General features: G+C 45.8%; 2 protein-coding genes across 6 annotated transcripts; both read left to right on the top strand.

Annotated features, from left to right (window-relative positions):
* The first annotated feature begins 7816 nt into the window (after positions 1-7816).
* On the top strand, positions 7817-26300 carry NQO2 (N-ribosyldihydronicotinamide:quinone dehydrogenase 2). Of its 4 annotated transcripts, XR_014326506.1 has the most exons (8): positions 7817-8011; positions 9117-9259; positions 10766-10930; positions 18500-18630; positions 20791-20904; positions 21796-21897; positions 23461-23699; positions 26285-26300. XR_014326506.1 is itself a non-coding variant. In XM_082847904.1 (7 exons), exons 2-7 carry the CDS (start codon positions 9253-9255, stop codon positions 23635-23637), a joined length of 696 nt encoding a protein of 231 aa, XP_082704030.1. In that variant the 5' UTR covers positions 7817-7908; positions 9117-9252; the 3' UTR covers positions 23638-24206. The 4 variants fall into 4 exon arrangements, 3 of the variants coding, with proteins under 3 accessions (XP_082704030.1, XP_082704028.1, XP_082704029.1); XM_082847904.1 differs by lacking the exon at positions 26285-26300 and having other exon boundaries at positions 7817-7908; positions 23461-24206; XM_082847902.1 differs by lacking the exon at positions 26285-26300 and having other exon boundaries at positions 23461-24206.
* Positions 26301-30460: 4160 nt separating this feature from the next.
* Positions 30461-65006, top strand: RIPK1 (receptor interacting serine/threonine kinase 1). Of its 2 annotated transcripts, none has more exons than XM_082848902.1 (11): positions 30461-30581; positions 41450-41672; positions 42477-42633; positions 45374-45511; positions 47225-47450; positions 49412-49561; positions 54436-54512; positions 58201-58291; positions 59172-59744; positions 60964-61116; positions 62761-65006. In XM_082848902.1, exons 2-11 carry the CDS (start codon positions 41521-41523, stop codon positions 63045-63047), a joined length of 2004 nt encoding a protein of 667 aa, XP_082705028.1. In that variant the 5' UTR covers positions 30461-30581; positions 41450-41520; the 3' UTR covers positions 63048-65006. The 2 variants fall into 2 exon arrangements, with proteins under 2 accessions (XP_082705028.1, XP_082705029.1); XM_082848903.1 differs by lacking the exon at positions 30461-30581 and adding an exon at positions 30774-31313.
* Positions 65007-70854: the final 5848 nt, after the last annotated feature.

The following is a 70854-nucleotide window of genomic DNA, read 5'->3' as shown; positions in this document are numbered from 1 at the left end:
TTGTGACCGTCATCTGTGGGACAGGGAGCAGCCTTGGGGGGCTGAGCCCTTAACCTGTGGGATCTGACGCTGTCTCCAGGTACACAGGGTTAGAATTGACTTAAATTGCAGGACACCCAGCTGGTGTCATGGGAATTGCTTGGTGTGGTGTGGGAAAACCTCCCACACATTTGGTGACCAGAAGCGTCAGAAGTGAGGTGCTTTGTACGAGGAATAAAGAAGAGAAACATGGGAGGGAAGAACCGGGTTATTCTCTATTCGGGAAAAGACCGAACAGAGGTTTTTCCTTATACGGATATGCAAATAAATGACAGTTGACGTGGTATGTGCTGTAGTGACGCTAAGCCTGAGGGGCAGGGAAAGGAGAAGCAGCTAGAAGTCTGGCTGGGGCGTTAAGAAGGGGTCCCAGAATCCATGACTCAGCTGAGATCTGAAGAATGAGGATGAGCCCAGGGGACACCCAGGAGGAGAGAATTCCAAACTAGGGATGGGGAAACTCATCAAAGTGCTCATGGTTGAGGAGACAGATAACCTACTATTGCCGGACCACTAAACATGAGGCAGTTCAGGCTGGACACCTATGAAGGGCCTCATCTGTCAGGCCAATAAATTCGTGTTTTATCTTACAGGCTGCGGAGAGTCCCTGAAGAATTCCGAGCTGCGGGGTCACGGAAGCAGAGTTATGCATCGGGAAAACGGCTCTGCAGCAACGCAGACAGATGGGATGCAGAGGTCAGGAGTATCTGGGCCGCCATGCTTCGGGTGAAAGGTGGCAGGTGGTGAGCAGGGCTGTGGCCCGGGGTGGAGGGCATGGAAGGGAGAGCTGGTTAAGAAGAACTCAGGCAGGTCCTGGGGGTTGTTGGGGAGGGGGGAGGGGGACCTAGCATGATTTCCAGATTACTCACTTGGACCAGCAGATGGTTGGCCATGATATTCCTCTGAAATTGTTCTACTTTTTCCTGGAACAAATGAGGTTAGCAGAGCGTGACTATAATCTACTGTCCCTAAGGTCTGGGAAAAACACAGGCAATATACATTTGCACTGAGGTAGAGCACGTAACATCAGCAGAATCGTCCCCACTTAAAGCCTCTTTATTTAAAAAGCCTAACATGAATTAAAAATGCACACAGGTGCCTTTGGGATGATTGCTCAATATCACAGCTTATAATTGGTAGGACTTTGCTCTGAACACTTCCCTACTTCAGGTTTAACCAGAAGGAAGTAGGTACGGACGTGAGAATGAGTAAACCAGTTTCCCTGGAACATAGTTCCCACGAGGGCAGGAGAAGCAGTTCCTTTAGAGCTTAGGTGATAAACAGTCAAAGGGAAGACTGAGTGCAAGGCTAAAATTTTTTAAATTAATTCTACAAGCAATAGGAAGACAGTCAAGCTTTCTGAGTATTGTGTGACAGAGAAAAGAAATGATTTAGAAAACATAATTACCCATGACATTTGGAATGGCCAGAATATGGGAAAGTCTATTGCAGGGAAATAAATTAAGAAACTGTTACAACATATCATTACGAGGTGGTGTGGGCCTGAATTAAATTATACATAATCCTTAATTCCCCAGATTGCCCTCGATGACCCCACAAACCAAGTATCTCAGTTTAATGTTAACTTTTCAAAAAAAAGAAAAAAGAAAACCTCTCAACAAAGAAAAGGCCAGGACCAGGTAGCCCACTGGTGAATTCTAACACTGAGGCTTCTCAAATTCTTCTAAAAAATTAAAGAGGAGGGAGGACTTCTGAACTCATACCCTGATATCAAAGCAAGACAAAGACATCACAAGAAAATAAAACTGCAGGATAATATTCCTTATGAATATTGATGCAAAAATCCTCAACAAAATACTAGCAAATTGCATCCAACAAGATATTAACAGGATTATACATCATGACCAAGTGGGATTTAGTCCAAGAATGCAAGGGTGGTTCAACATAAGAAAATCTGTCACTGTCATACATCACATGAATAGTATAAAGAGAAAAAAACCACATGATCATCTTGTGAAAATGAAAAAAAGAAACCTCGTTTAAAACATTTATAGTCAGTTGATTTTGATAAGGGTGCCAAGTCCATTCAATGCGGTAAAGAATATTCTCTTCCATGGAAGATGCTGGGACAACTGGATTCCCACTCACAAGGATGAAGTTCTACCCTTACTTCACACCACATACAAAAATAACTCAGAATTGATCAACAACCTAAATACAAGGCTAGAACTATACAATTGTTAGAAGAAAACATAGGAGTAAATGTTCATGACCTTGGGTTTGGCAATGGGCTCTTAGATATGACACCAAAAGCTCAAAGCAAAAACAACAAAAATAAATAAAATAAATAAATTGGATTTCATCAAAATTAAACATTTTTACGTGTCAAAGGACATTAGCAAGAAAGTAAAAGACATTGGAAAGCAGGCTTGAATTAAGGGCCAACCAAGATGCATGCAGACACAGGTGTGCTGTATACGTACTTTGAATCGCGTTAATGTGCTTCGAAGGCTACTCCGGCACCCTTACAGGGGGGCAGAGTTCGTTCTATGGTCGTTGCTGTTGTTTGCTGCTGCCTGCAAAGCTGAACAGAGGATACAAAGAGGTGCTCATCTCAGCACGCCTTCAATTCTCAGCTCCTTGCGAAATAGACTCCATTTTTATACAGTTTGTGGTTTTGATTTACGGGTTTTTTTTTAATCTTATGAAAAATGAATAACCTCCTACTTCCCTACACCCGCTTTTAGCCCTATCATTGGGGATACTTCTCTTTAACTCATTATCATAGTTAAAGGTGGGCTCTGGAGCCAGACTGCTTTGCATCTTAACTAGACTCTTTGGACCTCAGTTTTCTCATCTGTAAAATGGAAGTAACAGTAGGAACTGCATTATGGTGCTGTTGGGATTAAGTCAGATAACCCATGTAAAGAACCTTCCACACTGATAGAACACAGTAAGTACTCTGTAAGTGCTAATGGGCATTACCCCATACTATTCTTATTTCTAATAATTACCCAGAAATATTAAGTGCCCTTTTAGCTTGTCCTCGAGTAGCAGGGAGCAGTCAGTTCACATTCCCTCACCCAAGGTTCATTACTGAGTCATAGATAAAGTAGGAAGAAAAGTCATAGAACAGAATTTTGGCTTAATTATATTTGCAATTCCAGTGGTACAATCTTGAAAGTACCCTTTCCTTCTAATTTTTAAGCAAACTTTCACCCATCATACATCACTGTGTACCATGAGAGCCTAATAACTCTAATCATACGGTTGCCAAAATGCTCTGACTGGTTTGGGGTGGAGAGAGGGAGCTCAAGCTTTGCTTGGGTCCAAGTATTACATGCAAAAGTAATTTTGAAAAGCATGTTAAAGTTGCCAGTATTTGGTTGTCAACTAAATCTTAGTTAAAATGTGAGAAGCTTTTGTTCTCATTTTTTAAAAATTTATTTATTTATTTTTGGCTGTGTTGGGTCTTCGTTGCTGCGCGTGGGCTTTCTCTAGTTGCGGTGAGCGGGGGCTACTCTTCGTTGCGGTGCGCGGGCGTCTCATTGCGGTGGCTTCTCTTGTTGCGGAGCACGGGCTCTAGGCACGCGGGCTTCAGTAGTTGTGGCGCACAGACTCAGTAGTTGCTGCACACTGCCTCTAGAGCACAGGCTCGGTAGTTGTGGTGCACGGGCTTCATTGCTCCGCGGCATGTGGGATCTTCTCGGACCAGGGCTCGAACCCGTGTCCCCTGCAGTGGCAGGCGGATTCTTAACCACTGCGCCATCGGGGAAGCCCTGTTCTCATTTTTGATGAGTCAGTTATTCATGGCATGACTGGCCATTTAACATCAAAAACCTATTTAATCACAAAGAGCTTTTTATTTGAATCTAATCTCTAGATTACCATTTTGTTGGGACAATATCCACTTAAGACTTATTAATGCAAAAAGCCAATTCATGATATGTTGTCATTAGAATTCCAGCGACAGCTTTTGAGGAATCAAGATTGATCACTCTCGACAAGCAGCAGACGGTCCCAAAGCACTGCAGGAAGTGAAAGTTCTCAGAAAGCAGGGGTTTTGTTAGGAAATCAACACAATAGCTCATTTCCTAATGAAGCTAGCAGGGGTCAGTGTCTTTTAGTTATGTTTGAGAAAAACCATAAAATTGCCTCATGAGATTTCAGAGTTTGGACGATCTTCAGTTGGAGACAAAAGACACCTTGAAAACACAAAACATCTACTCACCCCAAAATGTCCAAAGAAACCTGAAAATATTCAGACACCCAACATGTTCCCTGAACACGTTCCCTGCCTGTGCCTCCAAACCACCTCCAAGTTCTTTTCCTTGGGAACTCAGCAGCAAGGTAGAAGTAACAATAGAAAGGAACTAAGAAAAAACTCTGGTCAATTGTTTTTAGAGGAATAGGGCCAAAAAATAGTGAAAGGCAACCTACAGAATGGGAGAAAATATTTGCAAATTATATATCTGATACTATCCAGAATGTATAAAGAACTCTTATCATTCAACAACAAACAACCCAATTAAACAATGGGCAAAGGACTTGCATAGACATTTCACCAAAGAAGGTGTACAAATGGCCAATGAGCCCAAGAAAAGATGCTCAACATCATTAGTCATCAGGGAAATGCAAAACAAAACCACAATGAGACACCCCTTCAGACGTTAGGACCGGTATAATGATAACCAAAAAAGCAACATAACAAATGTTGGTGAGAAACGTGGAGGAATCAGTGGGAATGTAAAGCGGTGGAGCCACTGTGAAAACCAGTTAGTCAGTTCCTTAAAAAGTTAAACAGTTACCAGATGACCCAGCAATTTCACTCCTAGGTATACACCCAAAAGATTTTTTTAAAGGGACTCAGATACCTTAAAAAGTTAAACAGTTACTCAGATGACCCAAGTATCCATCAACACATGAAAGGATAAACAAAATGTGGTCTATTCATAAACTGGAAGTGTACTCAGCCATAGAAAGGAATGCAGCTCTGATACATGTTACGATACGGATGAACCTTGAAAACATTTTTTTTTTTTTTTTTTTTTTTTTGCGGTACGCGGGCCTCTCACTGTTGTGGCCTCTCCCGTTGCGGAGCACAGGCTCCGGACGCGCAGGCTCAGCGGCCATGGCTCACAGGCCCAGCCGCTCCGCGGCATGTGGGATCCTCCCGGACCGGGGCACGAACCCGTGTCCCCTGCATCGGCAGGCGGACTCTCAACCACTGCACCACCAGGAAAGGCCAACCTTGAAAACATTTTGCTAAGTGAAGTAAGCCAGACACAAAAGGCCACCTATTGTATGATTCCATTTGTATGAAATATCTAGAACAGGCGAATTCACGGAGGCAGAAAGAAGATTATATGTTACCAGGACCTGGGTGGACGGGGGAGTTACTGCTTAATGAGTACTGAGTTTCTGTTTGGGGTGATGAAGAATTTTTGGAAATACAACTAGTGATGTTGCATAACATTGTGAATGTAATTAATGCCACAGAATTGTGTACTTAAAATGGTTGAAATGGCAAATCTTATACAGATTTTACTACAATAAAAAAAATAACTATGTTATTGGGAAGAGTTTGTTTCCAAAAAGAAAGGGGATGCTGTTAGCAGAGGGAAAGAGAAGTCATTAAATAAAACCAAAAGTAACTACTTCTCTAGGAGAAAGTTCAGGCTACTTCGATTAGTCTTAAGGTAGCCCTCGATGTTAACTTTCATCTGAAACACAAACAGGGGGAGTTGGGGAGAAGAGGTAGTATACAGCTGGCTTAACTGCCCCCTTGCCTGGGATGCCTAAGCCTGTGCCTGCATTTCTTCACAGCAAGGGGAGCCCCTAGAGGCGATGCTTATTGCTGATGCTAAACCTATTTATCTCGTTTTAAGAGCACCACCTCCTCCTTGGACTCAGGATACAAATGCGGTTCCATCTTATTTGTTTGCAGTAAATGCCAGATTAGCACGGAGTTCTGTTATTTCCCTTTGCCGGACGGGCTCCTACTGAATCAATCACTGGCTCTTCCGCCATCCTGAAGGCCAAGGGAAGGAGGGCCGGCCCCCTGCCCTTCCCCACCGGCAACGCTCCATCCACACCTGTGATTCCTCGAGCGGCCACAAGATGGTGCTGTCGCGTGGCGGCCTTGAACCAAAGCGCGGCCCCAGGTGCTCCCTGCACCTGCTGGTTTTCAGAGGTGATGTCGCATCTTAGTCTCTCTTAGAGCTCAGCGCTTTCATTCCCACACCAAGGACTGGACGGCTCCCGGGCTGGTTCCAGCACCTGCTGCTCCACAGTTACCGGGTCCTCCCACGGGATCCACACCACCCGGAGGTCTGGCTGTTTTCCTTATAGGTCCTCGTAGCACAAAAGACGTGAACACACCCCTCCCACGGGACAACAGCGTCACTCGCCCTCCTTGTAAGGAAGCCTACCTTCAGTTATTTCAGAGCGCCCACACCTACCTTTCTTAGTTGCACTCATTTACTTTCTGAGACACAAAGACGATATGAGGACATCATCTCAGTGAGTGTCACAAGAAAGGGGGGAGTACAACCAAAGTTCATCTCTGAGGACATTCTAATACACTCGGGAATGCCTCTACAACTTTTCATTCGGATAAAGGTCATTCTAACATGAAGACGCCCCCCAGGACCTCCTGGGCTCACAAGACAAGGTGGCCTGTCTCCTGCTGGCATGAGAGCATGTCACAGCGAGGCCATGTCCTCACTTCTGAACCCGAGGAAAACATCAGCCGCAGACAGACCACCCCCTGACGCTGGTGTGCAAACAGCAGCTGCAGTTATTTTCATTAGGAACATTACACAAGCGGGGAAAATCTGCCTTCTGCTCTATAGGGCCATCCCAGGACACTGGAAATCAAGGCAGAGCGTTTGGGGAGGGTCCTTGGGTGGGTCGCAATGGTGGGTGGGCTACCAAATGAGGTGTTACAAGCCAGAAAGTGCTGGAAAAGGGGAAAAGGAGAAAATTAGCCCAAACTGCTCACCAGCACCCCTCGCCCACACATCCACAGGCTACGGTTCAGTACCTCTCTGCCTTCTAGGGGATCTCCTTGGCCTTGAACCTTCAGCCTATGTGCTCTTTACCCAGCCTCCCCAATAGAAACATCTGGCCAAACCACAGTACAACGTCACCACTAGGATGCGGTCACACACCGAACATTCCCATCACCACAAGGTCCCTCTTATAATCACACCCTCCCCCCAAACCCTGGCAACCACTTATCTGTTCTCCGTTTCTAGAATTTCTCATCTCGAAAATGTTACATAAATGGAATCGTACAGGACGGACCATTTGGGAATTGGCATTTTTCGTTCATAATTCTCTGCAGACTCGCACAGGCTGCTGGGTGCATCAATAGTTCATCCTTTTTATCGTTGTTATGCCGCGACCTTCAGACGTTACCCTGGACACCCGCCTGGGGGTGGAGGAGACGTGAGGCGCGGGCAGGGGCGCCCCCGGATCTTCCCAGCACTACAATCCCTCCAGCCACCACCGCGCGGAGCCACCGGGTCCCGCTCGTATACGAGGGCCCGGGCTGGCGCTGGGCAGAGCCCGGGGGCGGGGACAGGGCAGGGGCGGGGCGCCGAGTGCGGTGAGAGATCCTGACTGGTCGGGCTTGGGAGCGGGGCGGGGCGGGGATAGGGGCCGGGCTGCGCTCGGGGGCGGGGCGTAGTCTAGGGCGAGGTGGGGCGGTGTTCGTGGGCGTGGCCAGGGCTGCGCTCGGGGCGGGGCCCCGCTGGCGGACTCCCAGCATCCGGCTCGCAAAGCGCGTCCGCCCGCCGACGTCTGCGAGTGCGTGGCCCGCGCGGCGAGAACGTGTCGTGGACGTCGGACGTTCTTCCGGAGGAAGTCCGAGTCCTGCCCTCGTCCTGGGCGCGGGCGCTGGCTGCGGTGAGCGTCTGCGCCCACCGGGGAGCGGGCTTGGGGACCCTACCCAGGGCGAGGGTCTCTGCGGGTTCCCACTCCCCGCGTGCCCGAGGCTCCTCTTCTACAGGTACGAGGCTGGGGCACAGGGTGAGCAGGCCCTTCGCTGCCATCAGCCGCTGCCATCAGCCGCTGCCCTCCGCCCTGGACTCGGGCTGCGCCGACCCCAGTTGCAGACGGGAAGCGGGCGGCCCGGGGTCAGCGAGTGGGCGTCGCGGTGACCTGGCCTGGTTCCGGCTCGGCCTCTGCCCCGCGTACCGTCCAGTCTGTACCAGGCCCTGGAAGTCAGCTTCTTTAACTTTAGTCCCTGAGATTCTCAGCCAGAGAAATTCGAGAAGAGAAACGTGTACTCAGTGTATGCTGCCTGCACGGCTATTTCTAGTTCTAGGGGGGATGGAAAGAACACAAGTGTAGGAAGAGAGAAACGGTCGCAGAGATTAGGATGAAATAATGTACATCAAATTATCAGCCCATTTGATGTGATATATAGAGTTTAACAACCACGTGGCTCTTTTTTCCTGTTGACCTGGTAAGTGTATTAATTTCCGAGGAAGGGGAAAGTACCCCTGCTGTGCAGGGGCAGTAGGTAGGGAAGGTCAGTGGGGGAAGTGTTGGGCTAGTAGCCGACTTCTGGGGCCTCAGTTTCTTATTCTGTACAACTAGGAGAATTGACCAGAGCGGGAGTCAGAAACTCAGTGGCCTCCAGGGGCCTGGCGGGTGATGTAAATAGGTAAACTGGGCCCAGCAAAGCAAGAGGGGAATGCATGCCCTGCTGTAGGCATTAAAATTAAATGGTTTTTAACCAAACCAAAATGTCTTTGGGCCCTGGCCCTAGGGATCTCAGGATGAGGTGTTCCCCGAGTCTGGAGTGACACTGCTGACCTGTCCGAGGTGATCAGGTCCCATCACTCTCCTGCATAACATGCTCCAGTGGCTTTCTTTTAGGCTCAGGGTAAAGTCTTTGCCCCTGTCCTGCAGACCCACCCATCTCTTGGACCGAATCTCCCACCACCCAGCACTCTGTTTTAACCCCAGCTGCCTCATGCAGGCTTCCTTGAACACCTGGCTTCCACTCCCACCGCGCGCCTTACCCTCGCTCTTCCCTCTGCCTGAACCTGTCTGTGGCTGTGCCTCGACCTCTCCCCCTGCCCCTCAGTGTTTGTTTTCTCTTCTAGATTGTTGGGGTCACTGAGGAGAGTGATTGTGCCTGAGAGCCCAGGCCCCACCACACGCAGTCCTTCTGTGCCCAGAGTTCACTGCAGACCCTCCTCTTGGCAGCATCCGGAGAGAAAAATACCCATCTTCTAGAATATGGCAGGTGACTATTAGCCATGGGGAGTTAAGCTTTTTTAAATTAAAATTTTAGTTAGAAATTGAATACCTTGTTATAAAAACTCCAGACAGCACTGAAGTGTATAAAACTTGTTTATAATGTGCACTGCTATCTGGAATTCTCTCGTTTTGTGTTTTCTTACTGTCCACTTCAGCCCCATCAAAATCTAATGCTTATCCTGTCTTTGCTTTGCCTCCAGCCTCTGGGATGACCACCAGGACATAGTAGGTGCTCAATAAATAGATATTGAGTGAATGAGCCCCAAGAGTTACAACGGTTAAAGATTCAGCACGACGCACACCCATCCCATTCTGTGACATCTCTTTATTTCAACAAAAGATGAAAATCCTTTCATTTCAGAACATACACGTTCGCGTTATTTCACACGTCGCGTTGTCCGTTCGCGTTTGTCAGCCTCGGCACTGCTGACCTCTGGGGCTAGATCGCCCTGTGTTGTGGGACCTGTCTGTACCTGTAGGATGTTTAGCAGCGGCCTTGGGCTCTGTCTCCCGTATGCCAGCCTTGCCTCCCTCTGGAAGTGACAGCCAGAAACGTCTCCAGACCTCGTGAAATAGCCCCTGGGAGGCAACACTCCCCAGTTCATGTGTATCCCTTTTCCTTTTAAGTCGCCAAGTAGAGTTCCTTTATGACAGATGAGTCTGAGAGGTTAAAATAGAACTGTTAATCATTAATTTCCCTTGTGGGATTCAACCTTTACACTCAGCTGAATGCCCCAGAGCTGTTTGCTTCCAACTGACGTTTATATTTTCTCCTTAAGGGCCTAAAGAGAATAATATAAAAAAAGAGTTGAAACATTTTGGTCTCAGACGTTCCCAGGGAAGGTTTAAACAAATCCCCACAGCTGCCTTCGGTACCTGAGCTCACAGAACCTTCCGAACGAGGAAAGGACTGCTCCACAGGCTGTTGGTGTTACACGGCCAGGCCCTGTAACGCTGGTCGTCTTAGAGCCTCTTGCCCTCAGCCTCCCCCCAAAAGCGGGGCTTGATGCAGGCTCTGCCTCTCCCATGGGACTGGGATCTGATTTTTGATGTCTTAAGTGTCAGTTTTTGATGGAGGGGAAGGAAGCAGAGCTGTGTGTCAGTGGCTGATGCCTTCCAACAAAGGGTTAGCACAAAAGATTAGTCACGATAGTTTCTTATGATACTAGGCAACACAGCTAAAACTTGCGGAGGATAACCAAAACAGATTGGGCTTTTAAGGAACTCAGTTGTGTTACTCTTGAGGAATTGTAACTTGACTCGTCGTATATTTGTGTGTTAGCAAACTCAAGGAATGATGAACGATGACATAGTTAGATTTTTCTTAAATGCTCATTGTTTTAAGCGTGTCACCCATAAAAAGCGTTGGTCTTTCTCGCTTAGCTTCAGCCATGGTGGTGCAGCTACATGTTTCATTGTCGTCTTAGTCCTTGTTGCATTTTGACAAAGAGGAATTGTTCTTCAAGAGAAATGGTTTCTTGTCCGGATTTAGGTAAGAAAGTGCTCATCGTCTACGCGCACCAAGAGCCCAGGTCTTTCAACGGGTCTCTGAAGGATGTGGCGGTTGCGGAACTGAGCCGGCAGGGCTGCACCGTCACCGTTTCTGATCTCTATGCCATGGACTTTGAGCCTAGGGCCACGAGGAAAGATATCACTGGTGAGTCATGGAATAAATGCTCTGGTTTTTTAAACTTTCTTCTCTGTGTGTGTCTTCTTACTGAGGTATAATTGACATAACGTTGTATTCGTTTCAGGTGTGTAACATAAGGATGCGATGTCGGTATATGTTGCAAAATGATGACAAGTCCAGTTAACATTCGTCACCACACAGTTTCACTTTTCTCCCCTCTTGATGAGAGCTTTCAAGATCCGCTCCTTCATATATGCAGCGTCCTAACTGTAGTCGCCGTGCTGTGCGTGACATCCCCGTGACTCAGTCATTTATAACTGAAAGTTTGCTCTTTCAGCTCTCTCTACCTGTATTACGCACACCCTCCAGCCCCTGCCCCAGGCAGCCACCAATCTGTTTTCTGTATTCACGAGCTCAGTTATTTTTTTGTTTTGTTTTTTAAGATTCCGCATATAAGTGAGATCATACAGTATTTGTCTTTTTCTGCCTGACTTATTTCACTTAGCATGATACCCTCCAAGTCCATCCATGTTGCTGCAAACGGCAAGGTTTCTTTCTTTGTGGCTGAATGATATTCCATTGTGTTTATATATCACCTTTTCTTCATCCATTGATGGGCATTTAGGTTGTTTTCGTATCTTGGCTCTTGTGAATAATGCTTCAGTGAACAGGGGTGCAGATATCTTTGTGAGTTACTGTGTCCCTTTTCTTTGGGTAGATACCCAGAAGTGGGATTGCTGGATAGTGGCTCTATTTTTAATCTTGGGGAGGAAACCTCCGCACTGTCCTCCACAGTGGCTTGCACTTTGCATTCCCACCAACGGTGCACGAGGGTCCCCTTTTTTCTACGTCCTCACCCGCGCTTGTTGTCTCTTGTCTTGTTGACGATGGCCATTCTGACCGGTGTGAAGTGACATCTCACTGTGCTTTTGATTTGCGTCCCTGATGATTACGATGTCGAGCATCTTTTCACGTGCCTGTTGGCCATCTGTGTGTTTTCTTCAGAAAGATGTCTGTTCAGATCCTCTGCCCATTTTTAAATCAGATTGTTTGGGGGATTTTGCCTTCTTTGTAATTTTTTTAATTAAAACAAGTTTGAAAACAAAGCTTATCATTGCACATGATGGAGAGTTCTCAAGTCAAAAAGGCCTCAGGGCAAGTCCTTTCCCCCGTCCCCAGCCACCCGGTTCCTCTGCCCCCAAGGAAACCAGTGTCACCCATTACCTGTGCATCTTTCTGGAGTGAGTCTGCGCTATCTCTGGATGTACCTAAAACAATTAAGGGCATAGTCTCCATTTTCCCTCCGCTTTTTAAAAAATGGGAACATGTTACATATGTTGTTTTCTTTTTTCCTGCTGCGGAGTCCCCCATTGTGTGGAGGAGCCATGGTTTGAGTAGCTGCCACTAATGGGCATTTCTGGTCGTTTCTCACTTTTGCTGTGATAACAGAGCTGCAGCACACGGTCACGGCCATACGTGTTTTCCTATCTGTGCTGGTATATCTAGAATGGAGTTGCTGGTCAGAGGGAATGTGCGTTTTGAATTTTCGTAGATAATATCAAATTGCCTTCTGTAGGTGCTGTACCAGTTTACCGCCAGCAGTGTTTGCAAGTGCTCGTTTCCTCATTTAACCAATTTTTTGATAATTGCCAGTCTGACAGGTGGAAAAATGGTCCCTGAGTACATACACAGTTTTGTATATGAATTGTAAATATATTTTTACCTATTATTTTTTTTTTTTAGTTTTGACTTTACTATCGTGGCTTTTTCATGCAGAATTTCATTTACTTTTGTTTAGTTGGCTTTTGACCTGTGTATTTTGTGTCATGTAAACTCTAAGCTTATTTTTTAAAGGTGTTATAGTTTCTGGTATTTGACAGGTTCCACTTTTTTTTTTTTTTTTTTTTTTTTTTTTGCGGTACGCGGGCCTCTCACTGTTGTGGCCTCTCCCGTTGCAGAGCACAGGCTCCGGATGCGCAGCCTCAGTGGCCATGGCTCACGGGCCCAGCCGCTCCGTGGCATGTGGGATCTTCCCGGACCGGGGCACGGACCTGTGTCCCCTGCATTGGCAGGCAGACTCTCAACCACTGCGCCACCAGGGAAGCCCAAATAATAATTTTTTTTTTTTTTTTGCGGTATGAGGGCCTCTCACTGTTGTGGCCTCTCCCATTGTGGAGCACAGGCTCCGGACGCACAGCCTCAGTGGCCATGGCTCACAGGCCCAGCTGCTCCGCGGCATGTGGGATCTTCCTGGACCGGGGCACGAACCCGTGTCCCCTGCATCGGCAGGCGGACTCTCAACCACTGTGCAACCAGGGAAGCCCTCCACTTTTTAAATTTAAGTATGTTCTCTATTCAGAATTTACTTTGGTGTATGATGTGAGGTGTGGGTCGTTTTTCCCAAGTACTTACCCAGCTCTCTCATCACCATTTATTACATGAACCAGCTATTTGCCCCAATTTAAAAGGCCACCTTCATTGTGATCTGAATTCCCACACGTTTTATTCTCTTCTAAACTTTGTATTCTGCTTTTGTTTTCCTATCCATGACTCAGTACCACATGGCTTTAATTATTTTGGCAAATAATTTGTTTAATATCTGATAGAGTTATGTCACCCTCACTTGTCTTATTTTCTATTTTTTTCTGACTAGTTTTACTTTTCCATAAAATCTTTTGAATTAGCTTTCCAGATTGTCGACTGAAAAAAAATGCACAACATGAGAGTTGTGAGTTAAGTTTCTTTTGGGGCAAAATGAGGACTATAGCCCAGGAGGCAGCCTCTCCGAGAGCTCTGAGGAACTGCTCCGAAGAGGTAGGGGGGAAGTCAGGATATGTGTGATTTTGGTGAAGGGGGTGCGTGCAGTTGAGCACACAGTTCGGCAGAAGGTTGCTGCTGGTCACGAGGAGCACACGTCTCCGTTAGTGTTTTCTAGATACGAAGAGATGCAAGAATTGGGCTCATAAACTCTTCTCCAGGAAAGATCTAACTCTCTGAAGACCTGTTCTGCCAGGTTTTCCAGGAGCACAGGGCGCCTCATTCCTGATCTCCACCCTGAACCCCTTTCAGGGCGTGTTGAAGGTCAGTGGTCACAGCAGTTTGTGACTTAATCCTTGTAGAGGCAGATGGCAAGTGCTAACCTTTGGCTGGCAAGATTCAAAAGGTAATAGATGATCTTTTTTTTAACATCTTGATTGGAGTATAATTGCTTTACAATGGTGTGTTAGTTTCTGCTTTACAACGAAGTGAATCAGTTATACATATACATATGTCCCCATATCCCCTCCCTCTTGCATCTCCCTCCCACCCTCCCTATCCCACCCCTCTAGGTGGTCACAGAGCACCGAGCTGATCTCCCTGTGCTATGCAGCTGCTTCCCACTAGCTAGCTATTTTACGTTTGGTAGTGTACATGTGTCCATGCCACTCTCTCACTTTGTCACAGCTTACCCTTCCCCTCCCTGTGTCCTCAAGTCCATTCTCTTGTAGGTCTGTGTCTTTATTCCCGTCTTACCCCTAGGTTCTTCATGACTTTTTTTTTTCTTAGATTCCATATATATGTGTTAGCATACGGTATTTGTTTTTCTCCTTCTGACTTACTTCACTCTGTATGACAGACTCTAGGTCCATCCACCTCACTACAAATAACTCAATTTCGTTTCTTTTTATGGCTGAGTAATATTCCATTGTACATATGTGCCACATCTTTATCCATTCATCTGATGAAGGACACTAACAGATCTCTTTATTGAGGTCCCATTAAGTTTACAGACGACTCAGCCTCGTGAAGTTCTTTCTGTCCCAGTGACAGGCGTGGCTCCTCATTTGCTCGTGGGCTCTTACAGCCTTCCAGGTCTGTTTACGGGTTTTCTTCATGCAGATCTCACGTAATTCTTACTAACTGGGTTTTGCTCCTCTGTGTCAGCAGGTCCCCGGCCTTATGGCACCAGGGCTGGGTCTTGTGGAAGACAGTGTTTCCATGGACTGGGGCGAGGGATGGTTCAGGCGGTGATGCGGGCCATGGGGAGCGGCTGTAAATGCAGATGAAGCTTCTCTCCCTCGCCCGCCGCTCACCTCCTGCTGTGCAGCCCAGTTACTAACAGGCCGAGGACCGGTACCTGTCCGCGGCCAGGGGGTTGGGGACCCCTGCTCCACGTGAAGAGGACTCATCTGTGTGTGCGTGTATGTGGCTGCTACTAATTTTCTTACTGTTTGTAGTTTTCAGCTGATTCTCTGGGGCTTTCCTGATACACAGTCAGATCATCTGCAAATAATGATAATTTCACCTGTGGTTTTCCAGGAATTTTAATTTTAAATTAATTACCTTTAATTTCCTTCTGTTTGCAGTTGGGTTAACAAGATCCCCAGGTTTAGTATTTAGTGCTGATGGTGATAGCTGACATCCTTGTCTTTTCTTGTCTTCCCTTTTTTTTAAAATTTATTTTATTGATTTATTTTTGGCTGCGTTGGGTCTTTGCTGCTGCACGCGGGCTTTCTCTAGTTGCGGCGAGCGGGGGCTACTCTTGGTTGCGGTGCACGGGCTTCTCATTGCGGTGGCTTCTCTTGTTGCAGAGCACAGGCTCTAGGCGTGCAGGCTTCTGTAGTTGCAGTGCGCAGGCTCAGTAGTTGTGGCTCGTGGGCTCTAGAGCGCAGGATCAGTAGTTGTGGAGCACGGGCTTAGTTGCTTCGCGGCATGTGGGATCTTCCCGGACCGGGGCTCGAACCTGTGTCCCCTGCATTGGCAGGCGGATTCTCAACCACTGCGCCACCAGGGGAGCCCTTCCCTTTTTTTAAAAAAAAACAATATTTATTTATTTTGGCTGCGCAGGGTCTTAGTTGTGGCATGTGGGATCTGATTCCCTGACCAGGGATCGAACCCGAGCCCCCTGCATTGGGAGCATGGAGTCTTACCCACTGGACCACCGGAGAGGTCCCTGTCTATCCCCTTTTAATAAACCAAACAATTCTTTTCACTGAGCGAACAGCAAAGCAGGGACTGGGGAGATAGAGAGGATTATGTGGAGGAGCCACTGGTTTTCAGTGAATCGGGTGACACAGGCTCTTTGTATAAAGTATCTTAAATGTGGTGAACAGGTGGGCAGAGTGTGAAAACAACAAGCCCCTTCTCATGCCCTCCTGGTCCCGCATGGCCCCCAGGGACAAGCAGGCGGAGCTTTGTGGTGTGGATCGTTGTAGGTCTTACTCCAAATATCGACAAAACGTGTATCTGTGTGGAGCTTAGACTCTCCAGATACAGGCGGAAGTGGGGATTTGCTTGATTCACTAGAGCTTCCGGGAGCCTCTCTATGACTGCAGGGCACTTCGTGGCACCTGCTGTAACTTACCAGTTCCCCTGTTGACTTAGGCTTACTTTGTCTCCAGCTTTCTTTCAAGCTGACTCAGTATGTTTCCATGGCTCTGGACTTCCTGTCTTACTAAGAAAGTCCTCTCCATATCCTCACTTATAAAAATATTCTCATTTTCCCATGACATTTGGATACCTTTGCTTTGTATTTACTTTTATCTAGAGTACACGTGGCCCATGCACATTTTATTGTCCGTTTACCATTATCAGAAGCACCCCGTGTCCTCTGTGGGCTCCACACCCGGTGGGCGGCAGCCTGCCTGAGACAGAGGCTCTCCTGCTCAGGGTCTCTGGTCGGTACAGAACCTCATGCACAGAAGGGTCCCAACAGGTGCTTTGAATGAAAATGAACCCCGGGGAGGCTGAGGGAGGAAGCAGAGCCCTGGCATGTTCTCAGCTGTGGCTGCTGAAGGGCTGGCCTCTCCTTGGGCTCCTCTGCAGGCCGCGTGCTGCAGGGGCCGCACCTGGGCCTCCCGTCGTCCCCTCTGCTGCCGTGCGGGACCCGTGGCCTTGAGCTCGGCCCTCAGCCTTCATCTCCTCGCTGGTCGGTTGGGAATTACCCAGCCTGTCGGGTTGTCACGAACATAGAAAGGTGATGCTGCAGAGCAGTGGTACGTGGGGATCCTCAGCCACTGGTGACTGTTGTCAACACTGATCAGTGCGGTTGGGTGAATCATGATGCTTGAAGAGAACCCACTGAAGGCCTAGATCAAAGTGTTAACTTGGCTCTCAGCCTAGTTGTCGAGAGTTAGGGTTAGAGGGTTAGGGTTACGGTTGGGGTCGGGTTAGGGTTAGAGGGTTAGGGTTAGAGGGTTAGGGTTGGGGGTTAGGGTTAGGGGGTCAGGGTTAGGGGTTAGAGTTAGAGGGTTAGGGTTAGGGTTGGGGTCGGGGTTAGGGTCGGGTTAGGGTTAGAGGGTTAGGGTTACGGTTGGGGTCGGGGTTAGGGTCAGGTTAGGGTTAGAGGGTTAGGGTTGGGGGTTAGGGTTAGGGGGTCAGGGTTAGGGGTTAGAGTTAGAGGGTTAGGGTTAGGGGTTAGGGTTAGGGTTGGGGTCGGGGTTAGGGTCGGGTTAGGGTTAGAGGGTTAGGGTTGGGGGTCGGGGATAGGGTTGGGGTTAGGGTTAGAGGGTTAGGGTTGGGGGTCAGGGTTAAGGGTTAGGGTTAGAGGGTTAGAGTTGGGGGTTAGGGGTTGGGGTCGAGGTCAGGGTCAGGGGTTAGGCTTGGGGGTTAGGGTTAGGGGTTAGGGTTGGGGGTTAGGGTTAGGGGTTGGGGTCGGTGTACGGGTCAGGGATTAGGGTTGGGGGTTAGGGGTTGGGGTCAGGGGTTAGGGGTCACGGTTAGGGGTTGGGGTTGGGGTCAGGGTTTAGGGTTAGGGGTTAGGGTTGGGCTGGGGTCAGGGGTTAGGGGTTAGGGCTTTGGGGTTAGGGTCAGGAGTTAGGGTCAGGGTCAGGGGTTAGGGTTAGGTGCTGCGGGTTCCAGCCCAACCCCTCCTCACCCCTGCTGCTGCTGCCTGAGCCCCTCCCCTACCAGGCCTTCTCCTGAATTGCTGAGGCCACAGTGAGCTTTTCCAGAGCTGAATTGGAGCGTTCACTATATACATGGGGAGCAGACCCCTGTGTGCAGGAGAAGCTTAAGCCCCTCAGCTGGGCTCACAAGCCCTGGTCCATTCCTGCAGTCACATCACCTGCGGGCCTCCTGGCCTCTCACCGCAGGTCCTCGGCTGTGCTCCCAGTGGCCCACTCCTGGGCTGGCCAAGTTGTCCCGTCTGCGTCTTCTGCCCAGAAGGTCCCCTGCTTCTCCTGGCTGCCCGAAACTCCTACTCCATCGTCAGAACCCCGACTCATCCCCGGGTGCGCTCCTGACCCGCCCCCGCAGAGCTGCAGCGCTTGTTACATGCGCAGAGTGAGGCCCGCTGCTTCTGGGCCGTGGGGTGTGAGGCCCGTCTGCCGTAACGTTACACCTAGCAAGCTGCGTGGTCGTGTTCTGTGTGTTACCGTGTGGTTGCTCATCCACGTCTCCTACCGGACTGTGAGTCCCTTAGGAGAAGGTCAGGACATAGCTTGCTCTCTTTGCGTCCACAGTCTGACCCCAGGGCCTGGCGCGTGCTCAGGTCTCCGTGACTGCCCGGTGACCTGCCGGGGGGGGGAGTGACGTCCAGGCAGCAGTGGCGCTGGTGGGATTGGCGGGATGGGCCGCGGCTGCCCCTGCGTGAGAACCCCTGTCCTGTTCTTCCAGGCGCCCTCTCCCGCCCCGAGTTCTTCAGCTACGGTGTGGAAGCGTACGAGGCCTGCAAGAAGAGGTCTCTGACCAGCGACATAATCGCGGAGCAGAAGAAGGTCCAGGAGGCCGACCTAGTGATGTTTCAGGTTTGGTTCCCCTCAGATTATGGTAACGAATTTGGCTTGTCCTGTGTGCAGAGTCTTTCCCGGTACTGAGTTCACGCTCCTGGCGGTGGTGCTACGATCTGCACGCTTACTTCTGTCTCGTTGGGTCCGGAGACCCAGGGAGCCCATACCACCCGTTCAGATCCTGGCCCCCAAGTAAACAGCAGGGATTTCCCTTTAGCCTGTGGTCCCGAAACGTCTGACCCTGCAGACGGTGCTGCCTTCATTCTCTGATCCCCAGCCCGGGAGGTGCTGGGCTGCATGGAAACCAGTTTGTCTGCGTGGGTGTTTGTCAGAGTAATTTAGGCCAGATGCAACTGCTGCCTTAAGTATCCTGGTCGTCAAGCCCCGTGGGTGGCCTCACCCCCCACCCTCACCTGGTGCGCACTCACCTTTGTCCCAGGCAGGCTTCACTGCGCGAGAGCTGCCCAGGACGCTACGTCCACGGCCAGCCAGGCGGGCATCATGGCAGCAGAGTAAATGTGCTTTTGGGGAGTCGTTGGGTGGATAGAAATCCAAGTCAGGCCAGGAGAGAAGGGGATTTATCGAAAGGGTCCTGATCGCTTGGGTCCCAGAAACCCGAGGACAGGCCGTGGCGGGCCTCAGGGCAGTGGCACGGGGTGTGGGGTGTCTGCTCCCTTCCCCATGGCAGCTGCTTCTCTCCGACTTGGCCGCTCTGCCTCTGCCCCACGTCACTAGATCCAGCCTCCCAGGAAGGGATCTCCTGGGTCCACATCGTCTCTGTTTTCCAACCTGCTGAGGGGCGGGACGTGGGCGGGAGAACAGGACCACCCTTGCGGTGGGCGCAGAGCCAGCTTCCAGACACAGCGCAGAAACACCCCGTAGACTACACCTGTGCACGCGGAGGCGGCAGCCCCGCGCCCGCCCCGCGCCCGCCCGCCCCGCGTCGCCCCGCCCCGCGTCGCCCCGACCCGCGTCGCCCCGCCCCGACCCGCGTCTGCCTCCCCGCGACCTTGACTCCGGCTGTGGTCCAAGTGCGGCCGTGCTTCCATCCTCCTCACACCCGAGTGCCCGCGGCTCCCCACCGGCACGCTGGTAGTCACGCAGGACCGTGCAGCCGTGTGACGATGCCCAGCAGTCCGGCCCCTGGTCCGAGCAGAACCCCACGCAGCTCTGTCTCCCCTTCGCTGCGGCTCCCGGCTGAGCACACGGAGCCCGAGGCTTCCCCCTCCCCCTCCCCCTCTCCTGTAACTGGAAGGTGAACACCTGCCAAGGCCTGTTCCTTCTGTGAGAGTCTTTCTTTACTCTGCCTCTTTTCACTTGTCTTTTCCCCACCCCACCCCTTTTCCCGTACTCTGCCCAGAGCCTCTGCATATATGTTTATTTTTTTTTTTGCTCAACACTGATAAAAATGTCATTCACCACGATCACTGCTACTATGACCATAGCTCACCACTCACTGAGCATTTACCCTGTTCTGAGCACTGTGATGTGTCATTGAACCCTCACCACAGTGCTGTGAATGATTTGCAAATCAGGCTAAGGAGGCCCAGAGAGGTTAAGTAACTTATCAACGTCACACAGCAGTAGGTTGTGGAGCTGAGATTTCAGTGCCAAGTCCTGAGTTAGATTCATAGTGAAAGCACGTGAAACACGGGCTTCCTTCTAGCTTTGGTAACAGGTTATTGCACGTGTTCATCTCTTTTCATTGATATTGTTGGATATGGTGTTAGGGCTTCTAACCCTAACGGGAGTGGACTCCAGGAAGACCGTGCTGCTGGTGTGTGGAATCTGAGGATCAGACTTCTCATAACCTACCCCAGCCCGACTCCCAGATGCCGTGTCTCATCCCCGGGTGGGGAAACGGGCAAACTCTTTCCCACACCCTCCCTCTGGCCCCGTGGCTGGGGGTCAGCACCTCCCGGCCCACTCAGTCAGGGGCAAGCAGTTGGAGGCCGTCACGGGGGACGCAGAGCCACCTGTGACAGGGACCAGGACGCTGTCGGCTCTGCCCGCCCCGCCAGCCGTCACCGCCACACCGCGCGCCTAAGAGAAGGGGGAGAAGCCTCCCCATCATGTTGGTGACATCTGCCTGCCCGGGCTGGGGAGGAGGCTCCCCCGAACCCCCAGGCAGAGGAATGCGGAAGTGACCCCAGCGCTCCCTGCCTGTTCCACTTGCAGTTCCCGCTGTACTGGTCCAGCGTGCCGGCTGTCCTGAAGGGCTGGATGGACAGGGTGCTGTGCCAGGGCTTTGCCTTCGACATCCCGGGATTCTACGACGACGGCCTCCTCAAGGTACGGCCGGATGAGGGGCGGCGTCCATCGGGGATGGAGGGGGCGTCTCAGCAAGTCACTCCTAGTTTGCATTTTTTAACCAAACACTGAGCGCCAACCGTGTGTAAGGCCCCGTGTGGTTACATGGGCGAGAAAGCGTCGCTCCCGAGGTCATGGGCTTTTCTTCCAGTAAGGGACACAGAGCGCCCACGTCTGTCTGTGTGCTCAGCCAGGGAGGCCTGGGCTGGCCTGGGGACGGCTGCCGAGGGGCACCTGCTCCACGATGCGGGCTCATCACTGGCCACGCACCGGTTCACCTCTGAGCGTCATGTAACCACCTTGAAAACAGGATAATGCCTTGCCCCCAGGGAAGAGGTTGCGGGGAACCTGGCAGGTGCATAGGACGTGGTAGCTATGGATTTCCCACTAAAACAAATGACATTTTTAATTCTGAGATCCTCAGAAAATAAGTGCATATAAAGAAAACACTGAGTCATGAGATCCGTCTCAGACCGTGAAAAGATGCCACCCTTTGCTGAGTGGCCCCAGGAGCCGGGCACTGCGGGCGGTACCATTTGCCCTCCCAGCCGCTCCAGGGTCTGGCCTCCGCCTCATCCACTCCTCCCCTGCGTCCCTGAAGCCTGCTCTCCACCACCCCCGGGGCCTGTCAGCTCTGTGTGCACCCCATCCGTTCCTCTGGTTGTCCCCTGCTCTCTCCATTTGATGTAGCTGTCACCTGCAGTTGGGCTGGACGGAGATGGGAATGTGTGTCTTTCCATCAGGGAAGGGTGCAGGGGAGCTGGCCTCGGGTTTTCCCTCCCGGTCGTTAGAAACCTCTGGGCTGGAGTCACAGTGGCCTTTACTACCCTGTCCTCTGGGGTCCCACCAGAGCGTGTGCTGTGTCCTCCGCAGGGTAAACTGGCCATCCTGTCCATAACCACGGGCGGCACGGCCGACATGTACCAGAAAACTGGAGCCAGCGGAGACTTCCGATACTTCCTGTGGCCCCTCCAGGTACGCCACACCCTTCCCTGAGCCGCACCTCCCCTGGCACAAATGAGGTGTGACATAGGCCTGAAGGCCAGACCGTTCTGACTTCCCTGGGTTCAGGAAGTGACAGCCTCTGCCCTCTTTCATGATTTACTTGGCAGCACTGGAAAGGCTGGCCAATGAGGAAAACACGTGTTATCAGGATAGCTTCTGCCATCGTTTGGTTAGAGGCCAGGCCAAACCTAGTTGGCTGGTGTGCTCTGGGGCACACAGGAGCCCCACGGTGGCCCGTGTGTGTCACGATTCGGGAGGGCAGAGCCATCCACACTCCGGCTCTGCTTCCCGAGGCAGCATCGCCTGGAACTCTGGCAAAAGGCTCCCCGGCCCGCAACCGGCAGCCTTGTGAGTGGGCATGTTTCCATGGAGCCAGCGGCTGGGCGCCTCCCCAGAGCCCACCCCGCCTCCAGGAGCCCGGGACTCAGCTCCGGGCCGCGCTCCCAGGTGGACGCCGGGCTGCCTCTGCGCCCTGGGCCCGGGGTCGGCGAGGACGGCGGTCAGCGGAAGTGCCCTGGTGAGGGGCAGAGCCGAGGAAGGGAGCTGGGGGCCCTGTCCCAGCCCCCCTGTGCCGTAGGGAACTCCTGGGAGACCCAGAGACCTGCATGGAAGCTGCCCATCTGGGTCGTTAGGGGCGTGTGTTGAGCTCGGAAGGGATCACGTAGCTAAGGGTTCGTGCACTTTAGAAATGCAGGCGGGGGCGTGGGTCCCGGCCTCCCACCCACCTGATGGGGCAGGCCTGGACGGGGTGTGGGTTTAGGGAAGGAGTGCAGACGGAGGACAGTGATATTTCTAGGAAAACGATCCCTGAAAGGAGACGGGATAGTTGTTCCATGTAGGGATGCTCAGCTGCAGAGGCCCGAGCTTCCTCTGCAGAGGCCGAGCGGCCTCTTAGGTGCCATCAGCCAGGCCTAAATTCTTGCTTTTAAAAAATCATCACCTTTATTTCAGTTTGCAGAAGTACATATCATAGAAAAAAGTGAGATTAGAAAATACAAAAATAGTCCCCTTAATTTCTCCCTTAAAAATAATCACTTTGAATGATTTGATGTATTTCTTTACAGCCCATATATATTTTTAAATATATACTTTTAATGATTAGGCTTATCATGTTTATCTTTTTACATAAACCGTGTGCCACAAATACTGCTTCACGTTTCTTCTTGCTGTTTACATTTAATGCATATCTTGAACAGCCTTCCATGGTGGCACATTGTAGCTAAAATAACCTCATTCTAGAATATTCCATCACATGACTTGCCATAACTTGCCTAACCAGTCAAAACCTAAACTTCAGTGTCTGACTCAACAGCAGAGATTAAAGATTAATGTCAGTTATCAGAGTAGAATTTGGAACTTGCCGCTGCCCAGCACTCTTCACCTCCCTGGTAGCGGCCGTGTCCTGAGGTTCTGGGGCAGTTCCGTTGTTTTCGATTAACTGGCAGCACGAAAGGTGTTCTGTCCCCTTTGGTGACTGAACGGATGGCGTGTGCAGGGCGGCTCCTCATCGCTCTCCTTTCTTTGCGGCTATAGCACGGCACGCTGCACTTCTGTGGATTTAAAGTCCTTGCCCCTCATATCAGTTTTGCTCCTGAATATGCATCAGAAGAAGAAAGAAAGGGGATGGTGGCCTCCTGGGCGCAGAGGCTGAAGACCATCTGGAACGAGGAGCCCATCCCCTGCTCACCCCCCTGGTACTTCGGGCAGTGACCTCGGGGCCACGCTGGGAGGTGCTGGTGTGTGTAATAAAGGACGGCACAACAGAGCAGCAGGTGTGCGGGGTGATGTGACTGCGTCTCCAGGGTCCTGTAGGCCGACTCGCGGCTCCCGTCACCCGCTGGTTGTCCCGGATTCTCTCCTGACAGATGTCCGTATTCCCCCAGGCTTTCTTTTCATTCCTAGTATTTTTCCGTCCCCCTGTCTTCAGCCTTCACGGGTAGTGGTGTTTTTCTGTAGTTCTGGCTTGGAGCTGCGTTTGTTAGGTTTTGTTTAATTCCATAACTCAACTTGAATTTCTCTTTGCATAGAAAAGTGAAGTCTGTTCACAGCTAGTGTTTGAGTGCTCTGTTTGGACTGACTTCTTCCATCTTTTTTTTTTTTTTTTTTTTACTTGCATCATGACTGTGAAGTTTTAATTGATCAGCCACTTAACATAGTTTTACAATCCCTGCGTGCCCGTGACAACGAGGTTTCCAAGCAGTAGTGAGAAGGCATCCTGTCAGTGTGTGCGAGCTCGGGGAACACGACTGACAGTAACCTCAAGGTGTGGGCACGTGTAGGTGGAGTGTCTCCCCCAAAGAAGGTTTGAGGAATTAGATCCCTTCCCCCCACCCCCTCCCCCCATCGTCACGGTCATCGTCACTGCCCAGGACAGAGCAGCTGCCTGGGGTCAGGGCCCTTCTGCTTAGTATCCCAGCCCCGCCCCCATCAGACTGTCCCAGCTTCCCGCTGGATCCCCCTTGTCACACACCTTTCACCTTCCTCTCCCCCTCCCCCGCCCCTCCACCCCCCACCATCTTCAGACCCTTTTCCATCCTCATTTTCTTTCTTCTCTTTTTCACCTAATGCATCACCTGATAGTATTTCTTTTTGTTTTGTTTTTAATATTTACTTATTTATCTTTGGTTGCACCAGGTCTTAGTTGCGGCTTCCAGGCTCCTTAGTTGTGACCTGCGAACTCTTAGTTGCGGCGTGTGGGATCTAGTTCCCTGACCAGGGATTGAACCTGGACTCCCTGCTTTGGGAGCACGGAGTCGTGTCCACTGTGCCACCAGGGAAGTCGCCACCAGATAGTATTTCGTGTGCATCCTCTTCCTTTCATCTGAACCTTCCCTCACTCAGAGCTGTTATCCTCAAATCAGCATCTGATCTCTCAGGGTCATTTCTTTCTGACTCTTTTTTTTTTTTTTTTTTGCTGTACGCGGGCCTCTCACTGTTGTGGCCTCTCCCGTTACAGAGCACAGGCTCCGGACGCGCAGGCTCAGCCGCTCCGCGGCATGTGGGATCCTCCCGGACCAGGGCACGAACCCGCGTCCCCTGCATTGGCAGGCAGACTCTCAACCACTGTGCCACCGGGGAAGCCCTCTGACTCCTTTTTGACGCCACTTTCTTCAGACTTTTTCAGAACAGTCCTCAGATTCTCTTTCTTCCATCCTCCTCAGACCCTTTTTGGGGCTGTCCTCCTCAGATTCCTTCTCAGGGTCACCTCCAAAGCCATTCTTGAAAAGCAAAAACAATACCTTCTCAGCAAACTTGGGTTGGAAGAAATGTCCCCAACCTGATAGAGAGCATCTAAAAACCTACAGCTAATGTTAAACTTTTCTGATAAAATAAGGACTAGAGCAAGGATGTCCTCTTCCACCACCCCTGTCCCACATCACACAGGAAGAACTAGTCAGTGCACGTACTGGAAAGGAAAAACTAAAACTGCCACTGTTTGCAGATTATATGATTGTCTACACAGAAAATTTCAAAGATCTACAGAAAAGATGGTCTAGAACTAATAAGAGAGTTTAGCAAGGTCACAAGATACAAGGTCAACCAGCAAAGGCAAACTGTATTTCTATATACTAGCAAGGTACAGTTGGAAACCAAAAGTAAAACAACATTTATGATAGAAAAATGAAATAATCTCACAAAACATGTACACCGTCTCTGTACTGAAAACTGCAAACAGCTGATAAAAAATTAGAATAGCTCTTTAAATAGAGAAACCCATCATATTCGTGGATTGGAAGAATCAGTAGTGTTAAGATGTCAATTCTCCCCATTCATCCATTGTACATCCCCTTATACATTCCCTTATACATCCGTTTAATACAGTTCCAGTCAAAATCCTAGAGAATTTCTGGTAAATATAGACAAGTTGATTCTAAAATGTACAGAGAAAGGCAGAGAAGCTAGAACAGTTAAAACAATTTTGAGAAAGCATACATTTGGCTCCACAGTGCGCAATATGAAGACCTACCCTAAAGCTACAGTAATGAACACAATGTGGTGTAGCAAAGGAATAGATACAAGGTCAACTGAAGAGGGGAGAGAGAGAGGAATAGACCCACACAAGTACAGCTAACTGATTTTTTTTTTAGCATTTTAAAAATTAGTAGACCATTTTAAAGGACAGTTTAGATTTATAGAAAAATTGAAAGAAATTACAGTTTCCATATACCGTATGGATAGTTTCCCCTTTATTATCTTAGCATGACACATTTGTTACAATTAATGAACCAACACTGATACATTATTATTAACGGAAGTCCATAGTTCAGATGACCTTGGTTTTTACCTAATGTCTTTTCTTCTGTTCCAGCCTCCCATCCATGATACCATGTTACATTTATTTGTCATGTCTTCTTAGGCTTCTCTCACCTGTGAGATTTCTCAGAGATTCTTGGCTTTGATGACCTTGAGGGTTTTGAAGAATACTGGTCAGGTATACCGGTTGTCCCTCTACTGGAATGTGCCTGACTTTTTCCTCATGATTCGTCTGGAGTTATGGTTTTGGGGAGAAAGCTCACAGAGGGAAAGTGCTATTTTCATCACATCATATCAAGGACACATACTATCAATACGGTTTATGATGGTTGATGTTGAACTTGATCTGATCAGCTGGCTGAAGCAGTTGTATTGTTTCCCCCTTTCCATGCTGTGTGATTTGGAAAGAAGTCACTTTGTGGAGCCCACACTTAAAGAGTGGGAGTTATACTCCAACTCGCTTAGACTGGAATACATACATAATTTATTTGGAATTCTGCGTAGGAGATCTGTTTCCCCTCCATTTATTTATTCAGTCACTTATCTGTATCAATATGCACTCATGGATATGATTTTCTACCTTAGGTTATAATCCAGTGCTACGTTTTAAGTTATCTTGCTCATTGTCTTCCAACTTTGGCCATTGGGAACCCTTTTAGAAACAAGATCTGGTCACTAGGTGTGCTGGTTGCTATGGTACAGTGTGATTTCTTTCAGGCTCCCTTAGCTGGTAGAGCAAAGAAATGTATGTGTGCCACCAACTCACGTATATACATATATGTGTAAATATTTTTATATGTAGCCATCTGTATCTATATTGTTTTACCATCATCAACTCTGTCCCTTACATGTGGATTATTCTAGCCTCCTCCCCTTTCTAATCTGTAAATTCCCATTCTAATGACAAGAACCCTGGCTTTCACCATCCACTACTCAATTGTTCAGGTCCAGCAAACACGTATGGCAGTGTCAGAATTGTTAACATGTGTACCGTGGGAATCAACTTTATCAATTAGAGCATCGTCCCGTGTGCAGTTCCTTTTGCCTTTAGCCTATGGACTCCAAAGTGACTGAAGTCCCTTCCCCCTGCCCCCACCCTCCTTGGGGTGGTTGTTTCATACTTTTGTAATACAATTAGACTCCCTTGTCACAGTCTACATTTTTTCCTGGAATCTCCAGACCTCCTAAATTATTATTTTTCTAAATCACATACATTAAAGTTCACTCTTCGTGTAGTAAAGTTTTATGGGTTTTGACAAATGTCTGGTATTATGTATCTACTATTACAGTATCATAGAATAGTTTCACTGTAATAAAATTCCCTGTGCGTCAACTATTCATCCCTCCCCTCCATACCCACACCTCTGACCACCGATTTTTTTTTTTAACCACTGATCTTTTTTTGTATGTATAGTTTGCCTTTTCCAAAATGTCATAGAATTGGAATCAAACAACATGTAGCCTTTTCAGACTGGCTTCTTTTACGGAGAAATATGCATTTAAGTTTCCTCCATGTGTTTCTGTGGCTTGATAGCTCATTTCTTCTTATTGCTGAATAATATTGCATGTATGTACCATAGTTTATCCTTCATCTATTAAAGGACATCTTGGTTGCTTTCAGCTTTGGGCAGTTATGGACAAAGCTGCTATAAACATCCATGTTCAGGTTTTTGTGTGGACATGAGTTTTCAGTTCATTTGGGTAAATAAGTAGGAGTATAATTGATGGATCACAGGTAAGACTGTGTTTCGCTTTTTAAGAAAGTGCCGAACTTTCTTGCACAGTGGCTGCACCATTTTACATTCCTAACAGCAGTGAAAAAGCTACTTATTTTCCATATCCTCTCCAGCAATTGGTATTTTTGTGTTTTGTTTCTGATTTTAGCCATTCTAAAAGGTGTGTAGTGATGAAAATAAGTAAACAACTCATTGTTGCTTTAATTTGTAATTCCCTGATGACAAATGACGTTAAGCGCCTTTTCATGTTTTTTGCCATCTGTATATTGTTTTCGGTGAGCTGTCCAGATATTTTGCCCATTTTTAATAGAGTTGTTTGTTTTTGTATTGTTGAGTTTTAAGAGTTTTTAAAGAATATTTGAATACAAATCCTCTATCAGATACGTGCTTTACAAATATTTTCTCCCAGTATGTTGTCTCTCTTCATTCCCTTAATAGTTTCTTTCCACAGCAGAATTTTTTTTTTTTTTTTTTGTGGTACGCGGGCCTCTCACTGCCGTGGCCTCTCCCGTTGCGGAGCACAGGCTCTGGAGGCGCAGGCGGCTCACGGGCCCAGCCGCTCTGCGGCATGTGGGATTCTCCTGGACCAGGGCACGAACCCATGTCCCCTGCATAGGCAGGCGGACTCTCAACCACTGTGCCACCAGGGAAGCCCCCTATTCCTTTTTAAATGCATAAACTCTCACCCTTTGAGATGGTCACAGGACACCCAATGCACTTCACTCTTGTCTCTTCTGACTGAGACTTGATAAGAGATATTACAATATTGTAAAGGCCTAATTATTTCAATTAAGAATAACTGTATTTTGGTAGAGCAATCTTTTTAGTGTCTCTCAGAAAATGAAGACCTTAAGAATCACACCTTGCAACCTAGAGATTTCATCTACTGGAGTAATTACCTCCAGAAAAACTCTCTTCAACCTTGCTGGAAAGGCCCCTATCAAGTACTGCTAAACCAACCCTTGTGCCACCAAACTACAAGGAATTGACTCTTGGATTCACATGACACACTTAAAGAAAGTGCCAAGCCCTGACTAGACCTGCACATCACCTGGTGACCTGAAAGTCAAGATTTCCCAGAATTGAAGCAGATGACATCCGATGAGACATCTTTCCCAAAATATCCATTCCAGGCCTGTTGGAGTTTGTCACCAAACCTTTGATGATGACATGCTCAGATGATCTCCAGTGTCTATGATCTTGGTAACATATGAACTTTAGATGAAAAGTGCCTCACAGTTCTCTCTGCTCCTCTTCAATACTCAAATGTAATCTCAGTAGGTTTGAAATCTGCATTTTTCCCTCTGATGTGAGACTGTACACAGGAAAGGTCCTCCCTGGCACTGAGGTACAAAAAGCCACTGACACCAAAAAAACCCTTCATGCTTGATCAGATGCTTTCAGAGAAAGATTTTGATCAAAAGGGGGAAATGTAAAAAACACAAACAAAAAAGAACAGAAACCTCAATGAAAGAGAGTCAGGAGGTCATAAAGGGGGAGGGGGAAGTCTCACACCCTGCAAAAATAGCAGGGACCTTTTCTTTCCTGGCAACAACTCAGCCAATGAAAAGCAATGGACTGTTGGTTTTTTTTTTTTTTTTTTACTACATCCCTCCCAACTTCCTTTCCCCACATAAAAGTGTCCTCCTTTCCATTTTTGCTGGGGACTTGCATGCAGGTTCCCATCGTGGTAGCCCCCAAATTGCAGTTCTTTTTATAATAAACCTGTTTTTGCTGGAGAAATAGTTGGCAATTTATTTTAGATCAACAGTAGGTAGTGGTATCTCATTGGTTTTTCAAATTTACAATTTCCTAATACCCTATAATACTGAGCATCTTTTCATATACTTATTTGCAGTCTGTATGGTGAGGTGTCTGTTGAGATCTTTTGCCCATTTTCAACTGCGTTTTTCCTTTTCTTGCACTTTTAGTATATTTTGGGTAACTTTTATCAGATATGCCTTTTGCAAATATTTTTATCTTGTGGCATCTCATTCTCTTGATGTATGTATCTTTTTACAGTATATAATCACGCTGTGAATATAATTAGCTTTTTAACGTAACACTATAGCAAACATTTCCCATTTGGCTTGAGACTTCCCAGTCACCTTTGTATAGGGCTGCAAAATAAGTACCCAGTTTCTTCCTCCACAGCCCGACAGAGCAGATTATCCCCACTTTACAGGTGAAGGAGATGAGAGACTGGTAGCTACCTGCCTAAGGTTTCAGCGCTGCTGACCCGCAGAGCTCACAATCCCCTGGGTAAGCAACCCAGTGCCTCCCGAGCTGCCTGTCCCGCCTGGGAGGTTTCCGTGAGTGGTTTCTATGGCTCGGCGCACTAACTCTCTTCTCTTGGCCTCCCAATCCCGCTCTGAAACACAGCAAAGCCGCGATCCTCTGGGTTTTAAAAAGCGGCCAGGAGGCCCCGCCGGGCGCGGGGCGGGCACTCTCGTCGTCCTCCTCCGGGGCAGGAGCGGGCGCGGAGGCGGAGCGAGCAGTCCACGCCTTCCGCCAGCCAAGCTCCTTCAGTCGGCCCGCAGGCGACGCGGACACCGGACCGGCCTCCCGGAGCGCGGGGCCCGGCGACGCACCCGGAGGGGAGCCGGAGCGCGCGGACGCGCTGGGCTGCACGCGGCGGACGGCAGGCCCGCGGAGCCGGGCGCGGTGAGCTGACTGCTCCGTCCCGGCGCCCCCCCCGCCGCCCCGGTCAGGCTCGGCTCGCACCCCAGCCCCGCGCCGGCGAGGCTGCCGGGCGTCGGAGCAACTCCGGGCTGCCCCCGCCGCCTCTTCCCTCACCCGGTCTCGGGCCTGGGGAAGTTTCCTGCGGAAGCGAAAGCGAATCCTTTCGCGAAAGCGAAAGCGAAGCGGTGGCGCAGATAGTCTCGCGGGTGGGCCTCCGACCAGGGCCGGGGCTTCCGCTCCGGCGCACGGGCGGTGGGCGGGCGGGCGACGACGCTCCCGGAGGTCAGGCGGTGGGCGTGATCCGTGGCGTTCCGGGAAGGCGGGCGCAGAAGAGACGGGCTTGTTTCTGGCTGGGGGTTTCGGTCTGTCCGGACAGGGCGGACACCTGCCTTGGGCGCGATAACGGCGTGAAGTAGGAACAGACTGTCGGGTGGCCACCGTTGTTTTGGGGGATGGTGGGTTTTCCTTGCTGTGCCCTTAAGCCTCAGCGGTGCGTGCTCTCGCCGCAACAGGGTTACGCAGGCGTCCCAGGCCGGGCCTCCTCCCCCGCCCTTCGGAAGGACCTTTGACTGGGGCGCTGGGGTCGCCGCGAACTGCGAAGCAGTCAGAAGTGTTTCCGCGTTGTCTTAGGCGTGTGCTGACAAGTGGGAAAGGAGGGTTAACGGCGACGAAGGGGGGGTTGCTGTCACCCTAGAAGGCGTCTTCTGTTCGGTGGTCAGTGGTGTGTGCTTTTACGAAATGTTCATAATCTCTTGAGAGTTTTTGTTTCTGTTTCTGTTTTAACATCTTTATTGGAGTATAATTGCTTTACAGTGGTGTGTTAGTTGCTGCTGTATAACAAAGTGAATCAGCTATACATATACGTATATCCCCATGTTTACTCCCTCTTGCGTCTCCCTCCCTCCCACCCTCCCTATCCCACCCCTCTAGGTGGTCACAAAGCACCGAGCTGATCTCCCTGTGCTATGCGGCTGCTTCCCACTAGCTATCTGTTTTACATTTGGTAGTGGATATATGTCCATGCCACTCTCTCACTTTGTCCCAGCTTACCCTTCCCCCTCCCCATGTCCTCAAGTCCATTCTCTACGTCTGCATCTTTATTCCTGTCCTGCTCCTAAATTCTTCAGAACCATTTTTTATTTTTTAGATTTCATATATATGTGTTAGCATACAGTATTTGTTTTTCTCTTTCTGACTTACTTCACTCTGTATGACAGACTCTAGGTCCATCCACCTCACTACAAATAACTCAATTTCGTTTCTTTTTATTGATCAGTAATATTCCATTGTACATATGTGCCACATCTTTATCCATTCATCTGTCAAGGGACACTTAGGTTGCTTCCATGTCCTGGCTACACACATACATTTCTATTCTTCGTTCGGGTTGTTCTTGGTTTCTTGAGAGTTTTGTAGAGGATAAGTTACATCCTTTTTTCCTAAGCATCGGACAAAACCCCACAAAAGGGGTGTTGGTTGTTCATTTCTTTGTCTCCTGCTGATCGTCTGGCTCTTCCTTGCTCGTGTATCTTGGACAAAGCCTGAGGCTGTTATATTCAACCAACTTTCCAGAAGTCCTTTGGCCTTTAGACCACTATTACTTCTCCCCCGATTTACACATGAAGAAATCAAGGCAGGAGTGAGCTTTGGAGCGTAGAGTGACTTCTTACCTGATCTGCATTTTGTAACCATCAGGTAGGTGCAAGAGTAGGGAGGAAATTATAGTCTATTATAAATTTGGAAAACTGCAGCCCTTCTAAACACAAAAGGTGAAGACTGAGCTTGCTTAAAATATTTGGGGGTATATCATCATCATCACTATTATTACTGATAAAACAGCAATAACAGTTAACTTTCATTTTCCTCTGTCTGAGCTATATTGCACACCAGAGCTATATTGTACTTTCAGGTTTGTGACTATTAATGAGAATTAAGAAAAAAATCCCTAAATAGCAATTTCCAAAATCGCACATTACTATTGGGTGCTTATTAATCCACAACATGTTAATACCACCAGTATGATCTGGGAATTTGAGAAATACACAGAGCTTCCCATGCTTTGGTTGGATATCATACTCTGGCAAAAATGATCATGTTAGTTAACCTGTAGAATATTGATTTCGAACCACTTAGTTTCATATGTTTTTTAAATGTAGTCTGTACGTTCCCTATGTTTCTGACTGTCGCATACTTATTTAGTATAGGTGAGCAGTTGTAAGATTAAGTCTTTGCATCTGATTTTAACAAAGACATTATTGGTTGCTCTCTAGAGAAGTAGCATGTGTTAGTGAGCTGATAGCAGAAGTTTGCGTGAAGAGATACAGGCTGAGTTCCAGGATCTGCTACTTTAGGTGAATCATTAAACTCCAGATTTTAGTTTCTTTATTTGTAAATCGGAACGATTCAAATTGGTACGTCAGAGGGTCATAATGTGGTAACGTACATGATAACGCTGGGTTGAACTCTTCCAGTCTCTTCTCTCTTGCTCAGCATTTAGATCTTCCTTGCGCAGAGCTCTTGTGTATCTGGGGCAAAGTATCAAACAGTTATAATCAAAGAACCTTGAGAGATCCCCATTGGATACCTGAGTAAAAACAGAGTTCTGTTAGCAGGGAAAAAGGGGGGCGTGACAGATAGGCAGCCAGCATTTTCTGTCAGACTCATTATGTATGGTCATCATTGAAAAATTGAAAAAACAGTCCTCTACCACTTAAAGGTAAATATGAATATTTTTTAAAGTTTAAAAAAATTGTTTTTTAAGGTATAACATACACAGAAAAGTACACAAGTCATAACTGTTCAGCTGTATTAAGTATCACAAAGTAAACATTAAGAAGAAATGAGACATTGCCATCACTCCTGAAGCCCCTGCGCTTTCTGTGATTCACAGCCTCCTGCTTCCACCTAATAGGAACTACTGTCTTGACTGTGTATATTGTAGATGAGTTTTGCCTGTTTTTTTGGTATTATATATTGTTAATAATTTGTATTTTCCCCCAGTTTTACTGAGGTATAATTGACTAACAAAATTGAATATAGATATGAATATTTTGATATATAGACTTACCCTGCCTTAGAAGATAATTTGTGAAGTTTCTTGGGATTTTCAGTTAATTTCAATGGAAAAGATTTGCTTCCCTAAGTCCCTGAATTAAATATACAGAAAACAATAAATTCCATTAAAATAGATATTCTTTGTTGAAATTAATCATAAGACGACATAACAGGCTAGTGTGCCTTCATTAAGTACCCTGTAACATGGCTTTGTAATGTAGTTTTCTACCTGCCTACATTCAGTGTTTTTGTGACTCTTGGGTATCTAAGTTACTCACAAGTCCTTCCTAAGATATTCAGTGCTTATAAAGTTGAATCATTCATGGAGAAATAGTGGGGGAAACAGTAAAAACAAAAGAAATCATTGGAAACCATGCAAAAGGTGCATAAGGTTAAGTAAGACCAGACTAAACCAGCAAACCGCAGACTGAGGAGAACCAGCTGGGGTCAGGAGCCAGCCTCACAAAGTGCAGCCGACCCGTGAGGAGGCTCCCCTCCCCTGAGCTCCGTCGCACTTGTAGGAGGCACTGCAGGTCCTAGTTGGTCTTGGCAGCTCTGAGGAGACAAGACCTGGGCTGAAGCAGAGAGCTGAATCTTAACACCCCATGGGCATATTTCAGGGCATGGTTATAATTCCTTCCTGTTTCTTTACTCTGTCTGTGAGCCTTTTTTTTTTTTTTTTTTTTTTGCGGTACGCAGGCTTCTCACTGTTGTGGCCTCTCCCGTTGTGGAGCACAGGCTCCGGACGCGCAGGCTCAGCGGCCATGGCTCACGGGCCCAGCCGCTCCGCGGCATGTGGGATCTTCCCGGACCGGGACACGAACCCGTGTTCCCTGTATCGGCAGGCGGACTCTCAACCACTGCGCCACCAGGGAAGCCCTGTGAGCCTTTTTTAATGTTACTAAACATTGATACATAACGTCATTTTTGAAAACTGCTAGATGTATTTCATAGTGTGAATGGGTCATAACTTATTCTCCCTTATCCTGTATCTGTTTTATGTGCTTTTGCTGTTTTACCTAATGTTACTGGGAACATCCTTGTACATACTCTGTATCAGCATCTCTGATTTCATTCCTTAGAATAAAGAACTACTGAGTGAAGGAATTATTCCCTTTTAAAAAATAAATGTTATTATAAAGGTAATTCATGTTTATTGTAGAAAATTTGGAAAATGTAGTAGAAGTGTAAAGAAGTAAAAATCACCCAACCATCCAGATATCCTTGCTCACATTTTCGTGTCTTTCACTGTGTCTTTTTTCCTGTACATATGTCTGTATGTATAGCTAGCCATCTACCTGTTAATATATTGGTTGTATAATATTACATCTTATGAATGTTCTATAATTCGTTTAACTATATTCTTTATTTTTGGATGATTAAATAATTCTTGTATTTAAAAAATTATGTATTTAATGACCAACTGCCATATGTCAGGTTCTGTGCTGGGCACTGTAGACAGTGCATAAGACAGACAGTTTCCTGCCTTCTGTGAGCTTAATTGAAATAACTCCCAAATTACAGCTGTCCTGTTTCAAAGGGGAAGTACTGGGTGCTGTGAAAATGTCTAACGGGAAGATGTAGGATGGCTTTCCTGAGGAAATGACGTTTCTGAGACCCGAAGGAGGAACAGCTTCTAGCCAGGAGAAGAATGTGCCCTCAGAGGGCTTGTAGGGGAGAGTGGGACAGATAACTCAGCCTCCCTCCACCCCACCCCACGCTCACAAGGACTGGTCAGTAGAGAGCTGCTGAGAAGAGTGATCCCAGATGCACACTCGTATTCTGAAAGCCTGGGAAACAGGATGAACGTGGAAGCGTATGGCTCGTTGGGCCGATCGTAGCCAGAACTGTAAAGCAGGCAACACATGTGTTTTCACATATTTTTTCTCACATAATCCTTAGCAGTCTTGTGAGGCAGTCATTATTATTCCTTTTGCCAATGAGGAAATTGAGGCTTATGTAAGTTACCCAAGACACAGGGCTGATAAATGAGAGCTAGAGTTCATATGAGAGAAAAGCCTGTGCTCTTTGCACCATCATAATGGCTTCTGGTACCTCACCTTCAGTCCGTGACTCACCCCTGTCCCCTCCATCTTTATGCCCTTTATCTGGGCAGCCTCCCTCAACCCCTGTCTCTGCCCCGCAGATGTGCTTCTTTCCAGAGGGTACTTCCTCTTGCTTGGAAAGTCTCCTGTTACAGGAAAATGGTTCATAGCATCATCTTCCGTGCTGATACGTGAGCTTTGTTGGGGTGGCAGGGCCCACCGAAACCTTTGTACAGGATGTAGACTGTTGGTTGCCTGAGCCAGACTGCAGCAGCCCATTGCACAGGATTGCTGTCAGCCTAGGCATTTTCAGAAATCCCTTCAGGTACTTTCAAACAAACAAACAACTTCCTGCCCCCAACATTTCATTAAGAAAAATTTCAAAGTGCAAAGTTAAAAAGATTTTACACCTGCAGCTAACATCATACTCAACAGTGAAAAACTGAAAGCTTTTCCTCTAAGATCAGAAACAAGACAGGAATTCCCTGGCGGTCCAGTGGTTAGGACTCTGCACTCTCACTGCTGAGGGCCAGGGTACAATCCCTGGTCTGGGAACTAAGATCCCACAAGCTGCATGCATGCAAGTTGCGGCCAAACCAAAAAAAACAGAATCAGTTACAAGACAAGGATGTCCACTCTTGCCACTTTTATTTAACATAGTATTGGAAGTCCTAGCCAGAACTATTAGGCAAGAAAAAGAAAAGGCATACCAATTGGAAAGAAAGCAATAAAGCTGTCACTGTTTGCAGGTGGCGTGATATTTTGCATAGAAAACTAAAGACCCCATCAAAAAACTGTTAGAACTAATGAACAATTTCAGCAATGTTGTAGGATACAAAATCAGTATACAAAAATATTTTGCATTTTTATATACTAATAATGAGCTATTAGAAAGAGAAATTAAGAAAACAGTCCCATTTATAATTGCATCAAAAAGAGTAAAATATCTAGGAATAAATTTAACCAGGGAGATGAAAGACTTATATACTGAAAACTTCAAGATATTGAGGAAAGAAATTGAAGAAGACGCAAATAAATGGAAATAGTCCATGCTCGTGAATGGGGAGAATTAATATTGTTAAAATGTCCGTACCACAGATTCAGTGCAGTTCCCATAAAAATTCCAATGACATTTTTCATAGAAATTGAACAGATAATCCTAAAATTTCTGTAGAAACACAAAAGACCCCAAGTCATCAAAACAATCTTGAGAAAGAACAAAGCTGGAGATAACACACTTCCCAAACTGTATTACAAAGTTATAGTAATCAAAACAGTATAGCACCAGCATAAACACACATATACATCAAGGGAACAGAATAGACAGCCCAGAAATAAGCTCACACATAAATGATCAGTTAACTTACAAAAGAGCCAAGAATACAGATGGTCCACAACTTATGATGGTTTGACTTATAATTTTTTAACTTTATGATGGTGCAAAGCAATAGGCATTAAGTAGAAATCACACTTTGAATTTTTATCTTTTCCCAGGCTAGTGGTATGTGGTATGAAATTCTCTTATGATGCTGGGCAGCAGCAGGGAGCTGCAGCTCCTGGTCAGCCATGCAGTCACGAGGATAAACAGCCAATACGCTTACAACCATTCTGTACCCATACAGCTATTCTGTTTCAGTATTCATCAAATTATAAGAGATATTCAACACTTTTTCATACAACAGACTTTTTGTTAGATGAGTTTGCCCAACTGTAGGCTAGTGTAAGTGTTTTGAGCATATTTAAGGTAGGCTAGGCTGAAAATGGGGAAAGGACTGTGTCTTCAATAAATGGTGTTGAGAAAATTGGACAGCCACATGCTAAAGAATTAAACTGGATCACTGTTTTACACCATACACGATAACTAACTCAAGATGGATTAAAGATTTGAATGCAAAACCTGAAACCATAAATCTCCTCGAGGAAAACATAGACAGTAAGCTCCTTGGCATTGGTCTTGGTGACGATTTTTCAAATATGACATCAAAAGTAAAAGCAACGAAAGCAAAAATAAGCAAGTGGGACTATCAAACTAAAAAGCTTCTGGACATCAAAGGAAACCATCAACAAGATAAAAAGGGAGCCTACTGAATGGAAAAAAATATTTGCAAATCATGTATCTGATAAGGGGTTATTAACAAAAAATATATAAAGAACTCACACAACTCAATAACGACAAAAAAATATGTTTAAAAAATGGGCAGAATATCTGAATAGACTTTTTAAGAAGATATTTATTTATTTATTTATTTATTTATTTATTTACTTGGTTGCACTGGGTCTTAGTTGTGGCAGGCTGGCACCTCAGTTGTGGCTCACTGGCTTCTTGGTCGTGGCACTCAGGCTCCTTAGTTGTGGCATGCGAACTCAGTTGCGGCATGCATGTGGGATCTAGTTCCCTGACCAGTGATCGAACCCAGGCCCCCTGCATTGGGAGCTCGGCGTCTTAACCACTGCCCCACCAGGGAAGTCCCTGAATAGACATTTTTCTTAAGACATCCAGGTGGTAAAGAGGCACGTGAAAAGATGCTCAACAATATTATCGTCAGGGAAGTGCAAATCAAAATCACAATGAGATACCACCTCACACCTTTAGAATGGCTATTATCAAAAAGAAAAATAACTTCTGGCGAGGATATGGAGAAAAGGGAACTCTTGTGCATTGTTGTTGGGAGTATAAATTGGTGCAGCCACTATGGAAAACAGTATAGAAGGTCCTCAAAAAATTAAGCATAGAACTACCATATGATCCAGCAATTCCACTCTTGGATATTTACCTGAAGAACATGAAAACACTCACTTAAAAAGATATATGCATCCCTATGTTCATTGCAGCACTATTTATAACAGCCAAGATATGGAAACAACCTAAGTGTCCATCGATGGATGAATGGATAAAGAAGATGTGGTCTACATACAATGGAATATTACTCAGCCATAAAAAGAATGAAATCTTGCCATTTGCAGCAATATGGAAGGACCTCAAGGGCATTATGCTGAGTGAGATAAGTCAGACAGAGAAACAAATATTGCATGATCTCATGTATATGTGGTATCTTAAATTTAAAGAAACAAGCTCATTGACACAGACAACAGATTGGTGGTTACCAGAGGAAGGGAGTTGGTGTGGGTGGGAGAAATGGGTGAAGGGGTCACAAGGTAAAAACAAAACAAAACAAAACAATAAAAAATCAAGAGCTGCAAAGTGCAGTGTGGAATCCTGGATTGGATCCTGGAGCAAAAACGGAAATTAGTAGAAAAACTGGTGAAATCAGAAGAAAGCAGTGTTCAGTTAATGGTGACATACCAATGTTAGTTTCTTAGTTTTGACAAATGTACTATTAGGACAAATGGGTGAGGGGTGTATGGGAAAAAAATGAAAAATATGTAGAAACAAAAAAGTAAAATTAAAGATTTTACAGTGAACTCTCATGTATGCAGTATTTATACCATTTTACTCTGCTTGCTCTATCATGTAATTATCCATATACTTATCCCTCTCTCTGTCCACCAGGCTATCGGTCTGCAAGGTAAATTGCCCATAAATATTTCAGCATGCATACCACTAACAAGTTCAGCATGTTTACAGATTTTTCTAGATGTAAAATTTGCCTGCGGTTCTGCAGTGTACATTTGTTGGGTGTTGACAGATGGTTTTGCTTGTGTAACCCAAACCCCCACTGAGATGGTAGAACATTACCTTCACCCCCAGAATGGTCCCTCGCCCCGTCCCTGGGCAACCGGTTTCCACCACAGATGAGTCTGACTGTTCTAAAACTTCATGTAAATGAAGTTATATACTATGGATCCTTTGATATCTTCTCTACCTTAGCATAATGTTCTTGTTACTCTTCCACATTGTTGTGTGTATTAGGTCATTGCTTTTTATTGCTGAGTAGTAGAGTCCATCTGTGAACACACCACAGGGTGCTTTTTTGGCCCATTCTCCTACTGATGGACAACTGTTTCCAGTTTTGGATGGTCATGACTAAAGCTGCTCTGAGCATTGTACAGGTCTTTGGGGACATATGCTTGCATTTCCCTTGGGATTTTCTCAGGTGATTGTACCATTTTGTGTTCCCACCAGCAGCGTGTGAGGATTCCGGCTCACTGGCATGCGGTGGTGGCCGTTTTAATTCTGGATACTCCGGTGGGTGTGTACTGGTGTCACATGTTGGGCCCCAAGGATTTTTATTTTTCATTTCAGTTTGGGAAAGATAAATGAATGAAGGAAGAAAGAAAGAAGGATGAAGCAAATAGCTGTGTTTTGAGATTACACATACTGCATACTTTCCGGCCCTGTGTTCAAAGTCTCCAATCCTCGTCCTTTCCATATCTTCCTACTCTTTTTAGATAGTGCATTGTTCTCTTTGTATTCTTCAAACTCCTTTTCTTTTGTTCATAATTACTTTAAACCTGTTTATTTCTAAGGATATTCAGTAGTTTAATTACCTGAACAATTGGGGCCTAATACTGCTGTTTGTTGTATATGCTGGGTTTGGCTCCTGGTGGACTTTTTTTTTCCGGTGTTTTATAGTTTTGGAAAGGGAGCACATGTTAAGTTAGGCTTTATTTGTTGGAATCCTGTCTGGTCTGCCTTGGGGGTGTTTAGTTTGCTTTAACCTTATAACCCAGGGATGTCATCAGCCTGTGACCATTTTCTGTATAAAAGTTCTTAATTTGGGGGATCCTGGCCATAAGAGGTAGGAGGAGTGTACATTTAAAGCCCAAATCTATTTGAAGACAAGCCCAAGGTTATGAATTTACACGGAGACTTTTTTTTATACCCCAAGCTCAGTCTAAGACAAACAAGTCCCTTTGCTAGTGGACTGCTTTTTTTGTAGTCCATCCTTTCATTGTGGGGTAGGGTAGCACATTGAGAAGGGCCACGTTAAGGGCAGAGTCTTTGTTCCAACCCTCTTTTCTTGCATGTCCTGACCTCAGCTCCTGTCTGTGGCTGGGTTTTAAACCCTGACCTTTGGATGTTGAGGCTGGTGGTGCCCCACAGGGCCACTTCTTAGCTCTGCTGCTGTAACACGTTACCATAGACTGGGCGGCTTAAACAACAGACATTTATTTCTCGCAGTTCTGGAGGCTGGAAGTCCAAGGTCAAAGCACCAGCAGATCCAGTGTCTAGTGAGGGCCTGCTTCCTGGTGTGCAGATGGCCGGCCATCCTCTCCTTCCACTCTCACGTGGTGGAGAGAAAGGGGGATGGGTGCAGAGAGAGGAGAGGAAGCAAGCTCTCTCCTGTCTTTTTATAAGGCCTCGTGGATGACTAACGTCGTTCCTGAGGCCTCCTTCATGGCCTAATCGCCTCCCAAAGGCCCCACCTCCTAATACTGTCAGAGCTCGGGCTTCAACATACGAATCTGGGGGGCACACGGACGTTCAGCCCACGGCAGCCATCGCGTGGCCCTTGCCCCACATGCTGTTTGTTTTCCGTCCCTGGAGTTCTTTTCCTTTCTGCTGAGCCTAGCTATGCACTTGAATGGATGTTTGTATTATGTTATCCAATGTATACGGGTCCTTTGTAGCAGGAGAGTTTTTAGTCTTTCATGTTGCTAGAAATGAAAGTCTAAGGAAGAAAGATTTGTGGTTGTCTGTGATTCCTGGAAATATGAAAAACTTTCATCTTAGAGACTATAAATCTATCTTCAAAAAATAAAGGCACACCAAGCGCGTGGTGGAACGTTACATACATTTTTTGAATAATGATTTTTTTGCACTGATGTGTCCTCTTATTTTCTTCACAGGGCACAGCTCTGAGGGGAAAAACCAGTTGTGTATTTTGGGGGCATTCTGAGCCTTCAGAAGGAAAGCAGACATGGCCTTGGATGACATTAGGATGAGCTCTACCGAATTCCTGAAGCAGGAGGACCTGGACAGCGGGGGCTTCGGGAAGGTGTCTCTGTGTTTACACAGCTCCCATGAACTCGTGGTCCTGAAGAAGGTGTACACGGGCCCCAAGGGCACCGAGTGAGTTGGGGGCAGAGGCAGATGGGCCACGTGACTGGTCAGGGCGGTGGATACGGGCAGCACAGGCTTTAGAATGAGACAGATGGGGTGCAAGGGTCAGCACCTGGGCTTTATGTCAGATAACCTGAAGGGTGGATATTAACATCCTTGAATCGCTGATGAGGGTTCGGAGGCCGGCTAGGGAAGAGCTCAGGGCTGGTAAATAACGGAAGAAAGCTGAAGAGGAGGCAAAGAGAAAGGGAAGAAGACGCAGGGCAACGCAGGGGCCTCAGGGGCTGATGGAAAGGGAATGGGAGGGAGCAGGAAAGGCGGATGGAAGCCCTTGCTTCACCTTGTTGGTGAGAACCAGCCCTAAGTACAGGAACAAAAAGCTGGTTCATGAATTAGAGGTTCCAGGAACCCTCTCTTTAAGGCAGTTGGTGGCATTGTTTTACTTCCCTCTGTTCTCGCCAGAGTGGTTATGAGAGAGACCGCGTTTTTTATTACACTGTCCAGCACAGTCCTTTTTTCCGGCCGCGTTTCACTGCTGCTGTTCATGTATTGATACTTTGCGTTGATTCGTTCATCCGTGTAACATTTCTTGAGCACTCGCGGCTGGTCACTGGGAGAGAGGAATGTAGAGTGAACGAGCAACTGCTTCGCCTTCCGGAGCTTGTGGTCTGTGTCTGGTAGAGACCAGCACGTGCACAAGGGGTGACAGAGCGTGTGCGGTGATGCCCCACGGAGTCCCAAGCCGTGGCATTTCTGGGGGCAGGAAGGGAGCGGGGCTGCCTGTGTCTGCCTGAACCCCCTTTCCTCCCCCAGGTACGACGAGGCCCTCCTGGAGGAGGGCAGGATGAGGCACAGGCTGCGGCACAGCCGCGTGGTGAAGCTGCTGGGCGTCATCATGGAGGACGGGAACTACTCGCTGGTGATGGAGTACGTGGAGAAGGGCGACCTCATGCGCGCGCTCAAGGCCCAGGTACCCAGGCCCGAGCGCGCGCCCTGCCAGCCCCTTGGTGCACAAGAATCCTTTGTGAATGGCTGGATATTCGGGATTTTCTAAAGTCAGCCCCTCATTAAATCTTCCTTGACTTTCCATGCCCAGAAGGTGGGCTCGCCCTCCTCTCAGTGCCTACAGACAGGTGTCCATCCCTCTCTCGGAGGGTCACCTCTAGGTCTCAGTGTGGTAGGAGGCTTTTGTCAGCCACTCTCAGATCCACAGTTCAGAGGCAGGCACTGTCTTTACGAAGCACGTGGTCTGATGGGTGCGTGCATAATGGATTACAATTAAATATTGATTGATTAAAAGATGTACACTATAGGGCTTCCCTGGTGGCGCAGTGGTTGGGAGTACGCCTGCCGATGCAGGGGACACGGGTTCGTGCCCCGGCCCGGGAGGATCCCACATGCCGCGGAGCGGCTGGGCCCGTGGGCCATGGCCGCTGAGCCTGCGCGTCCAGAGCCTGTGCTCCGCAACGGGAGAGGCCACAGCAGTGAGAGCCCCGCGTACCACCAAAAAAAAAAAAAAAAAAAAAAAAAAGATGTACACTATAATTGACTGTATGAGAAGATGGAATATTAGTGATTGCATTTTGATGCCATTGAAGAAGCTTATAGATTAAATATAGAACATTAGAATAACAATACTGGGTAAGGAAGGCCTAGAACAGGAAGGTTAATATTGCTTTTACCAAAGACAGATAACTTTAAAGCAGTTTTAAAAGTGTACATACCTGTTAAGAGCAAGGCCTTGTGCTCTTTGCCCAGGAAGCAATAGCAAATGTGACACAGACAAGTAACGGGACAGGAAATGAACAATCTGGTGTGGTGTTGTTTTGATAGACATGCTCATAGCGAGCTCTGGGAACACAGAAGAGGGGCTCTCTCCCCAGCGTGGGATGGATGGGAAGGGATTCCAGAAGAAGGAGGCTGGAGCGGGAGTGTGACGGACAAGCAGAGGGTTTGAAGCAGAGAACTGGGGAGTAAGTCACTGTTCCAGGCAGAGGGAAGGGCACGAGCGAAGGAACTAGAGCCTGGCCGGTGTGGGGAACTCAAAGAACTGGGGTGGGCACAGTAGAGAGTGCCCGCGGGGGAGCTACGACTGTCCTTATGGAGATATTCCCCCCTCTTCCCGTCTTCTCCCCTCCCCACCCCCCAGCTGCCTGAAGCTATGTCAGTTTTTCAGTTCTTTTTCAGTCGGACAAATCTCACAGATAGTTGCGGGCAAAGGTAAACGATAGTCACTTACTGGTTGTATTGTAATTTGATCAGACTTCTCTTCTTCCCCATCAAGATATGATCTGTGAAACAAGTAGGCATTTTGATTGGGAGATAAATCGTTTGGGACAAGAGACCTTCTGTGGGATGGATCAGGCTAAGATAAGGTGCATCCGTTGGGGCTCAAGAAGAAATTCAGGAGGATATGAGGGAGACAAACAAAAAGAGGGAAAAAGGGGGATCTACTTGGCATGCTCAGAATTTTTTCCCAAGTCCAGAGGTATACCAAGGAAAAAGGCAGAATCTCTGGCCTTTGTTTTTTCTGTATGTGGTGATCAGGCTACTGATGCTGTAGTGCAGCCACATTGTGACTTCAGATGTTTGGGGGATTGACTTGGGAAGCTAACTTCCATCATTTAAATTTTTTTCCTGTTTATCAGCAACTAACATACACATAAATTTTTAGGAAACAGCCTATTTGTAAACTAGGGACTGCACACATACACACAGACACAGACGCGCACACACACACAGAGTGAGAGTTTGTGTTTTTCAATGTTAAGCAAAACTGTTTAATAGAAACTGAAATTGTCTGTATTAACATTGATATTCATATAACTAGAATACAATTTTAAGTGAGAGTGACTGGAGAATCTACAAAGGCTTGACGTATCTGATACCAAATCACCAAACATGGTAAGTTCACTTCCGCATTGTTTTAACCACATCGTGTCATCTCATAGATTAATCTTTACATGTTTTTTTTTTTTTTTTTTTTTTTGCGGTACACGGGCCTCTCTCTGTTGTGGCCTCTCCCGTTGCGGAGCACAGGCTCCGGACGCGCAGGCTCAGCGGCCATGGCTCACGGGCCCAGCTGCTTCGCGGCATGTGGGATCTTCCCGGACCGGGCCACGAACCTGCATCCCCTGCATTGGCAGGCGGACTCTCAACCACTGCGCCACCAGGGAAGCCCTAATCTTTACATGTTTTTGATCAATGTGAGCACATTCCCTTGTATTCTTTTTTCTCTTAACCTTATTTCATACATACATTTTTATGACACTGTTTACATATTTAATATATAGTAGCACATCATATTAGTACGCCATTGAGAATATTTGTGTTTTTTGTATATATATGCATTCATTCAACAAATATTACAGGCACCATGCAAGGTAGTCAGGACACATCTTAAGTAAATAATAATAATATAGTTTCGTTCTCAAGGAGCTTAATTTTGTAGCATTTTTGCATATTACCATATTGGCGTGGAAGTTTTATTTGTACACTGACAAAGCACAGCACGAACACCCTCAGCAGTTGGGATGAAATCTCTCTTAAAGGGGGGCTTGTTTTGCAATGACAGCCGTGCTGCAGGGCCTGATAGAAGGAAACCTGGTCTCTCTGTCCTAAGGTTCAGACCCCACTACTCTTGAAGGAAACGGTTGCTTTGGCCTCTTTGATTACCTTTCCATTCACGGACTTACTATCACTCGTTTTAGATCAGTATCCCTCTCTCTGTGAAAGGAAGGATAATTATGGAGACCATTGAAGGAATGCGCTACTTACACGGAGAAGGTGTGATACACAAGGACCTCAAGCCTGAAAATATCCTCGTCGATGGTGACTTTCACATTAAGGTAAACCATAGTCAAGGCTTCTGGAGGACTGGGGTAATTTTCGTTTGTAATTGTCCGCCGTAAATCCATTTTCGGACGTGATACACGCTAAAGGAAGAGCTGGCGCAGCTCGTAGCTGGTGATGGTGGTGCCGGAAAGCGCTACCAAGGAAGGACAAGCAAGATGCAGATTTGATGGAGTTGATATTTTTTATTTATTCATTTACTTTCATCTCCTTTTTTATTTTTAGTATTTATTTATTTACTTATTTGGCTGTACCCGTGGCATGCGGGATCTTCGTTGCCGTGAGCGGGATCTTTAGTTGAGGTATTTGAGCTCTTAGTTCCCCGACGAGGGATAGAACCTGGGCCCCCTGCATTGAGAGTGTGGAGTCTTACCCGCTGGACCCCCAGGGAAGTCCCGTCATCTCCTTTTTCTAACTCAGTTTCCTGTTGAAGACTCTCTTTCCCCCGTAGGAACAGGAAGAAGGCAAAGGGTTTTCTTTTGCTCACGCAGGAGCAAGCACTCCCTAGGCGGAGCATCACATCTAGTTGGCTCTGGCGGCAGGAATCCAAGCGCAAGCACCTGAAAGGGGAGGTGGCGTCTGGCGGAGGACTCGGGAACTGCTTACACAGGCATGCCTTCACCAGGCGATTCTGCTTCTCACACTCTGTTCTAGTCCTGGACGGGGGTTTTTATTCCTGTGTCTTTAAAAGAAGGTTCTTCTTTACATTAATAACTTATCTGTTACGTTCTGGGTTAGAATTTGAGGATTTTAGATAATCACGTGCCAGAAATCATCCCCAAATGCTTGGATTCCTTGAGGCAAAAGTGAAACTGTCACCTCTGATGTCTTAACTGTAGTGTTCTGTCATTCTGCCCTGCCGCCTCCCTCTTTGTTCCTGGTAGTTTTTCTTTGCTTTTTCGTCTGTTTTTCCCTGCTTCTCATCCCACCTTCTCTTAGGTTCAGAACAGGTAGCACTGCAGTCCTTATCCTCAGTGTTGGGATCCTCGGAAATTCGCATCCTTGGGCTTCTGGACACCATTTGGGAGAATAGACGATGCAGTACCATCTGCTATACAAATCTGCTGGGAAGAAAGTACCTGTTTTTTCCTAACCTCAGAAATAGTTGAAAAATATATGCAGAATAAATGAGGAATTAGAATGAACATGTTTTGTTGTGTTCATCTCAGAAACATCTTCTGCTTTTCTCACCCCACCCCCAGGTTTTACTGCATAAGAATTGAGATACCAGAATTTCACACAGACATTTCTGTTTTGTTTCCTTTTTTTATAAATTTGTTTCTTTTTTTGGCTGTGTTTGATTTTTGTTGCTGCGCGTGGGCTTTCTCTAGTTGCGGCGAGCGGGGGCTACTCTTCTTTGCGGTGTGTGGGCTTCTCATTGCGGTGGCTTCTCTTGTTGTGGAGCACGGGCTCTAGGCACGTGGGCTCAGTAGTTGTGGTGCACGGGCTTGGTTGCTCCACGGCATGTGGGATCTTCCCGGACCAGGGCTTGAACCTGGCGCATAGACATTTCGTAAGGGAGATTTTCTAGATGGCTGAGGACATACAGTTGCTACTTCTGAGCAGTAGCTGTTTTAAACTTATCTAGTGCAACCATTTCTGGAAATGTTACTGTACCTCACATCTACTGAAGAAGGCCCAGATTTGAAGGCAAATCTGATTTGCTTGTAGCCTTCACAGAACAATCCCGTGGGTTTGCTCCCTTGCAGATAGCTGACCTTGGCCTTGCCTCCCTTAAGACGTGGAGTGAGCTGATGAAAGAGGAGCTTACTGCGCAGAGGAGAGGAAACAGCACCACGAAGAACGGCGGCACCCTCCACTACATGGCCCCCGAGCACCTGAACGACGTCAGCTCGAGGCCCTCCGAGAAGTCGGACGTGTTCAGCTTCGCCATAGTGCTCTGGGCCGTCTTTGCCAACAAGGAGCCGTATGAAAGTAAGGCAGTTACAGAGGAGTGGGATTTGGGTACTAATGAAAGTTGTTCAACAGAATATGAGCCTTCAGTGAAGTCAGTTAAGATGTATCATTGTTTGTTCATTTAATGTCTGTCTTACCGACTGGACTATAAGCTCCACAAGGGCCAGGACCACATCTGTTCCATTCACTGCTGTTTCCCCAGTATCTACACATACAGTACCTGGAACGTAGTAGGTGCTCAGGAAGTGTTTGTTGAAAGAATGAGTCATCTCAGTTTAGGAGTCAGGGATCGTAGGACAGGTAGGAGCCTTGGTAACGCGTCTAAGCTTGGGAGGTGCTGTAACATTCCATGATTCCTGCCGGACAGGAAGGCTTGCCGGCTTCTGCTTATGAGGGGTTAACCCTTTCAGGGCATACACTCCATACTTTCATTCATCCCCTAATCCTTCATTCATTCAGCAATTGTTTCTTTTCAGTACTTACTGTGGGACTTTACTCAGAATTGAGAATATAAAGATGAGAAAGTTGTGGTTTGTGCAGGAGAACAGATTAGCCGTTCTTCAGTCTGTTAAGTATCTAAACTAATGGACGTTCTCCTGCCCATTCTTCCTGGGTGATTATCAGCTCGCATGGTTTAATGATCACCTCTTTGCTGACGCCTCCCAAATCTCCAGCCCTGGCCTGGATATCCACTTGTCTATTAGTCACACCCAGTCCACATACCAGGGGAACCCCAAAGCAGCGTCCCCCCAAAACAAAGCCATCTTCTCCGTGCTGTCCTAGTAGCTCATTCAGCTTTGCTCTTGTGTTCAGAAAATGGAATCACCAACCACCAACCGAGCTGCCCAACCAGAAATTTTAGTCATTCCGTACTCAACCTTGCCCCTCATCTCCCACCTCCAATCAGACACCAAAACCTATGAATTCGGGACTTCCCTGGTGGTCCAGTGGTTAGAACTCCTCACTTTCACTGCTGAAGGCCCAGGTTTAATCCCTGGTCGGGTAACTTAAGATCCCGCAAGCCACGTGGCGTGGCCGGGAAAAAAAACAAAAACCAAAAAAACAACAACTGTGAACTCAAGGTGTATCTGATTCAAGGTACATCCGCTTCTCCCCATCCCCCACAGGGCCCTCACTAGGTCAGACCCTCTGTGTTTCTATGGCAGTCTCCTCACACCGCCCGCCATTCACACTGCAGCCAAACTGCTCTACCTAAAAAGCAAATGAGACCGTCTCACCCATCTGTTTAAAATCCTGCCAAGGCACCCTTGACATTCAGGGTAAAGTTCAGATTCCTCAGTGTGGAGTACAGGGTCCTTTCTGATTTGGCTTTTGTTTCTCTCTCTAACCTTATTCCTTCCTCACTTCCTTTGGTCAATATGCCCAGTTACACTGAACTATTCATAATTTCTGGGATGCATCATGATTTCTGCAACTTCCAGTCTATTCATATCCTGCTTTCTTAGCCTGGATCCTCCTCTCTGAATCCTCCTTCCCGCTTCTTTACCTGGATAATTCCTGCCTATTGTTCTGCACTCAACAAAGCCTTCTCTGACCTTCTAGTCTTGGTCCGGTTACCAGAACCCTTTGTACTTACTTCTCGAGTAGCCATTATCACTCTACATTTTAAGTCATTCTTATTAAACTGAGCTCCTCCAAGGCAAGTGCTGTCCCGTATTTGTCTTTGTATGAAAATCTGGAGTGTGGCATTGGCTTTATTCACATATTCCATTTGCTCTACGAGGAGTCAGCTTTGCTGTGAATTCTCTCTTTCATCTGCAGAAACTAAAATGCTGTTTGATCATCTCCTCAGTGGAAGTCATCAGCTCGTTGTCCCAGGGCCGTTCTGCCCCTGCCGGATGCGGCGGCTGTACTGGGAGCGTCCCCTAGGCAGAGCGGCTTCGTCCAAGTTCTGTCACCTCCCTGCCTGAGAGGAGCAGGACCTGAGAGCTCAGCTTAAGCTCCTCTTTGTTTTATAGATGCTGTCTGTGAGCAGCAGCTGATAACGCGCATCAAATCTGGGAGCAGGCCGGACGTGGAGGACATCACTGGGCACTGCCCGCGGGAGGCCGTCAGCATCATGGAGCAGTGCTGGGCGGTGAATCCAGAAGATCGGCCGACGTTTGCTGGTGAGCATCTTCCATGGCTGCACGGTCTCCGCGTGGTGACCTTCCTAGTGAGATGCCGACAGGAAGTTGCTTTGAGTTTTTAGAAAACTGAGTTCCACTTGTGATTTCAACTGATTTTCTAGATTCCAAACACTTTGTTCAATGAAAAGTTGTCATCCCTCCCCAGAGCATGAAGGCATATAAGGTCCTCTTGTTTCTTTGTGGGGTTTTTTCCCCCATAATTAACTTTTTAAAAATTGTGTTAGAATATACGTGGCACATAATTTACCGTTCTAACCATTTTCAGGTGTACAGTTGAGCGACATTAAGTACATTCACAATGTTTGCACCCATCACCACGATCCGTCTCCAAAACTTTTTCATCTTCCCCAGCTGAAACTGTATCTATTAAACAATAACCCCCCATCTCCTCTCCCCCAGCCCCTGGCACCCATCGTTCTACTTTCTGTCTCTCTGAATTTGGCTACTCCGGGACCTCATGTAAGTGGAATCACACAGTATTTGTCCTTTGTGACTGGCTTATTTCACTGTACACAGTATCTTCAGGGTTCATCCACGTTGTAGCCTGTGTCAGAATCTCCTCCCTTTTCACTGCCGAGTGGTACTCCGTGGTATGTAGACCACATTTTGTCTATCCATTCATCTGCTGAATGGGTTGCTTCCACAGGCCTTCTTATTTCTTAGCTTTTATTTCATTTCCCTTCCCTTGTGAAGCTGGCATCTCTGGAAATGTGATTTTGTCATTTGGATTGGGCCAATAATAGAAGGAGAAGGAAAGGGACATGGACATCCCACATCTGTGTACCTCTTCTCATTCCCTTGTGTTGCCCAGGATCTTGCTAAAGTCCTAGAGGCAGAGGAAAGAAGAAAATCAGAGGAAAGGGGCAGAGGAAATAAGAAAATCAGGTGCGGAAAAAATAAATAGCAGGAAGGAACGTAGGAGCCTACAAAGGATTTTGCTCTCATATTTCTGCTATGAGAAAACAGAATTGAAGCCCTACCTACCACTCCCACCAAAGGGTTAGAGGGGTGACTGATTTAGTTGCCTGTTTCCTTATCTGCTGAATCTTATCCTGGCTTGCTTTCTTCTCTCATGCCTTTTTCACTTTTTTAAACTAAAATTCTTATTTTGAGGTAATTGTAGATTTACATGCAGTTATAAGAAATAACACAGGTATCCCATGTACCCTTTACCTCGTTTCCCCCACTGATAACATCTGGCCAGACTACAGGACTGCATTACCACTGGGATATTGACACTGCCACAGTCGGATACAGAACCTTTCCATCACCACAAGGGTCCCTCCTGTTGCTCTTTCAGAGGAGTAAAGCTGCTGTAAATACTCATGTTGCAGGTTTTTGTGTGAATATAAGTCTTTGTTTCTCTGGAATAAAAATACCCCGGAGTGAAAGAACTAGGTCATATGGTAGGTTCATGTTTAGGGTTTTTTTTTTTTTTTTTTTTAAACAAACTGCCAAACTGGGAATTCCCCGGCGGTCCAGTGGTTAGGACTCCGTGCTCTCACTGCCAAAGGCCCAGGTTCAGTCCCTGGTCGGGGGACTATGATCCCACAAGCCGCGTGGCACGGCCAAAAAAACCCCAAAAAACAAGATCACACATGCCAACAACAACAACAACAAAACAAAGCAAAACAAAACTGCCCAACTGTTTTCCAGAGTGGCTGTACCATTTTATATTCTCACCAGCTTCTCTGCATCCTTACCAGCATTTGGTGGTGTTGCTGTTTTTTAATTTTAGCCACTCTGATAGGTATGTAGGGATATCTCTTTGTGGTTTTAATTTGGATTTCTGTAATGGCTAATGTTGGTGAATGTCTTTTCATGTTCTTATTTGCCATCTGTGTATCTTCCTTGGTGAAAAATGTTGCTCTATGTCTTTTGCCCATTTTCTAATTGGATTTTGTTTTTTCACTGTTGAATTTAGAGTGTTCTTTATATATTCTATATATAGTATTCCTTTCTTGGACATGTGGTTTTCAAATATTTTCTCCCAGTCCGTAGCTTTGTTTTTTTCATCCTTTTAGCAGGGTCTTTTACAGAGCAAAAGTTTTTTATTTTGATGAAGACTCATTCATTAATTTTTCCTTTTATGTATTACACTTTTGGTGTCAAGTCTAAGGACACTGTCAGGGTTAGATCCCAAATTTTTTTTTCTGTTTTGTTCTAAAATTCTTACGGTTTTACATTTAAGTCTCTGTTAAGTTTTTTTTTGTTTGTTTTTTTTGTTGTCAAGGAAAATTTATTATTGCTAACATAAGAATGGTAACACAGCACTAAATATTGGTTGTCTTTCTTGCCAGTTATTTAATTTATGTCTTACTGGGAAAATACCATGATCCATTTTGAGTTAATTTTTGTATAAGGTGTGAGACTTAGGTTGAAGTTTGCTTTTTTTTTTCTTTTTGCCTCATTCCAACGCCACTTGTTGAAAGGCTGCCCTTCTTCCCTTGCATTGTTTTTTGTCCTTTGTCAGAAATCAGTTGGGATATTTGTGTGGGTCTATTTCTGGGTTCTCTGTTCTGGTCCATTACTCTATGCATCTATCCCTACTCCAGTACCTACGGTCTTAATTACTCTAGTGACATAAGTTCTTGAAATTGGATGGACTGATTTCTCCCACTTTTTTCTTCATTTAAAAAGTTATTTTAACGACTTTAGTTCCTGTCTTTCCATATAAAATTTAGAAAAATCTTGTCTATGTCTAAAAAAAGAATCTTACTGGGATTTTGATAGGAATTGTGTTAAACCTGTGTATCCATTTGGGGAGAATTGACATCTTTACTATATTGAGTCTTCTAATCCATGAACACAATATGTCTCTCCATTTATTTAGATTGTCTTTGATTTCTTTATCAGTGTTGTATCGTTTTCAACATACAAGTCCTATATATCTATTTCCTTTTTTTTTTTTAGCAATTATAAGTAGGTTGTATTTTTAACTTAGGTGTCCATTTGTTCATTGCTAGAATATAGAAGTAGAGTTGATTTTTTATATGTTAATCTTATATCCTGTGACCTTGTCGAACTCACTAACTGGTTCTAGGAGTTTTTTGGAGATTTTTTTAGACTTTCATGTCATTTCCAAACAGGGACATTTTCATTTCTTTCTTTCTGATCTGTTTGGTTTTTATTTCCTTTTCTTGCTTTATTGCACTGGCTAGAATTTCCATTCATTTTTATTGTTCTGTCTTCCATTTCACTGACTTTCCTCTTTCTCCTCCATTTTGCTGTAGAGTTCATCCACTGAGCTTTTTATTTGCCTTATTTTATTTTTCAGTTCTAAAATTTCACTGAAATTTCTTTCATATCTTCTGTTTCTTTGTTGATGTTTTCTATTTTTCCATTTGTTTCAAGCATGTTCATAATTGCTTCTCGAAGCATTTTTATCATGGCTGTTTAAAAATCTTCAATGTGTAATCCTAATGTCTCTGTCATCTTGATGTTGGCATCTGTTAGTTGTCTTTTGTCATTCAGTTTGTGACCTTACTGGGTCTTAGTATGATGAATGATTTTTCTATTGAAACTTGTACACTCTCTTACTATGAAGCCTTCTGTTTTTAACTGGCCTCTTCTGACATGGCTTTGATAAAGAAAGTGTGACTGCCACCTTGTTAGCACCAGGTGAAAGGAAGTCAGTTTCCCCACTTGGCCCTGTTGACACCTGAAGTGGGAGGCTTTTCGTTACTACTGGTCAGGGGTGAGGGTTTCAGTGGAGTCCACATGGTCTCCATGGACACTGCAATGGAGGTAAAGTCCCGACTCACCCAAGGCCTCTTCTGATAGTTCCCCATCGGGATAGGGAAGGAGCATCTTATTACTGCAAGGTGAGGATGCAAGTTCAGTCTACCTGTGTTGTCCACTGACACCACAGGAGTAGAGGGGCTATTACCACCTGACTGGAAGGAAAGTTCTGGCCTCCTCTTTGGCCTTCTCTGACATCACCCTGGTGGGGTGTTGGAGCACCCTGTCAGTGTCTTCTGGGGTCGGGAGTCTCAACTCCCCACTCAGTCTTTGCTGGTGGGGGTGGGGGATGGAGTCATGATTTTTCTATGGCATTTGGCTGGAGAGGGGTTATGGACTAAGCACTCTGTCTTGCTAGGCTGCCCCTTGCTTAGCCCTCTGGCCAGAAAGAACAGGTTTTTTGTTTTTTGTTTTTTTTTTAAGAACAGGCTTTTGTTGGGCTTTTTTGTTGGGTTGCTAGCTTCTTCAGGTCCAAGTCTGAGATCTGTGCAGCAAAAGAAAAAAAAAAAAAAAAAAATCCAGTAAGCTCACTGCCATGTCTTTCCTCAGATCCCAAAGTCCCTAGCTAGTCTGACTTTGTCTCTCCTCCTTTCGGTCTCCTTATGTTTGTTTTATATATAATATAACATATAGGGGTTCTTGTCATACTTAGTGGGAGAAATAAGGAAAAGTATGTCTATTCCATCTTCCCAAAAATGGAAATTACATTTTTCTTTTAAGGCCAACAGCTCTAACTTTATACCAGATCCTTATTCTGAGTGTTCCACCCTGTAGTAACTCAGATGCCAAAGGGACACAAACAAGGAGTCCACCCATCTTTTTTCATTTGGAAATTAACTCGTATTAGGTAGGGCTTTGTGCTGCAGCCAGAGAAACTGTCTATTATTAGGCAGGAGTCCTGGGTTTCCAGTGATATCCTATCCTTCGTTCTGTCTGTGTGATAGTCTTGTTAGTCTCTTTATGAAAGTCAGTGATTTGGCATTTAAGTTTATATTTCCCTGCTTTGCCCACAGATTACGGTAAGTAATTCAAAGATAATAGATTGGTAATATTTTAATTTTATTCTAGAAAATACTTAAGAAATTTAAAGTACTATTTTTTTTTATATATAGGCATTGAAGAGAAATTTAGGCCTTTTTATTTAAATCAATTAGAAGAACATGTAGAAGAGGATGTGAAGAGTTTAAAGGTAGGTAACATAGCAGCTGCTCAAAATGCTAACATATTGAAGCATATATATTGTCAGTCATGAAAACCAAAGCATTATACTGAGATTATTACTGAGATTTGAGGTAAGCTAGCTTGGTAACCACAAAAAACAAAATAGGCAGTTTTATGCAGATATCATCAAGTTAGCATACTGGACCCGTTCCTCTGTCAAAACTAACGAAATGAGAGAAAAATATATCTACCAATATGAAAACAAAAGCACAACATTACTGGAACAGGATGGAAAGTACCATAGGTGGGTCAGTCATTTTGAGGAATTCTTGAAAGATAAAAAGCCAACAGAATTATTTATATCTGTTGAGACATAAAACAGGAAAAAAGTTTTAAAAGGCTGCCCCAAACATGATAATCAAGAAGTCACAGTGGAAGACGTCTCGGGTCAGCGTGTAGAAGAAGTGGGTGGTCACACGGGACGTTGGTAGGCGTCGTCATTTGGGAGCCGTGGTTGTGTCAGTTTTAAAAGTTGGCTCCTCCCTCCTCACGTCTTGTGCCAAAGCAGCAGATGGAAGCAGCATGTGCCCAGGGCTGAAGCAGTGAGTTTGGTGCCTGAGATCAGAGAGGTATGTCAGAGACTGTTGCCAACTAACCAACCAAGAGGAACAGAGACCTCCCCTCCTCACACACTCAGGAAACAAGCTGTTATCTTAAGTCTTACAGCAACGTGCTGCTATAATCGTGAAAGGGAGACTGCAGTAAATAAAACAGGCAGGCAGACAGAGATTTTAAGATATATACACACACACACACACACACAGTCAGATAGTCAAGAATTGCCAGGCTGGCCCTCATCAAAAAATCTACAAACAATGAATGCTGGAGAGGGTGTGGAGAAAAGGGAAGAACCCTCTTGCACTGCTGGTGGGAATGTAAATTGATACAGCCACTGTGGAGAACAGTACGGAGGTTCCTTAAAAAACTGAAAACAGAACTACCATACAACCCGCAATCCCACTACTGGGCATAGACCCTGAGAAAACCATAATTCAAAAAGAGTCATGTACCAAAATGTTCATTGCAGCTCTATTTACAATAGCCAGGACATGGAAGCAACCTAAGTGTCCATCAACAGATGAATGGATAAAGATGACGTGGCGCATATATACAATGGAATATCACTCAGCCATAAAAAGGAATGAAATAGTGCCTTTAGTAGAGATGTGGATAGACCTAGGGACAGAGTGAAGTAAGTCAGAAGGAGAAAAACAAATACTGTATAATATCGCTTATATGTGGAATCTAGAAAAATGGTACAGATGAACCTAGTTCCAGGATAGGAATAGAGACGTAGACGTAGAGAATAGACATGTGGACACAGGGTGGGAAGGGGAGGGTGGGATGAATTGGGAGATCTGGATTGACATATATACACTACCATGTGTAAAATAGATAGCTAGTAGGAACCTGCTGTATAGCACAGGAAGCTCAGCTTGGTGCTCTGTGACGACCTCGATGGGTGGGATGGGGGGTGGGAGGGAGGTCCAAGAGGGAGGGGATATAGGTGTACATATAGCTGATTCACTTCGTTGTACAGCAGAAACTAACACAACATTGTAAAGCAGTTATACTCCAATTAAAAAAAAAACAAAATTAAAATAACATAAAAATGCCTATGTGTTAAGTAAAAAGCAACATACAAAATGCTACAAACTGTACACATAGTTAATATCCTGTGTCATTCTCCCCTAAATCATTCATATGTTGATTCTGAATATTTTTGATCATCTACCTATGCAGCAGGCACTCTGTTAAGACCATAGTGCAAATATGACCAGGGGAAAAAACTTGTAGAAAATATAAAATGTTAATTTTTTCACTTGAGTAGGTTTCTATTTAAAGATAATCCTATACATTTTCTATGTCTTTTATAATGAGTATTATTATTTTTATAAGGGAAGAAGTTTTTTTTTAATTGTAGTAAAATATACATAACATAAACTTTACCATCTTACCTGATGTTTAAGTATACAATTCAGTGGCATTACGTATACTCACAATGTTGTACCACCACGACCAGTATCCATTTCCATTTGTATTATCCCAAACAGAAGCTCTGTATCCCAAGCAACAGCTCCCCATTCCTTCCTCTCCCCAGCCCCTGGTAACCTCTATTCTAATTTCTGTCTCTATGAATGTGACTGTTCTAGGTGCCTCATAGACATGGGATCATACAATTTGTCTTTTTGTGTCTAGCGTATTTCACCTAGCATAATGTTTTCAAGGTTCATCCATTTTGTAGCATGTATCAGAACTTCATTCCTTTTTAAGGCTGAATAATATTCCATTGTACGTATACGTCACATTTTGATTATTCATTCATCTTTGATGGATACTTGAGTTGTTTCCACCTTTTGTCTATAATGAATAATGCTGCTATGAACACTGGTATACAAGTGTCTTTTTGAGTCTTCGCTTTTAATTATTTGGGGTATATACCTACGTGTGGAATTGTTGGATTGTATGATAATTATACATTAAACATTTGAGGAACCATCAAACTGTTTTCCATAATATCTACACCATTTTATATTCCCACCATCAACTTACAAGGTTTCCAATTTCTCTACCTTCTCACTAACACTTTTCATTTTCTGGGTTTTGTTTTGTTTTGATAATAGCCATTGTAATGAATGGCAGTTTTGGTTTGCATTTCTCTTTGAGTAATGATGTTGAGCATCTTTTCATGTGCTTCTTGGCCATCTGTATGTCTTCTTTGGAGAAATATCTATTCAAGTCCTTTGCCTGTGTTTGAACTGGGTTGTTTCTTTTTTGTTGTTGAATTATAGGAATTCTTTATATAATCTGGATATTCATCCCTTATATTTATGTGATTTACAAAAATTTTTCCCTACTCTGTGGGTTGTCTGTTCTCTCTCTTGATAGTGTCCTCTGATGTACAGAAGGTTTTAATTTTGATGTAGTCCGGTTACCTATTTTGTTGCCTGTGCTTTTGGTGTTATATCCAAGAAATCATTGCCAAATCAATGTCATGAAGCTTTTCCCCTATGTTTTCTTCTTATATAATTTTAGCTCTTAAGCTTAGGTCTTCGATCCATTTGAGGTAATTTTTATATATGTTTGTGTATGTTGAAAGGTAAGGATCTAACTTCATTCTTTCACATGTAGATACCAGTGTTCCCCCACTGAATGGTCGTGGCCCCCTTGTCAAAAATCAATTGGCGGTCCAGTGGTTAAGACTTGGTGTTTCCACTGCAGGGGGCAAGGGTTCCATCTCTGGTTGGGGATCCCGCATGCTGTACGGCAAAAGTAAATAAATAAATAATAAAAAATAAAAATAAAAAATCAATTGGCCATATATGCAAGGGTTTATTTCTGGGTTCATTATATTCCATTGGTCTGTATGTCTTTCCTTAGGCCAATACCACACTGTTTTGATTACTGTAGCTATGTAGTGAGTTTTGAAATCAGGAAGTGTGAGCCCTCCAACTTTGTTCTTTTTTAAGATTGTTTTGGCTATTTAGGGAAAAGAGTTTATTTTCTTAAAGAAGTATTTACTGCTTGTAAGAGCTATGTGAAATTTCTACCTTCTGAAAAATTCGTTCTTCCTTACAACAATTTTCTGGAATTTTTTGGCCAACCCAGTATTTTCTGCTGTTTACTAAAGTATGTCTTTATGTTCTTAATTCTAGAAAGAGTATCTGGGCCAAAATGAAATTGTAAAGAGAATGAAGTCTCTCCAAATTGGTTGCGTAGCAATGTCTCCAAGCAGGTCAAATTCAGGTAACTTACACTGTGATTGAAAATCTATTTATTCACTTATTTGTTTGTTCATTCACTCACTGTACTGTCTAAAAGGCTGTTTACAACTATATGAGAAACAGAAGAAGCTATAAAATATAACAGCTGGCTTAAAAGACTTTCTAATATATTCGGAGTTAAGGTACATATATTTGAAATATTAGGTAACAACATGTTCACCAAAATCATAAAGTATCCTGAACACAAGAGGCCTAATATATCTGATAGGGAGGAAGTGACAGCTCAGGAAAAAGACGGGAACCTATGTGGGAGCAAAGTCCTTGAGAAGGTCAGGGATGGCTGGGTCCAGAGTACATGCAGAGAGGTTGGCCTCAGATTCAAGCAGGGATACTTTTTTCATTTAACAGAAGGGAAAGCAGAGTATAGGATATTGAAGCCACTTATCAGCTGCCTGTTCTGAGGCACATCACCTGACTTCTTGTAAGCCCCATCCATCATTGTAGTAATAAGTGTTCCTACTCTTATAGGACTTTTAAAGAACAAAAGAATCCACGGAAGTGCTTAGCTCAGAACTGCTGCCATTCTTATTTTCCGGCCCTGCGTCACAACAAGGGGACACCTTCTCTGCTCCAACACAAGTCCTTTTCTTCCTTGGTCATTCCTACAACACCCACTTTTCTGCTGCTTGGTTATAACTTCTCTCGTGCTCTCGCACTGCCAGGCAGGGACGGCTGCTTATTACCTGTGTAACTCACAGGAGGAAAAGCACCTGGTAAACGCGTTTTCTTTGTTCTCAGAGTTTTCAGTGTGTTACTCCAAGGTACAGATTCATGACTGTGCTCAGGTTTTTACTCTTAACGTTTCATGAAACTCTTTCTGACGCTGATTCATTTGTTTTCAGCCACAGAACAGCCCAGTTCGCTGCACAGTTCACGGGGATTCGGGCTGGGTCCTGTGGAGGACTCCTGGTTCGCTCCCGCCCCAGAGCAGCAGCAGCAGCAGGAGGAGGACCCCCTGCTGCACAGTAAACTCCAGGAGGAGGCCAACTACCATCTTTACGGCAGCCGCATGGACAGGCATACGGAAGAGCAGCCCAGACAGAATGTGGCTGACAGGAGACAGGAAGAGAGGAGACGGAGGGTCTCCCATGACCCTTTTGCACAGCAGAGACCTTATGAGAATGCTCAGAACGCAGGGCTGAAAGGCCTTGCTTATTCCGGTGCAACCAATCATGGTAGTGCGGTACAGCAACCAGCAGGGCTAACCAGCCAGCCCCAGCTACCACACTGGAGAAACGGATTGTGTACATCACTCGGTTTGGGAGCAAGGCCAGTGGATCTGAGAACCGCAGGTCCAGGAGTTCGGGATGGGCCACATCCAGGCCACATGCCAAGCCTGTATAAAACTCCAGTGCCTGAGACCAACCTACTGGGAAACACACCCACCATTCCATTCCGCTCCTTCCCATCAAGAGGTAAACAGGCCTTTCAGTCACACTGTTCTATTTTGTAACCTTTCCTGAAAGTAAAGCAGCCATTAGCTCTGTTGTAGACTGTAAGTGAACAAAGGACAAGCTGTTTGGGGTCTTCAGCCACCAGACACACCTTGCCTTCTCGGAATAAGTCTCCATCAGACCACCTGGCCTAGGCTCTTGGTTTGGGTAGAAGTCAGTGCAGCTGCCCACAAGTGTCAGGCCACAGGTCTTTGCATCTAGTAGGCATCTTCCACTCTAACCCGAATCTCGGTAGCTCCTCTATGTCTGATCTCTGATGTAAGTGAAGGTATCTGCTTGTATTCTTCCGCTTGCTTGCTGTTTTCTGAAGGTAAGAAATAAATCTTGGATATTTTCATTTTTTATCTCATATAGGCCAAAGACTACCACTGGTGATGAAAACCACGTTGTTGGGCAACCATCACCACCATCCACCTCCAGAACTCTTTCTTCTTCCCAAACTGAAACTGTACCCATCAGACAATAACTCCCCATTCTCCTTCCTCCCAGCCCCTGGCAACCACCCTTCTACTTTCTGTCTCTATGAATTTGATGGCTCTAGGGACCTCATATAAGTGGAATCATATGGTATTTGTCCTTCTGTGACTGGGTTATTCACTGAGCACAATGTCGTCAAGGTCCACCCATGTTACAGCCTGTGTCAGAATTTCCTTCTTTTCTAAGGCTGAATAGTATTCCATTGTATGGATGGACCACATTTTGTTTATCCATTCATCCGCTGTTGGACACTTGGGTGCCTTCCACTTTTTGGCAATTACGAATAATGCTATGAACATGGGTGTATAAATATCTGATTGAGACCCTGCTTTCAGCTCTTTGGGGTATATACCCGGTAGAATTGCTGGATTGTATGGTAATTCTATTTTTAATTTTTTGAGGAACCACCATACTGGTTACCACAGTGGCTGTACCATTTTATATTTCCACCAGCAGTGCATACGGGTTCCAATTGCTCCACAACTTTGCCAACACTTATTATTTTCTATACTTTTGATAGTTGCCATCCTAATGGATGTGAGATGATTCAGCCACCTTTTAAAGAAGAAAATTTCAAAGGGTGGCATAGGATAAATAATTGAACTTAAGCATTTGGAGTAAAACCCTGCCCCTTTACCACATAGTACTTTTTTCTCTTGCTTTCAGTCTAGATGTACTTACCTGTGTGTTTCTCTCTAATCAGATGAGTCTTTAAAATATGGCATATACAACAGTTTTGGCGTTCAGATTGGAAACAATAATTTTATGGAGATTGGCGGAATGAGTCCATTGGTACTGGACAGCACGTACATGAACTTGAAAGAAGACCCAGCTTCTAAGTACCGAGATATCTTTGGTAAGATGCCCTTGAAGGACCCATCTATAGTAACCTTGAACTGTCTTATCTAATATTTCACTGATTATTCTCTGTGAAAGTGCCCTATCTTTCCTCTCTAAAATAGCTCTGTAATTTCCATGTAATTGCTTTGTAACTTATTTATGTTTACTCTGGAGATAATTAGAATATCTAATTCATGGATTTGCTGTGAAAGTTAAACGAGTCAATATGAATAAAGAGCTTAGTACACTGCCTGGCACATTATAAGATATACAAGTGTTAAACACACCATCATCATCATCGCATCAGTATTAGTACCTAGACCTAGCAGCAGTAGCTCCCTCAGGTCCTCGTCCAAAGGGATTCTGTAAAAGGTAGAAGACTATGCCCTCAGCTGCACATGCATAATAAAATAAGAGGGCTTTCTCTTGTGGCGTTCCACCATGCAGCCTCATAACATTAATCCCAAAACGCAACCTGGGAAAAGCAGTCACGAGGCCAAAGCAATGTGATTTAAGAACCCAGCTTTCTAATTAACCCTAGGATGGGCAGTTTTTTTAAATCAAGGGCCAGGTAGTAAATGTTCTAGGCTTCACTGGTCCTGAGGTCTCTGTTGCAGCTACTCAGCTAACACTGTAGTACAGTAGCAGCCACAGACGGTATGTACACGAATGGGCGTCGCTGTGTTCTAATAAAACGGTTTACAAAAACAAGCAGCGGGCTGGATTTGGCCCATGGGCCATAGTTTGACAATCCCCGGTCTAACCCATTTGAAGGCTAGTCTTTAAAATCTAGAGCCGCAGTTCCTAATTTTGGGGGTGACAGGGGTACCTTTGAGAATCTGATGAAACCCAGCGTCCCTCTCCTGGCGAAGCGTTGACAGAATTTTGGACTCCTGACGTCCAGTGGTGATGGCAGAAGCTGCACTGTGGGGAGTTGGGGAAAATGAGGTATCTTTTTTCTCATATTCAGCTTACTGAGGTCGGACAAGGATCAAGAAATTGGGTTTGTTTGTGGTGTTTTGGTGGTTTTATACTTTTATTTTGCTTCATTTTATTATTTTTACGAAGGCCTGAGAGGAAGGAACAAGTAGAAAGAGAGAGGTTATGGCTGTAGGAGGAAAGAGGACAGCACTTGGGGCAGGGGAGGGATAAGTCCAAAAATACCTCATCCATTAAAAGACAAGGCAAGGCAGTGTAATGAAACCAGTTCGCAGCCGGTGGTCTCAGTTTCCTTGATTAAGTAAGAGGAAAGCAAACTGTTGGGTGAAGGGTATCCTGAGTTGAATGACCTTAACTCTGGCCAGATGTAAGTGGAAAATGCCCTAAAGGAACAAAAATGGTGTCTTCCCCCTTGACATCAGGAATGTGTGATATAAACAAGGGCTGCGGCTCAGGTTGTACACAACAGCCTAGTAACCAGAGGGGTTTCGCTCTCTAAGCCTCGGGCTGTGCCTCAGACCTGCGCCTCCCAGGGCGGGGGAAGAGGTTCCTCCACGTGGGCTGGCAGACAGGTAAAGTATCAACCGATGAGCCCACAACCATAGCATGAAGAAGTTATCTTTTTCACCGTCTCCTGGGACTCTTCACTTTATACAGGTCTTTGAAGCTAGACATTCAAATGGCCATAGCTTGATGCCTTCTTCTCTTTTCTATTTGGCAGATAATACCACTAGTCTGACTGATAAACACCTGGACCCAGTCAGAGAAAATCTGGGCAGGCAGTGGAAAGACTGTGCCCGTAAGCTGGGCTTCTCCCAATCTCAGATTGATGAAATTGACCATGACTATGAGCGAGATGGACTCAAAGAAAAGGTTTACCAGATGCTCCAAAAGTGGCTGATGAGGGAAGGCAGCAAGGGGGCCACCGTGGGAAAGCTGGCCTTTGCGCTCTACCAGTGTTCCAGGCTAGACCTGCTGAGCCGCCTGACACACAGCAGCCAGAACTAAGCCCACAGGGGCTCCTGCAGCAGGAGGCCCTCTCCTCACTCGGTGAGCGACCCACCGAAAGCCTGCTGCCTCAGAAGGTTCAGAATTCTTTCCTCACTGATGCGGGTTCTGTGCGTAAAAATCATTTCCTGCCTTTCATAGCTGGAGGATGGGAAAAGAAATCTACAGCAAACAACCCACTGCACAGGAAGACCTATTCATGGCCAAGGTCCAATCAAAACAGAAGCCTAATAGCGTTTTGAAAGGGAGAGAGATTCAAGGGAGATCATTTTCTTTCAGATTATTCCATAACCTTCAGTGATGCTGTTCATTCAGTTTCTTGACGTTTTGCTTGAGCAAGGAAAAAAAAATTAATATTTTAGAATATAAACTAAATCAGCTTTCTAATTCTGCACTGTCTTCTCTACATAGGCTCCTGTTGTAACCGAAGCACTGTAAAATGCTGCATTCTCGTCAAATGGGATTTTTTTCTATCACAACCACAGTTCATTCCAAAATTATAGGGTCTCAACTTCAGGATCAAATTCTGTGTCAGTCACTACGGGCTTCAGGAGTTATATGCTATCTTCACTCTGTAAATTAACGGAAGCGATTTTAAGGAGTACAGACAAGGGGGGAAAAATAGAGAACAAAAATAGGAGACTTTCCCAGGCTGTCATTGCACAGAATTGCTACTAATTCTGACGAGTACAAAGGTTCTTTCCTAGCATTCTGACACTTCAGGTACTTTTCCAACCTGCGTGCCCTGGAGAGGGAGCAGGTGTGCTGGGAGTATTGATCGCTTCACCCCTGGCTACGGCTGGAGCCTCAGGGCAGATCAGTGTTGAGCAGCTTCCTCAGTTTATCCCAGGATACTGTAGAAATAATTTCATTTTTTTCTGTGAGCTAGGCTGTAAAAGGACAGGTTCCGAGTCTGCTAGCTGTGCCTGTAGCACTCAACCTTTCAAAGCCCGCCTGAAACCAAGAAGGAGTGAAGGCACTCGAGGGCTAGGAGACTGACGTGACCAGGCCACCCAGCATCACCGCCCGCCCTTTGCTCGGCAGAGCAGGTGTGCCACTGTGCTCAGCCCTCCCGGGAGGGAGGCACACAGGGTGCGGTAAGGCCATCTGGCTGCCAGAACAGATCCTAGTGTTTGGTGGGTTCATAACAGTACTGTTGGTTCTGATTCTAAATCTCCTCCAGTCAGTGGTACTGTAAAGCAGAATTTCTTCACCTTGGCACTATTGGCATCTTGGGCCACGTAGCTCTTCGTTGTGGAGGGCTGTCCCGTACATCGTAGGGCATTTGGAAGCAACCCTGGCCTCTCCCTGTGAGATGCCAATAGTGCTTTTCTCCCCCTCCTCCCATCTCTAGTTGTGACAAACAGCAATGTCTCTGGACATTTCCAGATGTTCCCTGGAGGGGCAAAACTGCCCTAGTTGAAGACAGCACTGCTATAAAGTAGTGAACCTGTTTTCCTATCCACACATATCCAGGCTCACTACTTGGTTGCCACACAGCATTGGATCACATGGCCCAAAAGGAAAACTGGAGGGGCAGACAGTCCCAGGCTTGCTGGAGGGGGCTGGATGATTTCTTTTCTAAATGCATCCCTTGTGCCTCTCTTCTAAATTCCAAAGAGGTTGCATGATCCATGTTCAGAGGCAAAAAGCGTAAGATATCTTTAATGGACTTTTTAAAATAAAATTTTGTACCTCAAATGTTAGCCATGTGTTTGTATAAATGAAACAGTTTGAGATTCTCCACTGTGACTTTACCACGTGGGTTGGCATTTCCTTTTCACCCCTGCTACTGGCAGGAGAGAGGAAGCTGCTGATAGAAGAGGAGCTTCTTGACATTGCATTTTGACTTTCAAGATGAAAAACCCACTGATCCGAGAGCCTGCGGCACTGCCGTCCTTCACACCTGGCTCAGAGGCCCTTCCTTCAGCCTCCACTCTCTAAAAACTGGGCTGAAAAGGGCCAAATTTATACCTGAGGAGTTTCAGTACAAGGCCCAAGCACCACAAAAACACTAGTCTTGGGCAGAAACCAATTAAATGAGATGACATAGACTACAACTTGAGAAATAAGACTATCCATCTTGGCTCCGAATAAGACTATCCATCTTGGCTCCGAAAAAGCAAAGGTTGACACTGCTAAATAAGACCCGCTTCCAGGTCACGCATCGTGCTAAGGAGAGTCTCCACTTGATGCTATGGTCATGACCTTTGCTTTGGGTCCATTATATGAAGTTAGGTCTTCAGCAACAAGGAGTTATTTCTCACAAAACATTTTAAATAGTATTTTGATGTACATTTTAATGTGTGGTGTTTATTTTTTTAAGTTTTTCTAATTACAGCAGTCATGTAAATAAAAATAGGTCTTTATATGGTCAAGGTTTTAGAAGCATCTGATTACAAGGAAATCACTGAAGGATTAGTTCTATGGTATAATCCAGGTACAGGGTTCTGAAATCAAGCAGGCTTAAATTCCCCTCTGCCGCTCTGGCTGTGTACCTGGGGCCTGCTTCCTAACTTCTCTTAGCCTCAGTTTCCTCATCTATAAATAGGGCGATAGTACATAAGGTTGATGTGAGGATTAAAAGAATGCATCACAAGGTGCCTGGCACAAAAATAGTAGTTATTTTTTAAATTAATTTTTATTGGAGTATAGTTGATTTACAATGTTGTATTAGTTTCAGGTGTACAGCAAAGTGAATCAGTTATACATATACATACATCCACTCTTTTCAAGATTCTTTTCCCATATAGGCCATTATAGAGTATTGAGTAGAGTTCCCTGTGCTATACAGCAGGTCCTTATTAGTTATCTGTTTTACATATAGTAGTGTATATATGTCAATCCCAATCTCCCAATTTATCCTTCCCCCCATTTTCCCCCGGTAACCATAAGATTGTTTTCTACATCTGTGACTCTAACAAATAGTAGTTATTTTTTAAACTGCACAGTAGTGTTATATACACAGAGCTACTTCTCAAGTGTGTACTTAAAAATTGTTACACCAGTAGGCTAAACCTCAGCACTACCATTTTTGCTGACCAGTAGGATAACTGGTGTTAAAATTGTACAATTATTTTTAACCCTGCTATCTCTGACAAGAGATCCCAATCAACATTTCAGGAAAACATAAGAAAATGTCGACCCCACCCAAGATTCTGAACGTCAAACAATAGTAGCTGGAATCTTACATATTTCTCTTTCTTTCTATGCAGGAAATTGATGTGATAGCTTTATGTTGAAAGAACATAAATATTTTAGCATAACCCATATTTAAGCCAAACCTGCCTTTACTGCTCAAGAAACTCCAGTGGGCCAGTGAGGACACTGCAGGTAACAGAACTTTGCAGGGCTGTAACACGTAGAAGCACTGTGCCTACAGGACTATTACAGTGGAAGGGTGTCTGGGAGGAGAAATAACGTAACGTGCAAGGAAGCGGTTGGAATCTCCAATTCCAGCCAAGGCTAAGCAGCAGCCACGAATGTGCCAGGTATTTTCAGTTCAGGTAGGGCAGGAGAGTAGCCAGAATTAAAGGGTAGTTGTTTTTTTCCCCTACTGAATCTTCGATTGCAGATAATGTTTATAACCTTTAAAGCTTGAATTGGTCTGAAGAAGAAAAAAAATTCAACAGTGGTGAAATACACATAAAATTTGCCATCTTAACCATCTTTATGTGCACAGCCTGTAACCTGCTGAGATCCCGGGCCTGGTGCTCTGCCCACCGAGGCCCCCTCCAGCCGCGCGGGTCCTGAGGGCGTGGGAGGGAGGGAAGGGGGAGCACAAGTAAAGGCCTGACCTCCGACCCGGCACCCCTGGGGGCGGCTGGGGGAGGGGAGGAGTTCCTACACCCAGCGGGACCCACCCACGGTTAGGGGTCCAGCAGCGAAGACGGGGGAGATGATGGGGGGACACGAAGGAACGGGAGGGAACGCGGCCAGCGCTTTCCCTGTTCACTTAGGCCCGGGGGAGCCTGTTGGGCTCCCGGGCCTAATTCTCTGCCCTCGTAGCCTCCCTCCTGCCCCGCAGAGCCAAGGGGCCCCCCCACCTCTACACTTCGAAACCCCATCCAAAGTGCTGTGCCTAAACCCCACCCACACACCCTCACCCAGGGCCTTACCTCCAAACCCCGGAACTCCGCCCTCCAGAGGCCCTCCCTTCCCACAAGCTGCCTCTCCCCTTCTGCGCAGGTCCTAAGCAGAAGCCCTGCCCCACGCTTGAACGTCGCCCCGCCTAGGCCCCACCCCACGCTCAAACGGCCCCGCCCCCACACCCGCCTAGGTCCCGCCCCACCTTAAACCCCGCCCCTGCCTAAGTTCCACCCCACCACCTAAACTCCACCCCCATAGCCAAGGCTTTGTTTTCTTTTTCATTTTTCCTCTTTTCGATTGGAGTTCGGTTTTACCGTGTTGATTCATTGTTGTTAATTCTTTTATATTTTTCCTAATACTTTTATTTTTCTAATTTTATTTTATTCTTTATACTTCATTATTGTTCTCTCCTTTTGGCTTGTTCCCCGCCCCCCATTTTTTTTCTTTTTTCTGTTGTGGCTTCATTTTACCTTGTTGTGGTAGCTTCAATTATAGCTTTATTTTTCCTAATATATATATTTTTAAATTTTATTTATTTTTACTTTTGGCTGCATTGGGTCTTTGTTGCTGCACATGGGCTTTCTCTAGTTGTGGCAAGCGGGGGCTACTCTTCATTGTGCTGTGCGGGCCTCTCATTGCGGTGGTTCTCTTGTTGCAGAGCATGGGCTCTAGGCACGTGGGCTTCAGTAGTTGTGCCTTGCGGGCTCTAGAAAACAGGCTCAGTAGTTGTGGCACATGGTCTCAGTAGTTGTGGCTCACAGGCTCTAGAGCACAGGCTCAGTAGTTGTGTCTTACGGGCTTAGTTGCTCCACAGCATGTGGGATCGTCCCAGACCAGGGCTCGAACCCACGTCCCCTGCATTGGCAGGTGGATTCTTAACCACTGCGCCACCAGGGAAGCCCCCCTAATATATTTTTTTATCTTTCTAATTTTATTTTGTTTTTTATTCTTTGACATTGTACTGCTCCTTTTTTCTTTCTATCTTTTCTTTTTTTTTTTTTTTTAACCGCACCATGAAGCTTGCAGGATCTTGATTCCCAGGCTGGAGGTTGGGCCCAACCTCCTGTGGTGGGAGCTCCAAGTCCAAACTGCTGGACTAACAGAGAACCTCAGACCCCAGGGAATATTAATCAGAGTGAGACCTGCCGGAGGTCCTCATCTCAGCACCAAGACCCGGCTCTATCCAACTGCCTGCAAACTCCAGTGCTGGACCTCTCAGGCCAAACAACCAGTAGGACTGGAATACAGCACCACCCATCAAAAAAAACAAAAATGAAACGACAAAAAAATATGTCACAAAGGAGCAAGGTAAAAACTTACAAGACCAAATAAATGAAGATGAAATAGCCAACCTACCTGAAAAAGAATTCAGAGTAATGATAGTAAAGATGATCCAAAATCTCAGAAACAGAATGCAGAAAATACAAGAAACATTTAACAAAGATCTAGAAGAACTAAAGAGCAAACAGGGCTTCCCTGGTGGCGCAGTGGTTGAGAGTCCGCCTGCCAATGCAGGGGACACGAGTCCGTGCCCCGGTCCGGGAGGATCCCGCATGCCGCGGAGCGGCTGGGCCCGTGAGCCATGGCCACTGAGCCTGCGCGTCCGGAGCCTGTGCTCCGCAACGGGAGAGGCCGCAGCAGTGAGAGGCCCGCGTACCGCAAAAATAAGTAAATAAATAAAGAGCAAACAAACAGTGATGAAAAACACAAAAACTGAAATTAAAAATACTCTAGAAGGAATCAATAGCAGAATAACTGAGGCAGAAGAACGGATAAGTGACCTGGAAGGTAAAATGGTGGAAATAACTGCCAGGGTGCAGAATAAAGAAAAAAGAATGAAAAGAATTGAGGACAGTCTCAGAGACCTCTGGGGCAACATCAAATGCACCAACATCCGAATTATAGGGGTCCCAGAAGAAGAAGAGAAAAAGAAAGGGTCTGAGAAAATACTTGAAGAGATTATAGTTGAAAACTTCCCTAACATGGGAAAGGAAATGGTCAATCAAGTCCCGGAAGCACAGAGAGTCCCATACAGGATAAACCCAAGGAGAAATACGCCAAGACACATATTAATCAAACTATCAAAAATTAACTACAAAGAAAACATATTAAAAGCAGCAAAGGAAAATAACAAATTACAAGGGAATCCCCATAAGGTTAACAGCTGATCTTTCAGCAGAAACTCTGCAAGCCAGAAGGGAGTGGCAGGACATATTTAAAGTGATGAAAGGGAAAAACCTACAACCAAGATTACTCTACCCAGCAAGGATCTAGTTCAGATTTGATAGAGAAATTAAAACCTTTATACAGGTAAGCAAAAGTTAAGAGAATTCAGCACCACTAAACCAGCTTTACAACAAATGCTAAAGGAACTTCTCTAGGCAGGAAGCACAAGAGAAGGAAAAGACCTACAATAACAAACCCAAAACAATTAAGAAAATGGTAATAGGAACATACCTATCATTAATTACCTTAAATGTAAATGGATTAAATGCTCCAACCAAAAGACGTAGACTGGCTGAATGGAGACAAAAACAAGAGCTGTACATATGCTGTCTACAAGAGACCCACTTCAGACCTAGGGACACATACAGACTGAAAGTGAGGGGGTGGAAAAAGATATTCCATGCAAATGGAAATCAAAACAAAGCTGGAGCAGCAATTCTTATATCAGACAAAGTAGACTTTAAAACAAAGGCTATTACAAGAGACAAAGAAGGACACTACATAATGATCAAGGGATCAATCCAAGAAGAAGATGTAACAATTGTAAATATTTATGCACTCAACATAGGAGCACCTCAATACATAAGGCAAATGCTAACAGCCATAAAAGGGGAAATTGTTGGTGGGAATGTAAATTGATAACAGCCACTATGGAGAACAGTATGGATGTTCCTTAAAAAACTAAAAATAGAACTACCACAGGACCCAGCAATCCCACTACTGGGCATAGACCCTGAGAAAACCAGAATTCAAAAAGGGTCATGTACCACAATGTTCATTGCAGCTCTATTTACAATAGCCAGGACGTGGAAGCAACCTAAGTGTCCATCAACAGATGAGTGGATAAAGGATAAAGAGGATAAGATAAAGGATAGAGGATAGAGGACAGAGGATAAAGAAGATGTGGCACATACATACCGTGGAATACTACTCAGCCATAAAAAGAAACGAAATTGAGTTATCTGTAGTGAGGTGGATGGACCTAGAGTCTGTCACACAGAGTGAAGTAAGTCAGAAAAACAAATGCTGTATGCTAACGCATATACCTGGAATCTAAAAAAAAAAATGGTTCTGAAGAACCTAGGGGCAGGACAGGAATAAAGACGCAGACCTACTAGAGAACGGACTTGAGGATACGAGGAGGGGGAAGGATACGCTGAGATGAAGTGAGAGAGTGGCATGGACATATGTACACTACCAAACGTAAAACAGATGGCTAGTGGGAAGCAGCCGCATAGCACAGGGAGATCAGCTCGGTGCTCTGTGACCACCTAGAGGGGTGGGATAGGGAGGGCGGGAGGGAGACGCAAGAGGGAAGAGATATGGGGACATATGTATATGTATAACTGATTCACCTTGTGATAAAGCAGAAACTAACACACCACTGTAAAGCAATTATACTCCAATAAAGATGTTAAAAAAAAAAAGGTACAACCTGTGGCGTTAAGGACATTCACATCGTTGTGCTGTCATCAGCACCATCCTCTCCAGA

Source organism: Leucopleurus acutus, assembly GCF_964270905.1.
Source record: "Leucopleurus acutus genome assembly, chromosome: 10".
Lineage (NCBI taxonomy): Eukaryota > Metazoa > Chordata > Mammalia > Artiodactyla > Delphinidae > Leucopleurus > Leucopleurus acutus.
Note: the sequence above shows the minus strand (reverse complement) of the source record. Positions and strands in the feature narration are given on the sequence as shown.

Excerpts from the sequence above, each read along its gene's own strand:
- RIPK1 (XM_082848902.1), top strand. The coding sequence starts at position 41,521 with ATGGCCTTGGATGACATTAGGATGAGCTCTACCGAATTCCTGAAGCAG. Across the intron at positions 59,745-60,963 it reads CCGCTCCTTCCCATCAAGAG|ATGAGTCTTTAAAATATGGC; the intron begins GTAAACAGGCCT and ends CTCTCTAATCAG. Across the intron at positions 61,117-62,760 it reads TAAGTACCGAGATATCTTTG|ATAATACCACTAGTCTGACT; the intron begins GTAAGATGCCCT and ends TCTATTTGGCAG.
- NQO2 (XM_082847904.1), top strand. Across the intron at positions 20,905-21,795 it reads ACGACGACGGCCTCCTCAAG|GGTAAACTGGCCATCCTGTC; the intron begins GTACGGCCGGAT and ends TGTCCTCCGCAG. Across the intron at positions 21,898-23,460 it reads ACTTCCTGTGGCCCCTCCAG|CACGGCACGCTGCACTTCTG; the intron begins GTACGCCACACC and ends TTGCGGCTATAG.